Source organism: Castanea sativa, chromosome 1 (genome assembly GCF_040712315.1).
Source record: "Castanea sativa cultivar Marrone di Chiusa Pesio chromosome 1, ASM4071231v1".
Classification (NCBI taxonomy): Eukaryota; Viridiplantae; Streptophyta; class Magnoliopsida; order Fagales; family Fagaceae; genus Castanea; species Castanea sativa.
The window spans coordinates 24,691,407-24,752,354 of NC_134013.1; the positions used below are offsets into that span (position 1 = coordinate 24,691,407).

Below are 60,948 nucleotides of genomic sequence, written 5' to 3' on the forward strand. Positions count from 1 at the left end.
AACCTCTCAAATCTCACAAAGAGTAACACACAAGTCTCTCAAAAGTCTTCAAAACATAGCTAGGGTTTTCTTTTTATATGTGTATAAGTTAAAGTGAAACCCTAAACGTTTTTGTTGTGATTGGACTAAAATAACCTTCTGCAGAAAACCCTATCTGCGATTTTCTATAAGTCAGGTCTATTTCTCAATAGGTCAAGAAAGGCAAAACTTGACTTCTCTTTTCTACAATCAACTGGACTTTGAAATCTTGAAACACACCTATTTAAGCACACTCTAAACACTTAGACTAGACTAGTTTTGCTCTCAGTTTGCCAACACATTACAACCATGATTCTAAACATTTAATCTAAATCTTTAGAACCTAACAAAAGGCATGTCATGTGTATAAGTAGTTTGAGGCCAAGCTTTCTAAGCCCAAAGTCCATTAAGCCCATCAAGACTCAAGCCCATCAAGTTCATAAGTTCATCAAACTCAAGCTAATCAAGCTCAATGAGGATTCAAGCCCAATTCCATCAAGATCAAGTCATCATCCTCAAGGTTTAGGACTACCAAGGTCCAATTTTCAGATCTTCAACTCAAGCATCCACAATGGACCAAGAAGGAACAAGCAGTCCAACTTTGCCTTATTTCACAAGCAGTCAAGCCATATTCGGGTTTTCAAGATCATTATTCATCTTTAAGTTTTTTATTTACTACATGCTTCTATTAGAAAATATTTGTTGAATTTTAATGTATTTTTGTTGATTATCATGTTTCATGCACCTTGTTTATAAAAAAAAAAAATCCAAAAAATCAAAAATCAAAAATAAAAATAAAAATTGGACTAAGGGCATTGGGCCTTCAAGTCAATTAAATTTATTTTCAAAAGAAACTTTGGACTAAAAACTTTTTTGTTCTTTTAAAGACTCCAAGAGCTTTCCAAAACCTTCCTTTCAAAGACTCCAAATTTTTTTCAAAAGCCTTCTTTTCAAAAGAATACAAGAAGATCCATTTGACTTTTCCAAATCATGATGATTAATTGCTCTACCAATCAATTTGGGACAAAGAGGGATTTAACTTCATTCAATCCATGTAAGGACCTTCGCTAAAAATTTAGAATAGGAGAAGAAAAGGTCCTAAAAGGCAATCAAAGAAATTCATCCTTCCATCCAAAATTCTCAAGCCACATACACTTAATCCAAATTTCTCAAAATTTTGTCATATCATTGAAGCATTTGAACTCTTATTCCAAGAATAATTTATTAAGAGAGTTTAGATCACTGTGCTTACAAGAAAGCATCACTAGGGAGAGAAGGCCACATTTGGTAACCCACATTATTCCTTAACACCCATTACAATAATTATCCATAACTAGCCAACTTGAGCCTTTAAACAGTTAGCCTTTTTTTCAATGAACCCACTAAAAACTTAAACCTTGGGTGGGAAAATTAAGTATGCATGCTTAAATCTCAAGATGAGGAAGTGTTGCCTTATGGATTTAGCACCACTTGGTAAGGTCCTCAATGAAGACAATGAGACCGATGAAGAGTTCATCAAGTTTAGGAAAGAGAGTTCAGCAAAGAAAAGGGATAGTTCACTCCATCATGCTAGGAAGGAAGGAAATCCATCAAGGAGGGATAAGATTTTGAGAAAGCATCAAAGTGTGACAAAAAAAAAGAAGGCCATCAAGCTAGACAAGACTTCAACCCAAAAAAAAAAAACCAAAAAAAAAAAAAAGAATTGAACGCAAGAATTTTCATAAAGTTGTGAAAGAATACTGATTCATCAAAAGACACAAGGGGCATGAGATTCCATGAAAGATCATTCAAGTTGAGAAGGATAAACAAAAATGAAGATTCATCAAGAGAAGAAATTCAATCAAATTGAGGAAGATGAGGAAAAGAAAAAGTAAGACACATTTCATCAAAAAAAAAGTGTGTTTAGTCAAGTCAAGAAAAATGAAAGTGCATTAGAAAGGGTAAGAGGGTATCAAGGAGAAATACAAATTCATCCAGGAAAGATGGAAGTCTATTAAATTGAAAGAAACCAAAAAAAACGCGGTTGAGTGAAAGCCAATAAAATTCCAAAAAAAAAAAAAAAACCACTAGGCTGAAAACTTGAAAGGGCAGTCTAGGAAAAAATTAGAGAAAAAAAAAAAAACAAAAAACAAGCTCGCTAAGTTGAAAACCCGAAAGGGCAGTCTAGGAAAAAATTAGGGCAAAAAAAAATTCAAAAAAAATCTTTCAAAAAAATGAGAGTGAGGATCTGACCACAAGATAAGATGCTAAGAAAACCAAAAAGAGGAAGTTGTCAAGCTATAAAAATCAAGGCCAAATGAAAGGAATCGATGAAGACCAATGAGAAGATGATGAACATGACAAGGATTTTAGCACAAGATTCAATGATGGAAGATGTGAAAAAAAAATCTTCAAATGCTTGAATTTAATGTATTTCATACTTGGGGAAATATTATAAAGGTTTTGAGTCTTTTATATCCTTCCTTTCAATAGCCTGAACCCAGCCTACATTACAACCTTTGAATAAAACCCTCCTTGAAGTCCTGTTGATTGAAAGCACACATTTAACTCTGATAATATTTTCTCTTGGATCAAGAAGGAAAACTAGTCAAGATTATCAAGTCCCACTAGCTGATAAAAAGACAAAATTCCACAAATTCTTAAGTGACTTAAAAAAAATTTCTAAGCTCCAAACACTCCCTTCGTTTGCTTCCAACAAAAAATAACTCTCAAGAGAACAAATTTCCAAATTCTCAAAAAATTTCAAACTTAGGATTTTTCCCTTCCTTGCATGTTCCCAACATTTGTAATTTCCAAGCAATTCATTTCTTTGATTGTCTTTGAAGACTTAATCTAAAAAATTTCAAAATGAAGAAGCAAATTTGATTACATGTTACTAATGATTTCAAATCCTTTCTAGCCAATGAGATCAAGTTAACAATTGAGCATTATGATTGGTCAAAGAGGTTGTTCAAAGGATCACATTTTGTTCATTTGAAAAAGATAAAATTTCAAAAAATCTCATTCTAGGTAAATTGCTTTTTTTCAAAAAAAAAAAAAAAAAGAGACTCATTTCAAAAATTCATTTTTCAAAAGAAATTTCAAAACTTTGTTCGAACTACGTCTTCACCTGATCCTTTATGAGAGAGGTACGTAGGCAACCTTTTCAAAGGCCCGGTCATAATCACTCAAAAAGAAACTTCATTTCAAAAAAGATGATTTTTCAAAGGTTCATTTTTCAAAACTTTTTTTCGAACTATGTTTGGACTTGATCCTCTATGAGAGAGGAACGTAGGTAGCCTTTCTAAAGGCCCAGTCACAATCACTTAAAAAATATTTTTTCAAAGGCTCAAAATCAAAACATTTCTTTGTGTAAATTTAGGCTAGGAGCATCTATTTTGCATTAAGTATATCATCAATTTTCTGTGCAAGCATGTCTAAACTAGGGGTATTGGCCCAAAACATTATTATAATAACAGATTACTAACAAGCTCATGGAAAGAATCTTTTGCAAGAAGTGGACATGGATCTTTCATGTACTCAACACTCACCATCAATCTTCAGTTCAGATGCTATCATAGATCCCAGAAAACAAGGCTAGAAAACGCGACAACTGGACAAGGCTCAAGATGTGACAATCAGCACTCCAACAGTGACGATTGGCCCATCATTCCAGCTGTCCTCGTTTTACCCAGTTTTGTGATTTTGATCTTATTTTACTCAAATTTTGCTTTATTGAAGATCCCTACAAAATAAGATTTTTAAAAATTCACATTGATTGTTGAACCTAGGGCATTCGGCCATGCTTCATTTATTTTTCAAAAAAAAATCATCATAAAAAAAAAAATTCAAGCTTTCCAAAAATCATGCATCCATTTCTAAACTAGGGGCATTCGGCCATGCCTCATCCACTTTGAAAAAAAAAAAATCATCTTGTCCTCAAATATCAAGGTTTTCAAAAGTCATGCACTAATTCGCAAACTAGGGGCATTCGGCCATACCTCATTCATTTTCCACCAAAAAAAAAGATCATCATCATCATCTTTAAAATTTTTATAAGAAAAAAATCAAGATTTCCAAAAACAAATTTCAAAGGGTAAACTAGGGGCATTCAGCTATACCTCATTCAGGTGAGATCACCCATGTGATGTTAGGATTTGTGCCCTTAAATCCTATTGTATGATTCTATGTATGTTATTATGTATGACATTAAGTATGACTTAATGTTGTAATTAATAAAGTTGTTTAATTATTATCTAAAAATAATGGTAACTTGAATATTGAGACATTATCATATAATCCATGAGATGCATAGTATGTGATTTATGTGAAAAGTCACTGAAGATATAAATCACAACTTCTTTGTAAACTCAGAATTGTAGTTCGTAGTCGGTGATGAAATTGGACATTTTATCTGCGAAGACTATAACATATCAACTAAGATGATTTGTCCTGATCATAGAAATGGAGATTTCTAGTTGATATGTTGATATGTTTTAAGAGTTAAAACATATTGACCTGGACCGGTGTGAGATTTGTTATTCTCCTAACGACTATCAAATGAATAATAAACTCACGACTTATATTTGCATAAACTCTTAATCCTGAGAGAATAGTGGAATTGATCATGAGGTGTAGGTTGCTTTGATATATCAGGAATGAGATCTAGAGTTACGGTCAAAACCTCAGTATGTTGGGCAACCACATTTAATGTTGATGGAACATATATTCTCAAGATGGAATTCATAATCTCTTAACGGAGATACAAAATATTTCCTTGAAATAAGTTTAATGGGTTTGTTATTCAGAATGTTAAGCCTAACTACTTTAGTAAATTGTTGCTAGAATATATATTTATGAAATTGGATTTCATAAATATATGATGAATAACTTAAAGGATTAAACCGGGTATTCAAGGATTAGATGTAGTAATTTACAAAGTGGTACGCTACATTCATGACTTTGTGTTACTACGAATATTTTATGAAGGGGTTGCATGTACAATAAAGTCTTGGGATATAATTTATAAATAAGGCCTAGAGTGCAACTATATTTATATAGTGGTATTAAATATAGTTAATGGTAACTTTGGACTTGTCAAGAGTTGACAGAAAAGCCCAAGGCCCATTGGAGCTGGTGTCTTATTGGTCCCTTTTGGTCCCACTCCAAGCCACACACACTTAAGCCCAATTGAAAAGGCCTAAAAGGCCAGCCCAATTAGATAATCAGTTAGTGACAAAGGAAAAAACATACAGAATTTTTTGTAGAGAGAATTGAAAGAACACTATTGCGAAGTGGTGCAAGGGTGTTAGACACTTTGACATTCTCCCTTCGGAACTGATTGAGAGACCACACATCTTGGGTGTTAGTGGAATTGAAGTGAAGATTGAAAGTGTTCCCAAGTACTTCTGATCTTCGATTTTGAAATTCACCGCTCCAAGGTACACTCTCTTGTTCTTAAATTCTAAAACTTACATAGTGCATGTTATCGATTGTGTATGAAGTAGATCTGTTAAATTTTCAATGCATATGTTTTGTATGCGATACAAACATGCATATTTCCTTCATGTGAAGACCTTCCAAGTAAGTTCAAAGTTTTGGGTAATAAGGTCACATCAGGTAAACTCTAACTTTTCTGAATCAAGTACAATTTTCTTTCAAATAAGTTCATACATGCTATACACTAGGATCGACAGTAGCTCTCCTACCTTCAAGGGATCAACCTTAGTTCTCCTAAAACTCATAAGATCGACAATAGTTCTCTTATACTCTAGGATCGACAGTAGCTCTCCTACCTTCAAGGGATCGACCTTAGTTCTCCTAAAACTCATAGATCGACAGTAGCTCTCCTACCTTCAAAGGATCAACCTTAGTTCTCCTAAAACTCATAGGATGAACAATAGTTCTCCTATACAGTGTAGAATCGACAATAGCTCTCCTACCTTCAAGGGATCGACCTTAGCTCTCCTAAAACTCATAGGATCAACAATAGTTCTCCTGTACACTAGGATTGACAATAGTTCTCCTACCTTCAAGGGATCGACCTTAGCTCTCCTAAAACTCATAGGATCGACAATAGCTCCCTTATACATTAGGATCAACAGTAGCGCTCCTACCTTCAAGTAATCGACCTAGTTCTCCTAAAACTCATAGGATTGACAATAGTTCTTCTATACACTACGATCAACAGAAGCTCCCCTACCTTCAAGGGATCGACCTTAGTTCTCCTAAAACTTATAGGATCGACAATAGCTCTCCTACCTTCAAGGGATAGACCTTAGTTCTCCTTAAACTCGTAGAATCGACAATAGCTCTCCTACCTTCAAGGAATTGACTTTAGTTCTCCTAAAACTCATAGGATCTACAATAGCTCTCCAACCTTCAATGAATTGACCTTAGTTCTCCCAAAACTCATAGGATCAACAGTAACTCTCCTACCTTCAAAAGATTGACTTTAGTTTTTCTGAAATCAATAGAATTGACCTTAGTTCTCCTACTCTCCCCAGGATCGACAATAGCTTTCCTACCTTCAATGAATTGACTTTAGTACTCCCAAACCTTTGAAAAAATCAACCTCAATTCTCCCGATCCCTTGATTGATAAATTCCAAATTTGAATAATCAGAGTTCTCAATCCTCATGATTCTAATATAAATTTTCTCGTATAAGGCAGGAAATTTCAGACTTCAAAACATAAGTTGGGCGAATAGAGTTATCAATCATTCTAATTCAAAGTGGGCAAATAGAGCTCTCAATCCCCCTCAAATGATTCAGACTGAGATAGAGAAGCCTCTCAATCACCCTAGATTCAGATTAAGATAGAGAAGCCATTCAGTCGCCCCAGATTCAGATTGAGATAAAGAAACCTCTCAATCACCTCAATTTAAACCAAGATAGAGAAGCCTCTCGGTCACCTCATATTCAGATTGAGATAAAGAAGCCTCTGAATCGCCCCAGATTCAAACCGAGATAAAGAAGTCTCTTGGTCGTTCTAGACTCAGAATTGAGATAGAGAAGCCTCTCAATCACCTCAAATTCAGACCGAGATAGAGAAGCCTCTCGGTCACCTTATACTCATACTAAGATATAGAAGCCTCTCAATTGCCTCAGATTCAAATCAAGATAGGGAAGCCTCTCAATCACCTCAGATTCAGATTAAGATAGAGAAACCACTCAATTGCCCCAGATTCAGACCGAGATAGAGAAGCCTCTTGGTCGTTTCAGATTTAGATTGAGATAGAAAAGCCTCTCAATCACCTCATATTCAAACTGAGATAGAGAAGCCTCTCGGTCACACTAGATTCATATTAATATAGAGAAGCCTCATAATCGCCCCAATTCAAACCGAGATAGAGAAGCTTCTCAGTCACCTCAGATTTAGATCAAGATAGAGAAGCCTCTTGGTCGCCCTAATTCAAACCGAGATAGAGAAGCCTCGATCACCTCATATTCAAATTAAGATAGAGAAGCCACTCAATCGCCCAACATTCAAACTGAGATAGAGAAGCCTCTCGGTCACCTCAAATTCAGATTAAGATAGAGAACTCTCTCAATCGCCCCAGATTCACACCAAGATAGAGAAGCCTCTCGGTCACCTCAGATTCAGATCAAGATAGAGAAGCCTCTTGGTCATCCCAGATTCAGACTGAGATAGAGAAGCCTCTGAGTCACCTCAGATTTCAAGATTTAATTCAGGTTTATCAACTATCAAGTAGATCAAGTGTTCATAGTTCTCATTTTTCAAAACAACAAAACACTAGTTCTATATCCCCAAGGTTTTAGGTTTTAAGGCTAGGTGATCTTTGAAAAGTCAACCTCGATTAAATCATGACTGCTAAAATCCGTGTCTTTATTTTACATTGACATTCGCTTTGCAAACTCTGTCAATGAGGGGCATTCTATAAACACTTGATTTTGTACCCATAATTTAATCTTGGAAGATGGTTAGAATGACCATTTATATACCCAAAAAAATCATAGTTGCATTACATGCACTAATTCATTCATTGCATATCATAAAAATGATCTTGAGATTTTAACGGTCGAGATGGTATGCCCGATTCCTAAATCAAACCATCAGATTGAAAGATATCACATGATCAAGTTTTCACAGTTTGCATGCATTTTGTTTGGGTGGAATCGATCACACGTGATTAATTTAAATTAATTCTAATTGGTTAAAAGATTAAAAATAATTATTTAATTTTATGATTGGTTGTTAGTTTTTGTCAAAAATAAGCCTTCTTGCATAAGAATAAAGTGGATAATCAGATAACAAAGAAATTGTTGATAATTAAGTCTTATAAGATTATTTATATATCATATAATTATTACTCTAAAGACCTTAATATCAAGAAAAATTATTAGTTTTTAGAATATGAATTAAAAATGCGTCTAGGTGCAATTCCCAACTCAAAAAAACCCTGAAAAAAATGGGTCCAAATCAAACCAAAATTGAAAAGGGGGCTCGGCACCCAAGAGAGCCAATAGGCACTCTTGGAGTGCCAATCAGCACATGGCAAATGTCGATTGGCCTGAATTCGTGGCCCAACCCGAGAACCTTCTGATTAAGATAAAACTTATCTTTTGATAAGGATGCATTCCAATTAGTATTCAATCTCATTCAGCTTATTTTTCAAGCATCCCAACCTTTATAAATAGAGGAAAAAGATCATATATCAAGCCCTTTTTTTCTGACTTCTTTGCTCCCCATGCGTTAAAGATGTCCTGCAAGCCTTGACTTTAAGAACTTCTTTTTTGTAAGTAAAATATTTTAGATCTCAAAGAGGTGAAAATTTCTTTGATTTCTAAAGTATTCTTCCATTGAAGGCTATATTCATGCAAGTAGGTATTTAATTTCGTTTTTGCATTTATTTTTTCTTTTCTTTTATTTGATATGTTTGTGTAGTTCATTGCATGGTTGTTATTAATATGTGTTTGATTTCATTATGATCTTCTTCACAATTTATATATGCCAAGCTCATATGTTTAGTTGGAGTTTTCTTAGTTAAGTAACATATTCATGTTTTAATTCTTCTGTAATTTCAAAATCTGCAGTTAATCACCAAAACTTCTTCTTTTTTTAAAACAAAAAATAGATCTGTATTTTCACTAAATACAGATCTGAAACATTTTTTGATCAAAAACTCATCTGTATTTTCATTAAATACAAATCTGAATTTTTCAAGCATACAAAACTTATCTGTATTTTCATTAAATGCAGATTTGAATTTTTCAAGCATACAAAACTGATCTGTACTTTCACTAAATATAGATCTAAAACTTTTTCTAAAACTTTTTTTTATCAAAAACTTATCTGTATTTTCATCAAATATAGATCTGAATTTTTCAAGCATACAAAACTAATATGTATTTTCATTAAATACAAATCTGAATTTTTCTAAACAAAACTAGTATGTATTCTCATTAAATATAGATCTGAATTTTATATACAAAAGTGATCTGCATTTTCATTAAATACAAATTCGAATTTTTTTTTTCTTAAATAAAAATTGCAGATTTTGGATTTTCAAAGAACGAATTAATATTTAGGTTAGGTCTTTTTTGTTAAAATGTCATTGTAATATCATTCATCTTTTGAAAGGATATTTAATGGTCATTTAAAGTTTAGAAGACCGGACTCCGTATGGGCAGAATGGGTGCCTAACACATTCCCATTCCGTAACCTAGCCACCGAACTTAGGTTTTTGGATAGTAGACTAGCGTTTTAACTTTTGTTTTGGTAGATTGTAACTAGGATCAAAACTTTGTAATTTTTACATAGATTGTATCTAGGACCAAAGCCTTGTAAAGTTACTATACCAAATTGTATTTCTATAATCAATTAATGACATTTGAGATATTTTTGGACATGTGAGTTGTATTTTCTTTTTTCTTTTTTTTTTAAAAAAAATAAGTGGCGACTCCATACAATTATCCAAAAGAGAGGTGCCATAAGCACCCAAATCTCTTTTCCTCAAGAAGCGCGGTCTCTTACACCTGCTATAACATTTGTAACAGTCTTTCCTACCGTGAGTACGTGATACATTCAAGATTCCTGCCTGGATGCGTCAGCACAATAAGGGGCCCAATTTGCTCACAAGTTGGTCTAAGGTGTGTTTCAGTTAGGCTAGTCCCAACTCTCCTACCCCAAAATCACAAGCCATGGTACAGAAGCAGCATTCCAGCCCAAAACACAAAAAAGGCCCACCACACTCTCCACACTTTTCTTCAATAACTTTGAATTTTCCACAGGCTAGAGAACATGATTTCATAAAAATTTCATAACATAAACCTAAATCTCAACTCTAAAAAATCATTACTCCCACATCGAACCCTCAAAAAGCTCGGTAACAAAAAAAACCCACTATTTCCTTTCCACAAACCAATAGATCGCAAAATGGGTTTTTGAAAGAACGAGCAAAAGATTCGAAGAGAGGGAGAGTTGGTGATCGGTAGTCGATAGAGAAAGGTGGATGTGTCTATGACTGGTGTTTAGTAAGGAAGAAGATGAACAAGCTTGAGACCACAAAGAAAAGAAAAGGAAAAAAAAAAAAACCAAAAGCGGCTAAACTAGAGGTTAATATGAGATTTACCTCAACTACATTAACAATTAAACTCTTACGTTATCTCATTTAATGAAAGAAGCCAGCTGTCCAAATTTTATTGGTAAAGTATGGAGTGGAGCACAATACATGAGATAGAAGATTTAACTAGTGATTGGAGCCTTGGAACTAACTCGCTTTAGCGACAACTTTGATGTACATTACAAAGAAACTTGTTTGATTATGAGCAGAATTTATGAAAGTATATATATAGACAAAGTTTGGTTACAAAATTGGTTGTATTAGCGACAATTCCCACTAAAAAGTTAACATAACTACATATTTTGAAAATTTTAATCGTTAGATTGCATGTTTTTTATATTCTTAATATGCAGGTCAAATCTTATATCAACCAGATGTTATGTACGATTTGATCCATAAACTTCACCAGATGTAACTCTATTTTCTGCCCATCATAAGCATGTTGTCCACATATACTTCCATATTTCGTCCAATCTGTTTGCTGAACATGTGGTTCACCAGCCTTTGGTAGGTCGCCCCTGCATTCTTCAGGTCGAATGGCATAACCCTATAATAGTACAGCCCCTGGCTAGTGACAAGGGCCATTTTCTCCTGGTCCTCTTCGCTCATGCGAATTTGGTTGTAGCCTGAAAATGCATCCATGAAGGTCAGTAGCTCGTGGCCAGCTGTTGAATCTACTAGCTGATCGATCCTGGGAAGTGGAAAGCTGTCTTTTGAGCAAGCACGATTAAGATCTATAAAGTCAACGTACATGCGCCATTTCCCGTTGGACTTCTTCACCATGACGACGTTGGCGAGCTATGGAGGGTAAAAAACTTCCCTGATGAACCCAACAATTAAGAGCTTCTCTACTTCTTCCACCACAACTTCATTTCTTTCTGGGGCAAAAACTCTTCACTTCTGCTGGATGAGCTTTCTGGTGGGGTCGACATTCAACCGGTATTCTATCACTTTTTTGTCTATACCTGGCATGTCTTCATGGGTCCAGGCAAAGATATCCAAGTTCTGCTTCAAGAATTCAACGATCTTGTTCTTCAAGGCTAAGTCAAGCCCTGCTCCAACCTTCGTGACCTTGGTAGGGTCTCCTTCTACGAGGTTTATGTCTTCCAAATCTTGGGCAGGCTTCTTTGGCTCTTCTTCTACCACCCAGGCATGGTTTTCTTTGGATGCTAGCACTGCCTGGTAACATTCTCGAGCCAGCAGCTGATCCCTGCGTATTTCCCCTATCTTATGTGGGGTAGGAAACTTCACCTTGAGGCAATAGGTTGAGGTTACTGCTTTAAGCCGATTCAGTATAGGTCGTCCCAGGATGACAATGTAGGACAATGGGCAATCGATGACCAAGAAATCGATCTGTTTTGTTATTTGGGCTGGATGTGTTCCTGCTGTGACTAACAATGAGATGATACCCTTTGGATAGATACGATCTCCACTGAAACTGACCAACGGAGATTTGAAAGGTCTAAGCCACCTTGGGTCCAACCTCAACTGTTGGTAGGACGTAATGTACATTATATCCGCAGAGCTCCCGTTATCAACCAACACTCTCCTTGTGTTAAAACCTTCAATTTGTAGCAGAATAATAAGCGGATCATCATGGGGTTGCTTAATTCCAATAGAATCCCATTCAACTTTGGAGATGGATGCTTGATGTGAACATTGTTGATCTGCCTTTGATAAGTCTTCTTCAGAGACTTGTACGATCCTCCTGATACAGGTCCTGCTGTTATCATCCTTATTTCACACACGGCCTACTTTGGATGATCCCGTCCATCGTCCATGGCATCGTCATGAGGCTTGTCGTCAGTCCTCGACTAGGGCTGATGGTCCCTCTTGATGAATTTTTGGAGTTTTCCCCATTGAATTAATTCTTCAATCTATTCTTTCAAGTCACAACATTCGTCCATGTAATGGCCATGATCCTTGTGAATACGACAGTACTTCTTCGGGTCATGCCTCCTAGAGGACGTGCTTAGCGTCTTGGGCCATTTCAAGCTTGGTTCATCCTTAATCTGCATCAGGATTTTGTCTGCGGGCATCACTAATGGGGTGAAGTTCATCTTCTTCTTCAGAGTGTCAGAGCTGCTCTTACTGACCTTAGTCTCCGAATACAAGTCTTTACGATCCTTCTTCTTTCCTTGGGAGTCACTAGGTTCTTCCTTCTTCCTTTTTCCTGTTAGCCCCTTCGCAGTGAGGGCATCCTCTCTGTTCATGTACTTCCGAGCTTTGAACAAGAGATCTATCGTAGAGGTTGGTGACGTCTTCCCCAACGAAAAGACGAGGTCAAGGTTGTTGAGTCCAGCCTGGAAGGTCGTCATGATCACTTGGTCATTAGCTTCATCGATTTCTAGCACAGCTTTATTGAAACGCTTCACATAATCCCTTAAGCTTTCCCCTTCCTGCTACTTTACTGTTAGCAAGTACGATGTTGGCCTTTTATGACACTGCCCCCCAATGAAGTGCCGAACAAATGAGTCACTGAGCTGTTCAAAATTCACTCTTGAAGATGCTGGCAGCTTACTAAACCATACCCTAGCAGCCCCACTGAGGGTGGCAGGAAAAGATCTACATGTAACTTCGTCCGGGGTTTGTTAGAGGTTTAAGATAGTCTTGAAGGCCCCTATATGGTCAAGCGGGTCCTTCGTGCCATCATAAAACTCCAGCTATGGCAGACGAAATTTTGGAGGCAGGGGGCACTCCAACACTGGCTGTGAAAGGTGAATCTATTCATTTAAGCATGCCATCAAGGTTCATTGTTGTTTTCCCCTTCATGGCATTCTTTACCTCATCCAGCTCCCTTCGTAAGCTCTTCAACATGTGATCGTTGTCATGTGTGGACTACCCAGTGTATTCTGTTGTATCCTTTCCCTTGCTATTTTCAGGACTGCTAACTTCCTCATCATGTCTGCTACGGCTGCATCGGTGGTGCAAAGCATTACTGCCCTCTAGTCGAGCTCGGCACTTCCGTTCTTCGTTCTGCTTCATTAGCTCTTGCACATTTGCTGTCAGAGCTTGGATCTGTTAAGCCATCACCACAAGGTCTGGGGGTGGTGTTGGTGTAGAGTCCATCAAGCGGCAGGAGGTTTATCGATAGGAACACAATGGCTTGAAAGAGAATCACCTTTGTTTTTTTTTCCACAAACAGCGCCAAACTGATGAAGCTGAAATTTGATCTCGTCAGTATGCTCCTCGTCAATGTTAATGGACGAGCTCCGATACCTACTGTCAAGAAAGGAAAGGCAAAGGAAGTCTCACCGGCATGGCACCAGTTAAGAATGCTCCAATGCTAAAGTCAGCTAAATGGCTCTCAAAGAATTCTCTCACAAATGTATATCCAGTTTTTCATGTCGTTTACCTGAGTTGCATTCCCTTTTTATAGCTTGCTTCGTGTTAGTGTAGTTATGTCTGTTAATGCTCCTTTGGGCATTTTTCTCCTGAAGGAAACACAACATTAATTGACAATGAAGTTTGTATTTAAGGTGTAACAAATGGTCGTTGGGTCATCACTGCTTTTGTAACCGTTCCAACGCACTTATTCCTTGTCAGCTGTCTTAATGGCATTTACTTACGCTTTCAATGTACGTAGGCCTGCCTTGTGTATACTGACAAGGTCTTGCCCCTACACTCGTCCCTTACTTAGATGTGGTTGTGGTCATCTTTAACCTAGACGACCTTCACTTGATACTCATCGATGTATCCAAATTTTTTTTTTTTTAAAGAATTTCAACTTATGGCGTCCGCTCCTGATAGTTGCTCTTTATTATCAGACCAAGACACCAATCATTTTTTAGTGTAGGCAGGGATTAAACCCTAGATCTCTTATACAACCATCAGAGATTTTACTAGCTGAGCTAACTGAAACCCACCAGATATATCCAAATTTAATAATATAATAGATATATGAGATAAGTTCAAAGGTGTAACTTTATAAAAGTTACACCCTTTTTAGACCGTAGATTCTCATTAGCCAATAGGCCATAACTCGAAAAAGGAAATCTTATCGCAACCCAAAAGTTAAGAACACCCTTTCCAAATAGCGGTACTGTGCAAATGATTTCGTTAGTTGGCCGGTTTTGAAAGAATGTGGGAAACTAACATCTCGAGTACTAGAAACTCGAGATTTAATTGAAAATCGATTTTTTAAAACTCGAGTTATGGTGTTTGTCACTCCCATTACGTGGACGAATTTTCCACGTGGAGGAATTTAGCCACGTAGATATCGAGTTTATAAGACTCGATATCTGCACAATATTCCTCTCTCAAAAATCCTGAAACGCTCTCTCTCAATCTCTCAACTCTCAGTCTCTCAAACGCTCTCTCTCAATCTGTCAAACACTTTCTCACTTTCTCAAAGGAAATACTCTCACTCAAACACCCAAACGCTCTCCTCTTTCCTCAGAACCCTCTCTCTCTCGCTTCTCAGCTGCTGCTACACCGACTGCCGGGCCGCCGTAACACACCGCCGGTAAGCCTCTCTCTCTTCTCTAATTCCACGGGTGCTTACACCTTTTGGTCCTGCTATGAAGAGTTGGGTTTGTTGTTTATGATATAGCCTTTCACGGAATTGATTTTTCCTAACATTTTTCTGGGTTCTTCTAGATTAATTCACAGAGGCATGAATTTAGGATTTTTATTTTGTTTTGTTTTGTTTATATGATGTTACTGATATAGCAAGACCATGACCTAATAATTGAAATGGATGCTAAAGTGTTGATAAAGCAAATCACTCCTTACATAATTAGTGAAATTGATGCTAAAGTAGCCGTACATTGGGTAAATTACTATGTTTTTTTCTCCCTAATATTTCAAATGTAAAAGTTCAGTTTCTAACTTTTTGTCTTATGTTAAAATAGTCATATTTGTTATATAATTGATGAAAAATATTGAAGTAGCTAATGACTAAAATAAAATATTATTTTTATGCCACTTAGACTTAGAAAACAGGAGAATAACAGGCCGGGTTGTTTGGAGTAGGATTAGTAATGAGCTCATTTTTAGACCAAGAAGTGCTACATCCATAAACTATAACACTTTCACAATAAATTTTTAAGTGTTAAATTGTTATTTGTTTTAATTTGAAACTACTATTACTTATACATTTTTTATCTACCAATAATAGTCAGCAACATGTTTTTTAAAATTTGCTGTGAAAATATTGTGAATATAACATTTCTTTTTCAAATAAGATAATGGTCATACTGATTCACTCAATTTGAAGCCTACCTAAAATATGTTAATGTTTAGATGAACTAGTCAAGAGTAATTGGATTTAGTTTACCATTTTCTTTGCGACAAATGGATTTTTCAAGGGTGCTTATCTCAAGTTTAATAAATCTCACACATCTGTAAAATCCACATATTTCTGTTCCTTAAGACCGTCTTACAAATAATTTTTCCTTTAGACTAGAGAGATCTCCATAGAAAGGACATAAATCTAGGTTTCCGAATCTTCATGGTCCAATTTACTAAAATTTGAAATTGGAATTTAATGTTTCGTGCATTGGCACCTTTTTCGTTCTTCCATCTTTCCTGTCCAACCACATCAAAGGGCCCTAAATTTGACAAACTAAGAAAAAAGTGTATTAATTGGAATATTGTATAGTGGAAGATGCCCAAATTCTGACTACGCTGTCTACTTTGAAATTAATAATGGAAATATTGCTTAAACATGCTTTGCTAAAATTAAGAGTCAAATTTGTCCAAATTTCTTGACCATCATTCAAAAGTGATGAATTCTCTGTTTATCAAAAAGAAAGGGGAAAAAAATGTTACATTCTCATTACTTGCAACTTGTCAACTAAAATTATTACATCCAAATATTGCAAGTTGTCATTTTACTTTCAATGGAAATAATACCGCAGCGAACTAGATCTACTATTTATTCATTAGTATTTAGTGCCCATATAATGAAAAATATGACTCATCCACTTTAACATAACATTATCCAATTCTCTTCCCTCTCTTCATTTCTTCTTTCTGATTCACATTGCCTAGTTTAATTAGGTAGTGTAGCTGGTTATGCCATGGGACAAAAAGTCATCCACATCCCCATAGAATATATAAATCTCCTCGAGAGTTAGAAATTCCTTCAAATTCAAAGGTCAAACTGCCAATGATAACCTGTTGCATTAGTGTTCAACAATGAATCTTTAGTGTACAAATTCAGTACCACTCAGCTTAACTCAAATGAATAGGTAAACATAGGAACAGAAAAGATCAAGGCTGTACTTCTTCTTGCTTTCTATTATTTTAGCATCCTTTTTTAAATAATGTCAATAAGCTGCTCTTCAGTATAGATTTATTTTGCATGTAGAATAGCATTCCTTTGCCCCCACACTATTAATGATCTCACAGTTGAGTATCTGAATGTTTGCAGTATGGAGCCTCGGATTGATGACGAGCCACAGATCTTGCACCCTGGAACTCGAGTCTCTAAAACTCGATTTTCACTGGGCAAATTTTTTTTTTTCACCAGCAGAAGCATGCTCTGTTTCAGGCAGAGAGCAATGCTCTGTTCCCTCCCCCCCCCCCCCCCCCAAAACATGCAGCAAACCAAAAATTGAAATGTGTGCACACACCTGCTGGGAAACATAGATAGAGAAGCTAAAAATGTAATCTACAAATACTCATTGAGAGGTAGACAAGTTGAGAATGTAAATGCACTTAAATTACATCAAAAGGCGTTCTCATTAGGCACCAAACTATAGAAATTGTTACGCTCTTTGCATAACCATAGTTTTACAATGTAAATGCACTCAAATCACAACAAAAGTCATTCTCAATATATCACCATTCTAAACATGTCCAACCACACTTAATTTGCAATTCTAACCATACTACTCAAATCACAATCTTCATAGAGGTACATTGGATAGAGAATTACAAGTACATTCAACAACAATCAAAAAGTTCACATAGAGCCAATACAATGTAATCACTTTCCCTAAGATCAGCGGTCCGCATGACAAAAACGTCGTCCATGGAAGGATGCCTGAAAAACGTAGAGTATTTACGTTAGGAGACAAGATAGTAAACATTAGGTAAACATCGAATGAACAATAATTATTTAACCGATGCATAACTTTTTGCCATCTACCTACCTAGTGTGGAACATGGCCGCTTGTGGAAGCGCCACGGGACTGCAGACATTTTCTGCGGTTATGCCTGGAAGCATGACACAGTCCACATGTCTGCTTGGGTTGACTCTCTATCAAATCTGCGTCCTCCCTCCGCCATCCCGGTTCTCGATCCTTATTCCTCACTCCATCCATCTCATTCCTTATTCGTGACTTCACCGGTCGACCTTTGGCCCGCAACAATGCCAGATTAGGCAATCACTTTGGCCCCATGGGATCCCTCCATAATGACTGTGACTTAGGAACCACAAATGCATGCTCATAAGTGTTAAGGGCATGGTTCAAACCATAACATGGGTGAATATACGTGGTCGAATCAATATGTAAATAGTCACATACTCTAATTGCATGTGAACACGGGATCCCTATATTTTGCCATTTCCCACAACTGCATGTTTTTTCCCGTAACCAAACTTCGTAACTGTGGTTTCCCCCTCCTACGCTACACGTGTTGAGTTGGGTAACTACTTGAAATATCAGCTCTTCATTGCTAAATGGCTTGAGATAGTGTTTCTCAGATTTACGTTTATTTCCATCCCACGTGGATAAGGCATATTCACTCCATTTCTTACCCTCTGACAACTCATAATGGTATTCTTTGTGCCGGTCGTGGAAATATTGAACAAGTTTGTTCCAAGTGAACTCAACCAAAGCGGCAATAGGAAGGCCCCGTGCACCTTTCAGTACACCATTGAAACGCTCTGATATATTGGTTGTCATTGTCCCAAAACGTCTCCCACCATCGTATGACTGGGTCCACATATCCACAGACTTGCTCATTAGGTATGTGTATGGAAGATAATCTTGATTCTTTTCCTTACCATCCCTCCCCGTCGCCTTCTTCTTCTTCCTAATGGCCTCAATTTCGACCTGCTTAATGGAGTCCATTATGGTACCAAATTTAACTACCTGACTAGCATATCCCGCTTTCAATGCCGCTGACTTTAGAGTCGAGTTCTGAAAATGGGTGTTGAAGTTGCTAGCAACATGTCGAAGGCAATATCTATGAAATACCCCTGCTTTTCCATCATCCCTTCTAGGCCAGTTTGCAATGGCGTTTTTGATACCGAGATGTCGGTCAGAAATTATGCAAATGCCGTCGTCAGGTATCAGGTGGCCAATCGTTTCCCTGAGGCATCGTAAAAACCACCTCCAACTGGACCCTGACTCACAATCCACAACAGCAAAGGCGAGAGGGAATACCTTGTTGTTAGCATCGGTTGCCATTGCGACCAACAACTTTCCCTGATATTTACCATACAGATGGGCCCCATCAATACTGATAACCGGCTTGCAGTATTTGAATCCTGATATGCATGGACCGAAAGACCAAAACCCATAATGCAACAATACGGTGTGATCTTCATCGGTGGGTGTGACACGATAGCAAAATTGGGTAGTCGGGTCCTGATCAATATAAGCCATTAGCAACTTTTGCAGCCTTTGGTAAGATTCTTCCCAATCTCCAAACATAAACGCAATCGCCTTTTGTTTCGCATCCCATACCTTGTAGTAAGAAAGTTTATGGCCATTATATTTCGCCTTTATCAGAGATCTGAAATGCTTAATTTGAGTGGTGTGATCCTCCCGTAACTTGTTATGGATTTCTGCTGCAATAAAATTACAACTCATCATTCTACCATCATTTCGCACCCCAGTCGGTATACACGTGTTAGGACCCACATACACGGTGACCATCCATAGATTTTGGAGCTCGGGCTTCATAACTGCGTAGACATACCACTTGCATGACTCATGCACGCATTTCGCACAAAAATTTTTCCTCGTCGACCTAGTGATCTTAAAGTGTTTGTTTTCCTTGAGGGAACAAATTGTTAATACGCGCTTCACCTCCACTTTACTGGCAAAAGTCAACTCTTTGCACAAATTCATCCCCTCTCTCCAAGTAGACACAAATGGCACCTCAATATGCGAAGGATCAACCATATTTTCCCAAGTATTTGCAGAAAATGACAACGCAAGAGGTGCGTAGGCTGGGATTGTGTTCGTAATGTTTTGGACACTAATAACATTGTCTGCATCAGGTTCAGTACCGTCCAATGTCTCATCGTCATCAATGTCCCTCTCAAAGTCCTCAAAGTCCCGAAAGTCCCCTCTGTCAATCATGTCTTCATACTCATCTTTATCGGCAAAATCTTCACCGTTAATGGCAAGATTCTCATCAACATAGTCGTCATCATCATTGTCATCATCATTGTTAACGGCAATAGTCTCATCAACGTAGTCGTCGTCGTCGTCGTCGTCATCATCATCATCACCATCGGCATGAACATTATTATCCTCTACATGTGTAGAATACTCATATTAAGCATCCGGAATCGTAACTTGTAAGCTTGTGGTTGTTTGTTGGATATCCTCTTGCCATCCTGCACGCGGCTCCAACTGTATGTACAACTCAATGTTACTTACTTCAGCTATACTCTCCAACTTGTCAAACATGATCTTTACATGTTTGTCTGTTTCTATAACCATATACTTGTAATTAATACGGTGCTTGAAGATTTCATTTGGCATACGATAAGTAATTTATATGTTGTGCACATCAGGATTCTTACACAACTCTTCCATGACAAACATCTTGAATTCATCAAGGGTTTTCAACCTACGATCAACTTGGGCATAATAGGTCTTCATACCCGGCCCCTCAAATGGCAATCCCTTGTTCGCATTGGGATTCTCAAGCAGACCACCGAGGTATATGATTATAACAATATCAGGCATTGTGAACCTGTTCAAGTCAAGTCCTATGTTAGTTAAATCACATAGTCGTAAAGTGGGGGAAAAAAGTAATGCAATCTTACCAATGAACATATTCAAGCCAGGTTATAGAGTGCCCATTAATATCTAAAGGCCAAGACGTAAACCTTCTAATCCTAGTGGATGGAGAGACGGAATTATCTATTACTCCATTGTGTGGTGACCTATAATGCCTAAAAGGGTTTCAAAAGAACTAGGTGGGTAGAGGAGCATGATTACATACCCATTCACTACATTCATTCACTACCCATTTCATGCCCAAACCAATGATAAATAAAGTCAAAAAAACTTGAAAGATCATGATAAAAATAAAAGCCTAGAAATGATGAATAAAATTTTGATAATTACATACCCATTCTCATTCATTCACTACCCATTTCATACCCAAACCAATGATAAATAAAGTCAAAGAAATTTGTAAGATCATGATAAAAATAAAAACCTAGAAATGATGAATAAAATTTTGATAATTACATACCCATTCCCATTCATTACATTCATTCACTACCCATTTCATACCCAAACCAATGATAAATAAAGTCAAAGAAATTTGTAAGATCATGATAAAAATAAAAACCTAGAAATGAATAAAATTTTGATAACAAAAACTATATAAATAAATACTCAAAAAATTAACACTAACAAAACAAAGTTCTATAATTCACAATATTGATAAATTAACTAAGTTATGTTAACTATCTACAAAATAAATGGTAAAACTCTTTAACCCACACCCATAGACAACATACCCAACTACAATGACAATCAAATTATGCAAACCCTTACCTGAGATATGAATTTGCTGAGAGGGAAGAGCAGTGAGAGTGGACAATGTGGTTTTGTGAGAGTGAGTGGTGTGAGAGAGTTATGGGTGAGTGAGTGAGAGTTAGTGAGGCTGAGAGGAGCTCTGTTTTTAGGCTTTCTCTGTGAGTGTGTTAATGTGAGTTTCTATGAGTGTTGATGCCACGGGCTGTGTTTTAAATAAACTGTCCAGAAGAAATCGAGTCTATAAGACTCAAGTTACTCTAGAAAAACTCAAGTCTCTAAGACTCGAGTTCCATGCGTATGAAAACAAAATTTAAAAATAAGATATAGTAAAACTCGAGTTTTATAGACTCGAGTTTCATCTGGAGTAAAACGAGTTTTAGAGACTCGAGATCTAAGTGGCATTTTGTCCACCTCAGCAAGCGCAAGGCGAGTATAAAACGAGTTTCTGAGACTCGATTTTTTATGTAAATCTCGAGTTTCAAAAACTCGAGTTGTTATTTTCCTTTATAGTTTCAAACAATGCCTAACATACTATATTGATGTCATCCACACCACTAATCTGCACATTCCCCCCAAAAGTTAAGTTTGCAATAGGTGGATTTCGAGTGTATATTTTTTTTGATCATGAAACAAACACTGAATTTACAAGGAAAGAAAAGAAGGAACCATCAGAAACCAAAGTTTATCCCCATAAACAAAATGTTGTACGGTCCGCATCATGGTTCGATCTTCTGAGACAGAAGACCGCATCACCTGGCTCCTTCTTCTTTTTTCTTTCATCTTAAGATTTTTTTTAAAAATAAATAATTATAATCATCATCATCATCTTCAAAAATCTATAGAATATAAAAGACCCAGAAGATTGCCCAGAAAATAAACTAGTAAACACAAACTGAAAAAATAAAAAGAAATCTGCCCAAATAAATGCAACAACAGAGAGAGTGGAAACAAAGAAAGGAGCTCAGATAAAATATGGGTTGTGAGAAATTTATCAGCACAGATTGATGTAAACATCATCAGAGTGGTGCATGACTATCTCTATTCCTCATCACTGCTCCGTCCATGGAGAATTTGAATCCTGACCTAACCAGAACTCAAGCTGCAAATAAAATAAAATAGAAAAAGAGCGCTCTAAAGAGAGAGAAGCGAACGAACAAGAAGAAGAGAGGGATGTGGATCTGAAAGGTGTTTGCCCCAATTTATATACAGGCAGGATTGGCCGCCTAAGTCTCATTGTGAGAGATAAAAGGTAGAGCTGAAGCGAGATCAGAAAACCCTAGTTCTCCTTTGAAGGGTGATGACATTGTTAACCCTCTTATTTGTGCTCGAATTCTCATTATTACCCTTTCTTTCTATCTTTCTTTTCTCCTTTCCTATTGCAATTGCAATTGCAATTAAAATGGGCTTTTATCTGATCAAAAATAATAATAATAAAATGGGCTTTTACAAGTTTACAACGACCCAAAAAAAAAAAAACCCAAGTGGCAATGGCAATGCTCATCTAGGAAGAGAAAATGGCTAAATAATACCTCATATTTTTAAAATATATAGTAAAATAGTTATTTTTCAAAATATTTAGTAAAAATGGCTTGTTTTTTAAATTTAATAATATTGTATCAAGTTTCAAGAAGAACTCGATATTAACAATGTCACGTTCTATACATATTTTACTACTTAATTTTTTTTTTTAATTTTGCATAAAACTTGACATTAACAATATTAAGTTTCAAAATAAAGGTATTTTTACAACTTCATTTAAACATGTTATGTGAGTAATGTCATATCAACCCAATTAAGAACTAAGTCATATTAAGTTTTGAAAAGTTTTTACACAATTATTAAATAAATGAGGATAGAATTAACCCATATTGTAAAATATTCGTACTTCCACACGATATGAATACAACCTGCCAACACCAATAACTACTTTTTTTATGGATATTCAATATATGCCAAACTAGTTTAAAAACACACACAATGGCTTGATGTTTGGATGATTCTAAGACTCTTATGTCATGGATTCAGTATGTCTACAAAAATTAATTAACCATACCAGATTTGTATATAATTTCTCGTCAATTTTAACACCTAGTTATAGAATTCTCATCAAGAATGCTAAATATTTTAGCATTTACCATTTCAAAATCCTACTTTATCAATTTTAACATACCATTTTACAATCCACCAAACATCAAACATTCTATTTTTTTACGACTCCATTTAAATAATTTTATTTTTATTTTACCACTGTGTCTCTCTTACAAACCCAAACCCACAACCTCATCACTACCCGAATCCACACCCTCATACCACCATCAACCAAAAAAAACAAAAACAAAAACAAACCAGAGACCCATGGCTACCACAAATAGTACCACCTCAGCCATAGCAACCACACCTCAGTCACAGTCAACCATTGTCACAGCCACAGTCACACCCCCAACCACCATAATCACAACAAATTACAACCCACCACATCCAAAAAAAAATTAATCACCCAAAACCACCATCAATGCCACCCATAACCTGCAAATCCGAACCCCACCACCACAGCCCAGCCTCACCCCAATACCAACAGCCACCACAAAACCCACCACCCACCCAAATCCGGTGTCGAAGCTCCAAATAACACACATTTAGCGTAGCGAACGAGACCAATCAAAGAAATCGCCTCCAATTTCGACTTCTCATCGCTCTGGTTCTGACTCTAAACCTCTTCTTTGAGATTTTCAATTTCTTCTCTACAACTCGAAGCATCACAAAGCCCCAATTTCGCTCTTGATTGAATCAAGCAAACCCAAAACGGCACGTTTAACCACCAATACCCACCAAATCATGACCACAATCGCGGACCACAAACCCTTGAAGCTTAACGAAAAGCAAATGAGTGAGGGAGAGTGAGAAAGTGAGCCGTGTCTGAAGAGAGAGAGAGAATTAGAAATCAATAAAATATTATATAATCTTGCTACAATGCGCTCTCAAGGCTCTCAAAAATGAGAGTGCACTGTAACAAGATCGCAAATTTTATACCATATACATTTTTTGATGGAGGGGTTTTTTAGGTTTCAAATGCTAACAAATAGCATTTAGCATTCTTGATGACAAAGCTCTTACTAGCAAACACAACCTTAGTAGCCATAATGTTCAGCTTGACCAAAATTTTCGCTTTTGTTTTCAAGTTTTTAGAATAGTTTGTCTTTTACTATTTTTTAAACCACTCTTATTTCTTTTTCTAATCCGTTTAATCTTTCCACCCAGTTCAATCCCGTTTGTTGTTATCTGATCTGCTATTCTTCTTCTTGTTTTTAATCCATCCCGTGGACAAAATATTGATAAGAAAACAACAAAAACGCAAAAGAGAATCCACACAAATATCATAAAAATTGCAATAAAATTTGTAGGAACTCCATTTCCACGGCACATCCCGTACTTGACTAATTCATTTTGCTGTATTAATGTCAGCAATTCATTGTTAAGAGTTCAGTAGAAACAGAATAATGTGTGTGAATGTAATGGACCATTTTATGGTAAGAACTGAGGACTAAGGACACTTGGAGATGCTTTGTCCCCAATACAGACAAAAAAACAAGGACTTAGGACTCCGGACACATTCAGCTAAAAAAAAAAAAGACTAGGACACTTGGACACTTGGAGATGCTTTGCCCCAGGAGGAGTTCCGTAGAAACAGAATGATTTCTAAATGCTTACCAAAGTTTATGGACAGCGTCTAAAAATCATGACGCACTTCTAATGCAATTTGTGTTACTTCGTATTTACACAATACATAAAGCTGTGAAACATTATCTACCAGTTCTAATTCGAGATACTGAGGCTTTGGATTGGTGATGCGGTTTATTGGACAAACCACTGTCACTAACACTACCTTCCACAAGATTATCATGAACTTCAGAAAATTCCCCCGACCATGAATTCATGGGGATAAGATAACTATCATCCTTAGTGCTCCTCCTCTGCTCCTCATAGCGTTTCACATTTTCAGATATCCGATGCAAGGTTTTATTTATTTTTGCGAATCCCTTCTCAACAGGTTCTACTACATGTGAAACTGTGTACTTCATGTCGTCAACAATCTGAAATAACAAATGAGCTATTTCAGCAAAAGAGAGAAAAGCAATATCTAAAATGTGATAACAATGGTATCTACTTTTTTCACAACATCTAAGGTGGTAAATTGGGATTAGTACAACTTCACTTTCACACACGACCACCGCTAACGCTACTTTTATTGTACACTAATCACAACCTACCACTTTAACAGTTGTGAAATTTGTTGCGTATCTAAACTATTTGTAAAAAAAAAGGGTTGATTTCTCACAATTTCTCCACTTCCAAGGACCACATCACGAACACTTTGGGGGAAATTCAAACGTTTTTCTCGCTCATCATTACGAGCCATGCGTATTCTAGTTGACCTTTCAGAGTCACGAACCTCCTCTGGGTCAGGAGGTGTTCCTAATGATGCATAGTCAGTCATTACAGCCACATTACGAACACATCTTTCTCCACGCTTGTAAGGTACAGCTGGGAAGACATACAGGTGCACCACTGCAGCAATACCCATCTATTTGCCAAGCTTGAAATTAGAAGCTTTACAAGCAGACACTTGAACTTCCAGAAATTAAATCAAAGATCTTGACATGAATGACAATCAGATGATTTAATGAAATAATACATAGAATGCCATGAAATTGTGAAAAAAAACCTCATGCATCATAATTTAATGAAATACACAGAATGCCTTGCAAAATTTTTTTTTATATGGTCTTCAATATCTAGAAGCACTATAAAAGCAAATTAGGTATACTCAATACTTGGGAAATCCTGCATTAACCTAAGCAGAATACCATTATTTCATTCATTTGTTGTAAATTGTGTGGTCTCTTACCCCCAAAACAAAACAAAAAAAGACATTTCTAAAACAAATAATTGTACTTAAAAAACACAAAAACATTAAAAGAAAAAAGTATGAAGTACACAATTTACTAGTACTATATGATCATAAACACTCAGGATACCAAAATTGTGTCTATTTGGCATTGGCTTATAAGCCAGCTTTTTTGCTTTTAACTTTTATATATCACTTTTTAAAACCTCACTTTTTCTTCTTTTTTTTCTCATTTTTTCAAAGTACAACTATACTTTAGTACACTTTTAGCAAAAAGCTAAATAAGCTATTCCCAAATAGGAAAAAAAATCCCATATCTCCTAGTGATACAAATACTGCAGAAACATACCCCAATGGCCACAAAAAAGATACAAAATCTAAGCAAATTTTTTTGATTAGTCAAAATATATCCAAAATTAATCAAAGACTATGATCCAACTCCCCAAAAAAAATAAAAAATAAACCGAACAATTCCTTCAAAAGAGTGCACGTTGAAGTTCAACTATGAGAGAGAGAGCTAAGAAGAAAATTTGTCAAATCTGAGAGTGATGATTATATCAAAAAAATGTTCTTAAGTCCAAACAAGTTTAAAACTGATGGAGGATTTGTCATAATCAAGTGACTGAGATAATGTTACATTAGCATCTAATCTCAACCTTAAATTGCGTTGGTGATTTGGAGAATGATATATTGAAATTTCATTTAAACTTCCATTTTAAATTCATTAAGTTTCAAATAGCCATCTTAAGTCATTTTTATCTATACTGAATCCATGACACAAGAGTCTTAAAATCATCCAACCATCACGCCATCCTCGTAAACAAACTTGCTCTCTTTCTTTTTTTGATAAGTTAAACTTGCTCTCTTTCAATACCATGATTTGTGCTTCTATAATTACTACATCCCACAACTCTCTTCAAGCAACCTTCAAATAGCTTAGCCCAGTTTTCAACAGCTTCTTGTCCCAAATTAGGACTTACACTTAACCAATACAAGAGCCTATTTCATAACTATACTTAAAAACAGATTTCAGTTTTCCAAAAAGAAAAAAGTGGGACCCACTAAAACTAGTTTGTTTATACATTTGTTTTCAGAAAACAACTCACCTGTTTTTTTTTGTCCATGACATTATTGTATATAATGATGGCATTTTTGTAATATTTTGTGATCATCTCTCTCTCTCTCTCTCATGGTGAATCACAGCTCATGGTGGCTGAACAAAGGAACACATTCAGATCAAGCTCCATGTAGTGTGTTGTTGTGGGTCGCAGTGGTGGGTTGCCATTATTTGTTTTAGTTATTTTAAGAGGAATAGAAATAGAAAACAAGTGCCAAACAACTTTTTTGGGAGCCATTACAATTTGTTTTTCTCAACACACCTAGAAAACAGTTTCTGAAAACAGGGACTAAACAGGCCTCAACTCTTCTGCATATCGTGCCCCTTTAAACCCCATAATGCAATCAAATGAAAGGAGCATACAATAATATTAATATTAGATTTTTTTTTTTTTTCATTTTTCTGGTTGTGAAGTAAACATATTTATCATTTTCCTATGCATAATATTAACTTTGGTAAAATCCAGACCACATTGACCTACATTTGTACAAACTGTTAGCACAATATCATATCAGGCTTTCATGTGTAAATCACCCTCAACAAAACGATTCATTTTCAAAGAAAAAATCCTGACTTGTACAATATAGTTTAGAGAAAAGTGCATTGTTGTGATTAAGCAAGTGGTATATGTCACTATGTTGTTGGAGATGAACAATAAATACACAAATAGGAGATGAACAATAATCATAAATGCATAGTTTCATTACATACCTCTATACAGATGATGTAGTCTTGTATGCGTGTTTTAAGCTCCTGAGCCAAAGACCCTTTAAAAGCTCCTATGTAGAAAAGAAATGCAACAGCAATGCCTTGCCACCACGTCAGGAATACGATTGATTTGAAAGTGAGAAATTTTGCCAGAGGGTTAATTGGTTCTAATTTATCTTTAATAACAGTATAGAATTGAACAAGGCAATATAGAGCCCACGTCTGACTAAAATTAAGAACAACTGCCAAGTATGGATAGCTGCAAGAAAATAAGAGACATTCAGGTTATAGCAACACCCACTGCAATAGAGACAATCACAAAAATTGCAAAGAAAAATGTGATTTTTAGAGACATTTTTGTAGATCCCAAACAGGCCAATAGATTTGCCATTTATGCACTAATAAAGGAGCATGTGAGCATGTGTGTTATGAATGTACAAGCTAGTCAAACAATTAGAAAGGCAAATAAGGATGCCTTACCCGTATCTCCAATCAAACGTCCCTTCCCCATAAACCCCAAAAGTCTCTAGAATCATTGCTAGCAGGGCACAGATCATCTTTAATATCATCTGGGAAATAATGCCTCAGTGAGTACCAAACAGGGGCAGTGAAATGCAAAAGTGAAAAAGAAAACTGCAATAGCTTCCAATGAAACAATGAGCACATACATATTGAACAATGCCAATTTTTACAGCATTATAGAAGTCAGCACCAAGATACCAATATCTTATGATGCAATTTAATGGGAAAGGATGTTCTACTACTCCATAAGCAGTGTATGCTTCTTTCAAAAGAGGGGTGCTGGAATCAATTAGGCTCTGACTTTCCATAAACTCAATTGTACTTTCCTCACCACCTACAGGCAGCAATATTTTGCAAAAAAGGGTAAACAACTATAACCAAAATTCAGTAGTCAACACTACTAAATAAATTTCAAGAACTTGATAATCCAATTATCAAATCTATTTAACATGTGAACACAGTGGATCTTTAAAAGGAAATAAGAAACCATAACAAAAAGACAAAACAAAAGTCAAATCTGTTTTAAAAATTTACTTATGATGTTATCCAATATGAAAAATTTAAGAGATGATGTCTATCACCAATCAAAAAAGTATACATGCACAATCCTCTAACATACCTAAGCAAGCTATCAGGTACCGTTCAAAGCAATACAATGCAAACGCCTCATAGCAATCCCGAATTACTTCACAGTTGAATGCAGCGCCTGAATCCAACAGTGACAAAAACTGTAACAAAAAAATTAGTCCATAAAGGAATAGAATAACTAGAACCGCACTGCTATACAAGTTGAATTTATTACACAGAGCAGGGAAGCAGATGCCAAAAATACTTGTGAATGATAAGATTCATGAACTTGAGAATAATCAAGGTTGTCAGTCTCTATCATATCAAGAATCTATTGCTATGTTTCTCATATGCAGCGGCAGATCATGTCAATATTGTTCATTAAATATTAAAAAATGTAAGCCAAAAAGAGATGTAAGTGGGCATTAGATGTCTATGAGTCTCCCAAGGCAACCATATATATTATATATAATAAAAGTTGCATCCTACAAACTGTGGTTGATATGTGTCCCAAGGTGTTACACATCATATAATAAGGACATTTAAATTATTAATATAGTTTACTTTAGATTCTATTTGTTTTGTTGTAAAATGTTTTACAACGTAAAAAGAAAAAACATTTTCTTGTCAGTGCTTGGTTGCATTCTTGAAAATACTCCGGAAATCATTATTTAGTGTTTGGTGTAATGTAAAATGTGGAAATTTTCCATAATCATATAACCTGAATATCCTTAACCAAAACCCATTACAGAACCTAAAAACACCAAAAAGGCCAAAACTCATTAATCACAACACCATCCAGCAAATATGTATATATATTTAGGGTCCATTTGAGATCCGTTTATTTTACTGAAACTGAAAACTTTTTGCTGAAAGTACTGTAAATAAAAGTAAAAGTTAGCTAAAATAGTACAGTGAGACCCATGAATAGTACCAAAAAGTGCAGTAGAACCCATGAATATTACCAAAAAGTGCAATAAAACCCATGAATAGTAGCAAAAATAAGCTGAATAGTAAAATAAGTTGGCAAAAATAATCTTTGTCAAACAAACACTTATATATATCATTTGCTCCTCCAAGCAGCACCACCCAATCTCCACTGTCCAATAAAATTTTCATTATCCATTCCCCATCAAAGATATACTCTACAATAGGCAGAGAGAAATGAGCGGCTAATCAGCGCAGTAGGTCGATCTCTAGCTCTGGCATGGCCTCAATTGCAGTGGCAAGTCACAGCATGGAGCCAATCTACAAGTTGAGGTCTTGCTCAAGAGAGATGGAATCCACTGGTGGTCATGAGAGGCAGAGCATCAAGGAGTGTCTAAGCCATGGTGGGGAGAGAGAGAGAGAGAGAGAGAGAGAGCGGGTATGTGTAGAAGACAAAATTTAGAAAATGTTTTACAATATTTTCGGGCATAAAATGTTTTCCAACTTTTATAACTGTGTTTTTCGGTCAACAAAAAACATTTTCAGGGTTGATCAAATTTCACAATGAAACAAAAACTTGAAAATGCTAAAAATGTTTTCTGAAAAACATTTTACAACAATACAAACAAAGCCTAGTGAAACTCTATAACCAAGTCATCATTTTCTGTAATTCAGTTGACAGCAAGGACTCCATTGCAACGGTATCAAAAAACCAGGGATAATTTTGATTTTATGAGGGCCAAGATTAAATTGGCTCATAAACTTGAGGGCGAAAAGAAGTTTTATTGGATAAATTCACACAAAACTCAATAATCTCTACAACTATTTATCAATCTTATAGCCTTCCACATTAGAACCTTCATAATTATATATATACACACACACACACTACACATGAAATAGAAAGTTCATTTCATTAGTCTTGCTATGTACCAAAAATGAAACATTTCTTGATAAGACAATATCATACCCAAAACATTAATTTCTTCACTCCAAGGAAAAAGGTGTAATAACATTAATGCAAACAGTGTTGGATGAAACTCTATTTATTGCATTCAAGGGAGCATTATAAAAACCATCTAGTGTTTAAATTTTAAGAAAAACTAGCAGCCCATTGAAACAAGATGAATGAGCAACACTAAATCAAAATGAAGGGGGAAGAAACATATCAAGTAGTGTCCATCATACCGATTCTAGAGCATAAACAGGAACCATCAGAATAAGACCAATTAGAAACTTCTGCTCCTGTATTAACAACAAATTGCTGCTATCAATTTCAGAGATCATGTTAAAGGAAAGGACAATAATTATAAAACAAACAATAATATTAAGTGGAATGAGCCAAGCCACAAAGATAGAACAAGGTTATCAGTATATAAAAAGCAGCATGGGAATAGCATAGGTGACTGTACATACAGAGCATAGCACCAAAGGAATAACACGTACCCGAGGGAGAGAGAGAGAGAGAAATTGAAAATAAGTAAAGGTCTAAAGGACTACAAAAATATACCTCTGGCTGATTATAAGCAGCTAAATGCTCAAAGATAAGATACATGGAGAGCATAACAGCAACGGCAACAAATATGCTTGCACTGTAGATAGGCCAGCTGAAGGCTATCGCTGACTCAGCATGCAAGTTAAGTGACCACATTTTCCCTGATCTTGTTGAGGACTCAACAAGATTGAGAAGAAAAAACAATGAATAGAAAATCCCTCTCCATCCCATTGAGCAGAACTATATTAAAAATTCCACTTGATGCACCAATAAATAAAATGTGTTTGTGATACTCTAGTTGAAACTTTACGTTGTGTCCCTAAACACTTTATCAGCCCTTTTTCTTTCGTCACAGATTTTTTTCCCTTTTTTATGCTTTCTTTGTGTCAACTGTAAGGAAACCACTCCATCCCACAAGATATTATATTGCAACAGAGGAAAGCCAGCCTTCTTGCCTGCCACAATAGTGCCTAAAGAATATTGTCACTGCAAATAACTACAAATTCTACTAAGACCAGATGCCAACTTTAGCTTTTAGCAAAAAGAGGCATGAAGTGTCAGGATCCTGAAACCTGCACTGAAACAAGGAACAATTAATCAAGACGAAATATAGCATGAACCACCAGAAAATTGGAGAAGATCATAGTTTAAAGAGTATGTGTATCATACATAAGCAGGTTTTTTTTAATTAAAAATACACGTTATCAGAATAACTGACTGGGAGTAATATATTATACATGAACTAGAAGAAGGTGCTAGCTTCAATATTTATGTCTCATAAAGTTGCACTAATATCCCAAATCCAGAAGCATAATTAAGCTCCAAGTAAGTGTAGATTTCAGTATCAGACAAAAATTTACAGCAGTCAATTTGATTCCAGAAATAAGAGACCCAATACTGTATAATTGGTGAATTAGAAGGAAGATGCTAGCTACCTATATATCTTATACTTTGAAGCAGTGTCTTCCTATTGATCTAGATGCCAATAACTAATAATTTATGGACCAGTAACATCAGTCCATTAATTTCTACAGTTGTTTCCAAAAGGCAGGACAAGCAAACAGCTTGATATTTAAATTAATTCTAGAGTCTAAGGGCCAATGAGCTCTTGCTCAAATGAAAACCCTTACCCCATAGGAATGTAGTGGATAGTGTTGTTTTAGGTTCCAAACTCACCAGGTGTGCGTGTAACTTATAAAAAATAATAAATAAATAAAATTATTAAAAAAAAAAAAGAGAAAAGGGAAAAAAGCTCCACTATAATGTCCAAAACTGAGCCTTTTAAGGCTCATATCCTTAATGCTTAAACCTCTTCTTTATTAAGAAAAATAAAAGCCATTATCAGTACACACTATAATAAAAATGTAAGCACCTTAGCATTACAAAACCCATTAAGAAATATCCTCCAATTTACTAATATAAATTAAGACATCCTCCAATTTCCTCCAACTAAAGAAAATTTTCTAAAATCTCATGTGACTGGGAAATTTCACCATTATAAGCAAATTATGCAAATATGGAACCTTTTTAGTAGGAAAAAGATGTGTAGAGCTAAGCATAGAAGTACAGGGATCAAGGACCTTTTTTGTTTTTTTTTGATAAGTAGGGATCAAGGACATATTCAAACATCTACAATGGAATGTATAAAATTACATGAGAGAAAGTCCAGTCAATAAACTATCTTTTTGAAAAATTGAACACCCAGAGACTTCGTCCACAAAAGACAAATGTGATGTACTAATAAATCATCCATGTGCACAAACATAAAATGTTCCAACCCTATCCATAATAAATATTTTCCTAACCATAATCTTGATAAAAGAATCCTACAAATATTAGGCCAACTGATTAACTAGAAAGGTAAATAAAAGAGGCAACAGAGCATCTGGATCAAATGGTTTCAACTTATGGCTATTTCCTTTCCAAAACAATTAATCATTTCTTTTTTCCTTTTTTCTCCCGGTCATTGAACTATCCACCACACATCCCACTTATGCCAAATCCAATGAAAATAAATCTAAGAACCACAACATCATCCTCCACATTTCAAGTTTACAAACATACAACATTTTACAGTGTCTATTATTAATACATATACTACTAACCATGATCTTGACATATACTACTAACCATGATCTTGATAATGAAACCCCAGAAGTAACATGCCAACCGATTAGTTATAAAGATCAACCAAGTGGAACAAACATTCTACTGTGATACAACTAGGCATCTGAATCAAGTGGCTTGATCCTGAGGCTATTATCTATCCAAAATTATCGACCATTAAGAGTTACTCATGATATTTTTTCCCAAGAAGATTACCTATCAGTTCACAAATGCAGCTCTCATAATTTCCATGCCAAAATTTAAAAGTTCAAATGACCAAACTAAAAGCTTGCATTTATATCATTTCACATTTGTTCATATTTATATATTGGGAAATGCTAACGAATGCCCTTAAAGCATTGGTTAATAATCTATTTAAAAAAAGTTTTTATGGAAAAAAAAAAAAAAAAAAAAAAATTAATATTTTGACAGCTTTCTTCATTTCCCATAAAAGTGGTGTCAAAACTTTCTTAAAATAAATTATTAACCAATGCCCTAAAGGCACTCGTTAACATGACCCTTATATATTTACCAAAAGCCTTGTAGCCCATCTAGTTGGGACCTTCTAGTGTTTCCAACGGAAACATCCAGGGTTCAAATCCCCTCTCCCCAGTTGTAACTATCAACTTATCAAAACTTTCACCTAAAAAAAAAAAAAAAACAATTTTCATCTTTCAATAAGGCTCAAACAAATACGTGGTGTATTTAATAGGTTACTAATCATCAAAGTTCAGCGATTAATATTTCAAATATATATATATCAATTCATAAGAACCAGTAATGTCTGTTTGGATGCTGAGAAAAAAACAAAAATTGAAACTGATACGTTTAGTTAAGCTAGTTTAGTTGACTTTTTTAAGTTTTAAGTTTTCCGTCTTCTCTATTCTTACTACTTTTTGCCGAGAACCAAAATGCAATAAATTATAAAATTCAAAACACCGCTTTTTTTTTCTTCCCCCTTGGTGTTTTCTCAGGTACCAAACAAGCGGATTGGGAATGTTCCTCACCACTCACCAGCAACATTCATCTATTTACTCTATAAACACATTCATCGAAAATGAAAAGTACCAAAAAAAAGAAAAACACAAACCCTAGAATATCAATAATCAAATCGATCACACACCAAACAAAATTTATAAAAACAAAAATAAAAGCAGAAAATGTATATGATAGTAAGATCATTGAGAAATTATAGGAAACGAAATCCAGACCTGTGATTGTACAGCTTGATAATGAAAAATATTTTCCCGGGAAAACAAATTTTTTTTTGTATTTCGGTCTCCAATGAAATACAAAGAGAAAATAAATAAGGAAAGGAAAAAGTATACAAACTGATTTATTTTGCTTCGGCAGTTGGGACTTGGGAATTTTAATTTTTTTTTCTCTTAATAAACAAAACAATGCTAGAGTCACGATGGCAGTGAGATATATTTTATTCTCGCAGACGCGACAATTGATGTGTATTTGTTGACGTGTTATTTGGTGATGAGGGCTGTGAGATTGTGGGGGAGTGAAGGGTTGTGGTTTTAATTTTAGTGGAACAGAAAGAGGATTCTCATCTTAACTTTTTATACAAGCCAGCATAGTTACGTGGTGGATTTTGAAATATACCGGCTGGTCTCAAATCCCAACGACCAGTCATTTGCGGTTTGCGGATCGGTTTGACAGGAAAATGGTTTTTGGAGCGGGGCTCATTGTCATGGGTGGGTAGCTGAGTCCAACGAAAGAAAGGCCTACACTCTATTCGATTCCTAAATTCTTTTTGTTCTTGGACTTCAGGCTGATGGAAATGGGCTCACCCATGATAATAATTTGATTGGATTGTAAATGAGAGAGAGAGAGACGTTCTTGACATTGTATTGGATGGTAATATTGTAGTAGATAAAGACCAACTCAGTACAAGCCATTTCTTTATCAGTCGAAACCACAAATAAGACCCATGACTTAGCCCAGTGGATTATCCACAAGAGAATATATCAAAGAGTAAAGATCTACTCTAGCGAAAACCAAGGCCCTGGCCCCTGGGGGATATCAATAATGCTCGAGAATCCCAAGGGCCAAACTAGATTTCTAAGGTAGGTTTAAGTGTCCAAGGGTCTATTTATACTATTATTTAAGGATTTTTCTTATTTGAATTCCTCATTTTTTAGTTCAAAAATGTCTTTACACCCTTATATTTAAGTAGAAACAAAACTAAAGGGTAATCTGGTTAAAATGCAACTTTAACTTCTACTAAAATATTACCTAAAAAATAGGACCATTCTCCTGTTAATTTTCAAATTACTTTATCCTTATAAGTAGATTCACAAAATAAAAATTATATATATAAAATAAAAGCATAGAGTTTTTTTTTTTTTATAGCTAAAGAAAAGAACTCTCCTGTTAATTTTCAAATTATTTTATCCACTTATAAATTAAATTCACAAAATAAAAATTATATATATAATAAAAACACATTTTTTTCTTTTTTTTCTTTTTTGCTAAAAAAAACCCTCATCACACGTGCAAAGCGCGTGTGATGAGGCTAGTAGGGTTAATGCTCTTCAAGCCTTTCACTGAATGTTCTAGTTGTTGCTCAGTACTCTGAATCTTTTTTTTTTTCTCTTTTTTTTGTGTGTGGGGGGGGGGGGGGAGCGTGGGTTGGAGGTTTATTTATAAGAGGCATAAGATCTCCTCTTTCTAGCAATGGGGACAAGATGGCAGATCCAATCAAATCTTTCTCCCAATTTTTTAGGTTTAAGGGATAGGTTAAGGTCTAATCCTACCTCTCTTATTGTTCAGAGTAATCATTACTCATTTAAAGTAACGGGAGTATCAATAAATAAATGTAATTAATGCAAAGGTCATAGTGACTTCCCAAGGAAGCCATCTATGGTCCGACCAAAGAGCGACACAAGGTATTAGAAGTATCTTTTGGGGCACGAATTGATTCTCTCTTTTGACTTTGCTATGAGACAGGCTTGGTGGACCATCATTTTAAGTTAGTTCGGTGTAGTGATTCCTTAATCGAGCATTCCAAACCTTACTACGTCGACCACTCGGGAAATCTTGATAGATTAAGGTTTTTTGGGCTCCCTCCCATTTGAGGTAGAAGTGGGTAATTCGAGTCTTCTCCAATGGGGCCTTCTTTAGGGCATAGTAAAAGATTGGGGCAACCCCATACAAATATAACTTGAAATGTGATATTCAAATTTGTAATTACTAAGTCATATGATTTGTGAAAGATACTCTATTGAGTAGAATTTAGAATTTCACATTTTATCAAAGACTAACCACTTTTACCATTCATGAATGAATCACACAAACATGATATATATAAGATATCACAAGTCAAAATTATAATATATTTCAACAATATACATATGTCTAAAAATACTACATTACAAAGTTGAGTAAATTTAGTATTTAAATGGAGAATATATATACACACACTATGAGATTGTCTACTCGATAAAACATAGTTCCACGTTATAAGATGGCCTACAAGGTGCTAATAAAAGGCGCCAACATCATATTTAAAATTTGACTCGATAACCACAAAAGGAATAGCGGTTCTTCCGCAAGGAGATCATACAAATTCGCCACCACCCTAAGAGAAAGGGAGTAAGGTGATTAGCCACAATTAAGGGAAAATTATTAGCAATGCCAATGCCCCAAAAGCCCAATAAATAAAGGATCCAACTAACCACACAAGGTATGAGCAAAACCCTAATCTCTAGATATAGAACCTATTTTTGACTTGATCAGTTGATCATTAGGGGATCATAGGGCCGACAACATACTGGTGTGACCTAACTCTTTTGCCTTTTCTTTGATAGTGCAATGTGCAATAGAGTCAACCTCTTCCAGATCTACATCCACCTTGCAACAATTGATCCTTCATCTATATTCATTAAATAGTAGACACATATTGGATTAACAGAAAATAATGATTTTTTTTTTTTTTGCTAACTATTATCTTCTTTATTTCTCAATGAAGGAAGACAAAAGGATATACAATATAATAATGGTGTATTAGCTTGTCTTGTTTAATATGCCAAATATTTTAGCTACTGTGTATATTTAATTGTACATCGAGAATCAATATAAGAAAAAAAAAAATGCAATTGTACATTGAAATTGTGCATATTGTCACATTTGTTATAATTAGTATGGTTATTGTAAATTTTAAAATTTTGAATTTCAAAGTACACGTGGCTCATAGTTTAGGATGATTTTTTTGCAATTAACCCCAAAATAGATCATATGCAAATTGCACAATAAGATCAAAGACGTTTTCTTTTATAATAGATCAAAGATTTGCAAAGAAAACAATGATAACAGTTTCATATATGTTAATGTGTGGATTTAGTTTGCACATGTAAGATACTCAAATGATAGCCCAGTGATAATGACATCTTTTGTAGTGTTTAATGTTTAATCGCGGTTCAAACTCAACTCTTATCTTCCCAATCTATCTATCTCAAAATAAGAAAAAGAAAAAAATTACACATTTCAAAACTGTATTGAGTTTTTTTTTTAATGTGAAAAAAATTGATTAAGGGGAACGATCAATGTAACTTCCCTGCTTTGGCGTTACCACTACCAATATTGAATTTCAAAATAGTTGTATAATGTATACAAGTAAATTCATCAAAATATGTTAAAACTTAAACCAGCCTTAGAGCACTGGCATCCGAGGATGCCAAAAAAAAAATATATTTTACATCCTCAAATACTTTATATATTTTACCAACACATTTTACAAATCACCCTACATCCCAGGTTTTATTTTTACATACAACCCAATTAAATAATAAAAATACTCTTCTCTCTCTCTTTCCTCCAACTCTCTTTTTCTCTTCACACACAACCACAGGATTAAAAAATTGATTTTTTCTTTATAACCTATGAACAGTAAGAGCACTGACATCCCCAATTGCTACTTTACAACCAAAACCACAAAAAACATGCTCCATCCGAGTATGAGTTTCTATAATTTTTTAGAACTTGTAAACAGTTGGTTCTTATATATAGAATCAACTGTAGCAGGAGATGTAAGACAAAAAATATAATTTCAATTAAAAATATCTTAATCACTCCTTCTCCCTCTCTCTCCCAATTGCAAAAGCACTAAACTATCCCCATGCCACTCAACCACTCTCTGTCCCTCAACCTCTTTTTAAAAAAAAATTTCTCTTCATTGTATTGCTCTCTCCCAAGATCTAATTGGTGGTTGCTAGGTTTTAGTGGTTGCATTTTAATGGTAGTGGGTTTCAATGACGGTGGGTTTCAGGGATGGCGATTCAGTGGTTGCTAGGTTGGATTTTGGTGGTGGAGTTGAATCAATGGCTGGGTTTTGGTGGCTCTATGATGGGTCTCGATGATGGGTCTCGATGATGGTGGGTTTTGTTGGTGGGTTGATTTCAAGGTGACGATTTAGTGGTTGCTAGGTTAGGTTTCGGTGGTGGTCATTTGGGTGTTGGCTAGGTTTCACGGTGGAAATCAAGTTTGGATCATGGTGGAAATTGGGTTTGGGTTTCAATTTTGTCTCTTCCTCTTCATACATTTGGGTTTCAATTTCGAATGGTCAGTGTGGAGAGTGGTGGAGCCATGGAGATCAGATTGGGGCTTAGGTTGAATCGGTTGGATTGAATTGGTTGGGGCTTGCATTGAATCAATTGGGGCTTGGGTTGAATTGGTTGCATGCGAGGCTGTGGTGGCGGTGGGTGTTCGAAATTGGTTGCAAGTGATGAGTACTTTTGGCTCTAATTTATTCTGTGGGTTCGAATTTGGCTAGGTTTGGATTTGGGATTTCTGTTTGGTGTTCCAATAGTGGGTTTGGGGGTTTGGTTTAGTGTTCAATGGTGTTTCAGAGGTGATAGTGGTGTTGGTATTGTTGTTGTTTGGTTGGTTTGGTGTTTCTGGGTGGTTGGTTTGATGGTGCTTGTGATACAGTGTAAGTTTGGTCGTTGAGGAGAGAGACAGAGATAAGAGAGAAATTAATAGTTTTTTATAGTATTTGTTTTGTAGTTTATATTATTTTATTGGGTTGTAGGTAAAAATAAGAATTAATATATAGAGTGAGTTGTAAAATGAGATGGTAAGAGCACTAGCATTGGGGGTATAAAAACCCCCCAGTTGCTATTTTAGCAACCAAGACCCAAAAATAAAGTTACATCTGAGTATGGGAATGCAAAATTTTTAAGCATCTATGAATAGTAAGTATTTATACTTACAACCTACTGTTCCTCATATGAGAACCAAAAATAATATATTTTATTCCTTTTTATCTCTCTTTGTTCTCCGTGTTCTCTCTCCCTTCTCCCTCTGCCCCTTTCACTCTTTGAATCTATCTTCACTCTCAACTCGTCTCCCTTGTAAATCATAGTTTGCTCACTAAAATAGAAATATATAGTTGTGGTTATTGTTTGGTGAGTTTGAGTTAGCTAATGGGTCAAATTTGGGTGGCATTTGAGTGGTGTTTGGGGTGGCGATTGGGTGGTGTTTGGGTTAGCATTTGGATGGAGATTGGAGTTTGGGTGGTTGGATTTAGGTATGGTGGTTATGATTTGTTCCAATGATTTGGGGGATTTGTTCCGATGTGTTTGGTGGTGGGTTTCAGTGTTTGTTGGGTTTGTTTGGTGGTGGATTCAATGCTTGATGTGGTGAAGATGATGATGATGATGATGATGAGGATGAGTTGGTGAGAACAGAAGAGTTGGTGTTCGTTGACTCATTTGCCGAGGACTAGCTTGCTATTGTTGCATTTCTTTGTTCAGTTGCGGTATTACCATGGTTGATGGTGAGCCAACCTGCAAAGGTGAGACCGCGACCTGTAGTGATGAGGTGGTTTCTTGCTGCTGCCGTAGCTATTTGGTTTCTTGCTGCTACACATTTTTCCAAAAAACTTAAACAACGTTATTAAAACAAACAACATTATCAAACAAGCCCTAGCATTAGGGGCTATAAAACCCCACAAGTTTCTATTTTACCCACCAAGTCCATCAAAACAACCTCCAGTCGGGTTGCTATATTTTAAAAAATTTGCAACCCAGCTACAGTGAGGTTGTATAAATACAACCTCACTGTAGCAGTTGCTTGGCTTTTTAAATTATTTTTTTGCGTCTCACTTTTCCCTCTCTCCTTCTCTCATTTGTTGCCTTCCTTTCTTGTTTCCTTTTTTTGCTTTTTTCCTCTCTCTCCTCTCTCCCATAAAGTAGTGTTTATATTATTTTATTGGGTTGTATATAAAAATAAAAACTGAGATATTGAGTGTAATGTAAAATGAGTTGGTAAAATAGATAAAATGATGTTTGAGAATATAAAATAAGTTTTTTTTTTTTTTTTTGCATCCTCAGATACTAGTATATGCTCTTACTATAGCTGGTGGGTATAACTTTTTGCATCTAGCAACCCGATTGTGGCACATTTTTCATGCTTTGAGTTGTAAAATAGCAACTTGGGGGGATTTACACACCAATACTAGTGCTTTTACAATTTAGTTTCATGCAGCTCATATTTGTTTTTCATAATTAAAAATTTACAACTTGTTTAGTAAAAACAAAAAAGGAATTGTTCCTGTATGAACGAGCAGCAATCAATACCATTTACTATCTCTTTCTCTCAACCAAAAAAAAAAAACCATTTATTCACATTTCAGCGAAAAAAATTCCATTTATTCACATACACATCTCTGTTGCTTGTACGCCAAGCTATTGTATAAGAAAAATAATAACATGGTCGAACAATACCTCATCTTCGTCAGTTTTTTTTCTTTTTTCTTTTTTCTTTTTCTTGCGTTAGGTGCTGAATGTGAATTTTCCTCTTTAGCTAAACATAACGTGATATACCATATATATATATATATATATATATATATATATATATATATATATATATAAATTACCTACACATTGTGTGGTTCAACATAAATATTTCATGGTATACAATACACATACTAGAAATAAATCTCTATGACCAAAGTTTTATAAATATTAAATACTATTCCAATTAAAGATTTTATTAGCAATAAAACTTATGTCTTAAGTAGCATCTCTATGAACAAAGTTTTATAAATATTAAATACTATTCCAATTAAAGATTTCATTAGCAATAAAACTTATGTCTTAAGTAGCTCAGCACGATTCTCAAAAAAGAAGGAAAAAAAAACAGAAGTAGCTCAACACGATTGTTACAGTTCTATAATATACTTTTGTCATTTGGCTTAGCAATTATTAAAATATTTAATTTTATGTGAAACATGGTGAGTCCTAAAGTTTTTATTATAAAATATGACTCAAATTAAAATCTTGAACTTAAAGTTTCAAAAAAATTGAAAGAAAGTTTGAAACTTGATATGCCTTTCATTTCCCGTGTGTGTGTTTGTTTTTCAAAAAAAATTAAAATTAAAACTTAGGTGGAGTTTGGATAGGCGTTTCTGCGTCCGCGTTTTGTGTTTTGTGTTTTGTGTTTTTTTTTTTTTTTTCCTCCAGCCGCAAGTGTTGACCCAATTTTCTGTGAACAGTGCATTCGTGCACTGTTCACGGACCCACAAATTTTACTTTTAAGCAATTTTTTCATTAAAAAAATGATCATTTTCACACATTTTAAAATTATTTGAGTTTTCAATTTTTATTTGATCGATAAGTTATGGAAACGAATTAGTCTTACACATTACGTTTCCATTACTTTTCAGAACATTTTTAAATCTCATTAAAAAAAATGATCATTTTTTAAAAAAAAAATTGAGAAATAATTTTTATTTGTGGTAAGCTAATCTATAAATACCAGCTTAAAAAATTCTTGTACAGGAAGTCTTGCCTTCTAGGAAGACTCAAGGAATATGGATAGCATAGCAGAAGAAGAACTACTTCAAATGGTCAGAGATTTCATAGAATCAGATTCAACCTCACCCTTCTCACTTTCATCTTCAAAACCACTCTCTCACAATGATCAGCCCCCATATCTCACTTTAAAGGTATGTCTTCCATCGCTTCAACTACTAAACGTTTTTTTTTCTCTATTATTTTTATTCAATTTTTTTTAGTCCTATTTTTCCTTCTCATCACGTTTAACTTATTATTTGTGTTGATTGTTTTGATTCACTTGCCTTTTTACATTTTGTTTAGGAGATTCTTGGGAGGGCCAAGGAGGCTGAGGTTGAGGTCCTTGAGAAAATATTGATGTACATGAGAGATATTTCAGGGGATCATACTAATCATATGAAGAAATGCTTGGTGACAAAATTGAAAATGGATGGTTATGAAGCTTCTCTCTGTAAAACTTCTTGGCTTTCCCCTTTTGGTCACTCCAAAGGTCTCTCTCTCTCTTTTTGATCTCTCTCTGCTATATTCTTGAAAACCCAATTCTGATTTTGATGTCTTTTTTTGTTTTGTTTTTGTTTTAGTTGTCCAATGCGCAGGTGATTATGAATATATTGATGTCATGGTGAGAGATAGCAATGGTGATAAGGAACCAACAAGGCTGATTATAGATACGGATTTTAAGTCTCAGTTTGAAGTGGCAAGGCCTACACCAACTTACAAAGAACTAATCAACACTCTGCCCTCAGTCTTTGTTGGGAGTGAAGAAAAGCTCAACCAGATTATCTCTCTGCTTTGCTCAGCTGCAAAGAAGTCGCTAAAAGAGAGGGGTCTTCACGTTCCTCCTTGGAGAAAAGCCAACTACATGAGGTCCAAGTGGCTCTCCGAAGAATGCAAGAAAGTCTCACTCTCAACCAACATGGATTTGGGTATGGTGAGTAAAGAATGAAGTAGCACAGTATGTTCCTCCAATTTTGAAGCCTTGGAAAAAGACCCAATTGGTTCTTTTTCAGTTTTGTCCGGCTCCCACTTTTTGCTTGTCTTTTAACATGGGAATCAATCAATGGTGTTAAATAGGTGGAGTTTTTGTCTATTTTGTGAATTTTGGGACAATTTCGTTGAAGAAGACCTCAAGTTTTATAGTTTGAGTTTTTTTTTTTTTTAGTTGACTGTAACAATTTGGACATCCTTTCAGGGGTTACTTTACTGATGCCCTATCATCTTAATCTAGATCAAAATCTTTGAAAATGTGGAGGCCGTGTCAATGGATAAGGGAAGACTATGTTTCAATTTTAGTTTTTGTTAATCTATTGAGGGAAGTAATCTTATTGCTAATTGTGTGCCAACTTTAGACTATGGGCTGATTGATTGTGACACTCTTTCATGACTGTGTCACAGCCAACTTTGTGCTTGTCAAGGTAATTGTCAGCCCTCCTAATCAGCTGTAGGTAATCAGATTCCTCCTGATCAAATCACTTTATTTCTTTTATACAAGGTGGGACATTAAAGTTAACCTTCTTTACAAAGAGAACTAAAATTCGGCATTCGATGTAACATTTGAAAAACAAAACAAAATCCTCTAGACATGGGTTGAATGATAAATGGGCTATGTTTCAAATAATGATAAAGGATTAAATTCATTATTTTTTTAATAATTTCTGTCTTTAGGATTAGTGGCAATTGATCATAATATTATAATGAGATATTTTTCTCAAAAAAAAAAGAAAAAGAGTTTGGATGTTTACTTTACTTCTAATTTAAAATGTTAATAATTTTGCGTTTAAACCTAGGGTCAACTTAGCCCTTAAGAAATTCCCTAGAGCTTCAAGTAGGAGGGGAGGGGTAAAAATATCTTCTATATATATATAGTGACCAAAGTATACTTTCTCACCCTCTAAAAAGCATTTATTAATAATAATATTTTCATGGGGTCATATTTGATAAAAGTTAGTTTATTCTATATATATATATATATATATATATATATATATATATATATATATATAATTTATCTAAATAATTATATTATAGATTTGATTTTTTTCAAGTGAATATGGTCTTTGCTTGTTATTGAGTGATTCTATTAATAAATGAAACTATAATAGTGTATTTGATAAATCAAGTTATATTATTGTATATTTTAAATTTATTTTATTCTGATATTTGATAGTCTAGGTGACTTTTAAAAACTAAATTAAAATTTTAAAATAAGACTTAAGAATAGGGGATGGAAAAACCTCCATTTCACAAACTAATTTATATAAAAATACTAGATTATTTTTTAAATGCAAGTATTGCTCCATAATTTATTTAATTTTAATATTGATAGCTTATACTTATTTTTAGGAACTAAACTTAATTGTAAAAGACATCTTACGAATAGGAGAAAAAAAAAACCTCAATTTCATAAAACTAAATTAAAGAAAAAGACTAGATTCTCTTTTAAATGCATGTATCGTTACATAATTTTATTGAAAGTATTGTTAAAGTAGTTGTTGCATAAAAGGTTTTTCAAAATTAAATTGATAAAATCATATCTAAATCAACTTTGTAAGAGTAAATATTAAGAGAATTATTCATATTAATTAAAAATTAAAAGGAAGTTAGAAAAACTTGAATATAATTTTTTAATTAGAAATTTTGCATCTAAAAGTTCAGAAGAATATATTTTAAATAATAAAAAATTGATAATATAAAAATATCTCATTTATCCGCTTAGGCCTCAAATTTTATTGATATGGTCTTGTTTAGACCTCACTTCTTTTTAGAAGAAGCTTAGACCTCACTTATTAAGGATAAGTCTAAGGCTGCACATGAAAGAGAGAATGTTAGCCTTAACCTTTTAGATTAGCAATAAATTTTTAGGGCATATACCAGCAAAAATGAGAAAATCGCCTTAATAAAATTTGGAAGCTTAAATTGATAGTTTTGGCAATTGTACTCAGTGACATGAATGGCAAATTTCAAATTGCAACATAGAAGTAGCATAGGCTATTGCAATCCTTGAGTAATTCAGTAGACAAATAAGGAGCAATCCTTTGAGAGTTTGAGTAATTGCAATGAGCAACCTTTTTTTCTTTTTCTTTTTTTAAAGAATGAGAAGGAGCAACTTATGGAAATGGTACAAAGAATTGCATGGAGTGGAGTAGAGTAGGCCATTTATTAGGTACTAGTTAGGGCAGCACGTGCAAGACACATGCTTGCCATGGAAAAAAAGTACTATAGTAATTAAAGTCAATTCTAGATTTTATTTGTATTACAAAACAAATATATGAATCATTCGATTTTTAAAATATATAGAGATTTACATTAATCAAAAGAAACATTAATTTTAAGAATTTTGATAATTATGTCGTAAAAAGTTAATCTCATTCATTTAAGAATTTTGATCAACCACAAAATTAGGGTAGCTATTTAACATATAAATATTTATTTAACTATAATAATTTTTTAGTACCTACTTGCCAAAGACAATATATCTATTCTATAAAAACTTCTAAAAATGATAACGAATATCATCATCTTCCAACAATAAACAACTGAGTTTTTCTAAGAAATTTAAAATTAAAAAAAAAAAAAAAGATAACAAAAGGCATGTGTCATCGAATTTTTCATTAGATAAATTATAAGTTTTGAAAATTTAAACCTAGAAAATCAACATTCTTTAGATAACAAATAAAACACCTAATATTATCATTCTAACTTTCTAAGAATTTTTATCATTTAAAACTCAAAATACGTAAAGAAAATTTTTAGGATGTTAAAATTGAGCAGGAGTAATTTAGACATTACACAATAAAAAATTATAAGAATCATAAGCTTTCATTAGGGTTTAACTGAGAGAATAACAATATGACATATTTGCTCTTTTCCAAAATATATTAAGGGAAAAATTGCTTAATTTTAAAGTTTAAGAAAGAATTGTAAACTACTAAAAACGTAAAGGATGAAAAATGTTTTTTTCCTAAGTTTTTGTTTTTGTGTGCAAAACTATGTGTTTTTACTGAAAATAGTGTGTAAAGAAAAAAATATACAAAAAGTCAACCCAAGAAAGTTGTATGTGGAATAGTGAATTTTGGCTCAACAAAGTTGATTAAACAAACAAAAAATTTCTAAAAACACAATAGAATGACGCAACATTTTCATAATACTTTTATAATTTTGTTATATTTTATTTTAACTTGTAAAGAATTGACAGCTCAGTAGTTTTGAAAATATTGTAAAAACTCCAAGATGTCTTAACACTTTTCACACAAAAAAATGTTATGTCCATGACATTTTCATAACAAATCATAAGTAGTAGATTACTACAAGTTGTTATTGGTGGGCAAAAAAGTAGTTTCATTGGTAAGTTTAACTCAGAACAAATAACAGTTTACCATATTTGATTTGTTATGAAAATGTCGTGAAAATTATTGTGGACAAACCAAAAGTAATATAGCAAATATACTACAACTTTATGCATTCATTAAAAAAAAAAAAAAAAAGGCTAGCAAAATAGTGAAAGTTAAACAAACCAAAACTACTGTAGCGAAATTACTGTAACTTTTCACATTCACTCTTTATATATATATATAGAAATCTACATTGCACTTACAATGTAAATTTATATTGTAAACACATAAAAATTTGTAAATGTTGTACACATTTGCAAAATTTGTACTTTTTTTTTGTTGGCAAATGTATATAATATTTGCTACTTTTTGTGTGTATATAATGTAAGCTTACATTACAAGTAGAAAGTAAATATATAAAGATCCTTTAAAATTAAAAGGGAAAAAAAAACTCAAACCAAGTTGGTGAACTTGAAGGAAAAAAAAGGGGGAGAAAGGCAAGTCACTAAACCAAAAATACTACTCATAACACTATTCATGAACCTATTCACTCTTTTTATATATAGAAAAAAAGAGCACAATTCAATGACGGTAAAATTTTTTTTTTTTTTTAAAAGGCGATGAACAGTACATATTGAACAAACCAAAAGTACTGTAACTTTTACATATTCACCCAACAAGTGTCACAACATTTTCACAAAACATTTATTTTAAGTTGTGGTTGATCACAGTTTCATATTTTATTTTAACTTATAAGAAATTGACACATCAATAATTGTGAAAATATTGTGAAATTTGTTGTGTCTGTATAACAATATATATGCGGGTTCTTATAAATATTTAAAAGAAAAAAAGTACAAACAGAAGACTGGAAAAAAAAAAAACGTTGTAGCTACTGTAGCTACAGTGCCACTTGAACAAACCGAAGTGGCACTGTAGCAACTATTCAAAACTTGGAGAAAAAGAAAAATGATGCACTACACCAAAAGGGGCACCGTAGAGGCATTGCCTCTTTTTATATAGTTAGTAGAAAAAAAAAAGCACAAATCGATGACTGGGAAAAAAAAAATACATATTGAACAAACCAAAAGTACTGTAACTTTTACACATTTACCTAACAAGGGTCACAACATTTTCACAAAACATTTATTTTCAATTATGTTTGGTCGCAGTTTTATATTTTATTTTGACTTATAAGAAATTGACACCTCAATAATTGTGAAAAATATTGTGAAATTTGTTGTATCAGTATAACAATATATATAAAAGGGAAAAAAGTACAAACGGAAGACTGAAGAAAAAAAAAACTATAGCTATTGTAGCTACAATGCTGCTTGGTACTGTAGCTACTAATCAAAACTTGAAAAAAAAAAAAAAAAAGTGGCTCACTAAACCAAAATGACACTGTAGAGGCATTGCCTCTTTTTATATTGTTAATAGAAAGGAAGGATGGGAAAGATAGAAATTTTAAATTTAAATAAAAAATTAAAGGATAAAGAAATAGTAATATTTTATTCAAGTTGTTGATAGGAAAGACAGAAAAGTACGATAATAGAAAATTATTATATATCCTTTGTTTAGGTGGAAAAAGAAAGAGTAGTTTGTAATAATTTAATTATTATTATACTCTCTTATATAAAAAGTAATATTTAATATTAGTTTTAAATAAAAAATAAAAATCATAATTTTCTTTCTCTTATATTTTTCTTTCTATTAGAAATGATGATGCGAAAAATCATTAGTGAGCCGAACGGTCCTCACGTGCTCTAAACAAAACCTGCGAAACACAAACACAGAGAAGACCTTACGAAAAGTATCGGTATGGTATCGGCCAAAGACCCTCCGAAGGTTAAGTTAGAAAGAGAATCTCTACAACTCTAGAGTGCCAGAGTTGGAGAAATTATGCGTACAGTGATTTATAGGGGCTTTTAGAGCTGACCTCTATTTCTTGGTGGAGAAGGTATTTCCTTGTAGAGAAGATTCTCATTGATACTCGTATTTTATGAGATCTTTTCCTTGTAAGGATTCCTCTTATTATGGTTGGGCGCAGAATGCAAGATATTTCCATGCTATGATTTTTGGAGACCACTCATGCCACGTTGGTGCCATGTGGCTTTAACAAACCATCTCCCTTGGATCCGTCTACTTTAAGGAGTCTATCCGTGGCCCTGCCTCTTCGTGCAGGTTATGAGCCCGTCTACCAGTTCTTTGGTTGGTAGAACAACTAGGCCGTCTCTTTTGGTGACTCTGTCACGTCCTCTAAACAAAACCTGCGAAACACAAACACAGAGAAGACCTTACGAAAAGTACCGGTGTGGTATCGGCCAGAGACCCTCCGAAGGTTAAGTTAGAAAGAGAATCTCTACAACTCTAGAGTGCCAGAGTTAGGGGAATTATGCGTACCGTGATTTATAGGGGCTTTTAGAGCTGGCCTCTGTTTCTTGGTGGAGAAGGTATTTCCTTGTAGAAAATATTCTCATTGATACTCGTATTTTATGGGATCTTTTCCTTGTAGGGATTCCTCTTATTATGGTTGGGTGCAGAATGCAAGATATTTCCATGATATAATTCTTGGAGACCACTCATGCCACGTTGGTGCCATGTGGCTTTAACAAACCATTTCCCTTGGATTCGTCTACTTTAAGGAGTCAATCCGTGGCCCTGCCTCTCCATGCAGGTTATGAGCTCGTCTACCAGTTCTTTGGTTGGTAGAACAACTAGGCCGTCTCTTTTGGTGACTCTGTCACTTATGACTACCTTCGTTAATTGGCTCCGTCTGCTTTGGGATTTTTATCCCTATCAGCTACCCCTTCACTCCATGGGTCCGTCGCCTGGTATTCTAGATGGACACGTGGGGTGATGGTTTCACCTAGTTCTAGGAAGTCGTGTTTTTGATTGACCGGGTAGTTAAGAGTCATAAATGTTGAGGGGACAAGTGGCACAATTTTAGTGGTTGGTTACTCGGATCAAAGCTTCACTTCGTCTCCCGCGCAATTTCTACCTTTTGTTGCTAATTCCCAGAGTCAGAGCTCGACTGTCGCTTACTAGAACTCATCGATCCGCCATCTCAGCGTATTTGTTCACTACATCATTCCTGCTTTTGTTCGCACCGTACACCTGTAAGTGCTCCCGTCCTATATATATTCCTTTCTCTTTCTAGCTCTTAAGTCTTATGTGGCCGTCATGTACATAGACCTGTAAAGTCTTAGGAATTTCTCCATCCCTTGTAGGTGGAATAGATGTCTAGTGCAGCATTGTGTAAACAGTCGTGTGTCCGCGAAGGAGCAAGCTACGATGAAATGTACCCGTCAAGTCAAGGCGACCCCAACATCCCATACCCTGAAAGGGATCCGTCTGCCAACTCACATTCCGAGGAGGAAGATGAGGATTCGGATGAAGACAGGTCAGAGAGTGATGGGGACGAAGTTTCAAGCAATGAGGAGAGCTACGAGCTTAGAATTTTTGTAGGCCCCGACGGCCTTAGGAATTTTGTCCTCCCCCTACTATGGACGGTCAACGATTTTAGTTCGACCATACGAAAAAAACACTTCAATACCTTACGGGATAGGTATCAAATTCCCCTTGATGTCCCCATCCATCTGCCACACAAATTTGAAAAGTGCTACTACCATGATGCTCCTAATGTCAGGATGTACAAGCAAATGTTCAAGGCTGGGTTTAGGCTGCCTTTGAGCACACTCCACCATCTCCTAGCCCAATATCTAGGGCTAGTCGTCACCTAGATTGCTCCGAATGCTTGGAGAATCTTTCTTGGTGCCGAGGTGTTGTATGGGGTCACAAGTAAAAGGAGCCGTCGCTTAACCGTGGAGGAGTTCTTCCACTGTGATTGACCGTCTGAAATAACTAAGTCATGGGGTATCTATAGCTTCCTGGCAAGGAAACCGTCACTAAGGCTGGTGTACGAGACCCCTGACTCAAACTGGAACTAGAGGAACCGGTATTTTTTCGTCCAGGGAGACAACTGGGTGTGTCACCCTGATGAATAGTAGGACATGCCTATTCTTGATAAAACTTGGGGTATATTGCCCCCGTTTGGTAGGTGTTCGTTTACTTAGTTTATCCGTCACTTGCTTTTATTGTTGCCTAACTTATAACTCCTTTTGGTTGCAACCCAGGACCGTCTAGAGGTTACCCTTGAGTAGTGGAACTTTTTGGAGAAAATCTTCCATATTCCACTGAAAGAGAAGACGTGGAAATTGCTCGTCACCTTAGACACTCTTCACTGGTATTGTAAGGGTCTCGATCCTACAAACATAGCCCGTCGCTACGACAAGATCGCCCGCAAACATGAGTCCGTCGTTTATTTTTTGTTAATTTTTATTCTTTATTTTTTAAATAGTTCTTGTCTAACTATCTCCTCCTGTTCCCTTTGGCGCAGAAATGCATGACGGTAAGAGGAGAGCCTTCATCCATAAACAAGCCACCAAACGTGCAAAGAAACGACTGAAAGGGGTTATGCCCCTTACTGGAGATACGGCGTAAGCTAAGCCATTTATAAAGCGGAAGTTAACGGATAAGGGTGACTGTCCAGCAAAGAAGCTTAAAGAGGTCCAGTCCATGAGCAGCACCCCCATTTTCTTCGAGAGGATTCGCAATATGCTACGGGGCTTTTGTCGTCCATCATTAAGGATGACGACTATGAAGACTTGAGTAACCATGCCACTGAGGCCATGGGGGAGTCAGGTCTCTTCGGCTTGGCTCAGGTGCGTAACCGTCCTCCTTCCCTTCAGATCTTCAAATATTATTCTTGTTTCTAACCTTCTTCTAACTCTTGTAGGGGGTGCTGATGATGAGGGGTCTGATGGAACGTTGTCTAGCCTAAGAGCAATGGGTCTACCGATTGAAGGAGAAGGCTGAGACTACCGAGACGAAGCGGAATGAGCTTAGAGCGGAGTGAGAAAGCTAGCCATGACCAAGAAAGCTCTGGAAGAGTCAGAGAGTCTCGCTGACGTGCTGAGGAAAGTTCTCCAGGAAAAAGAGGGGGAAATTTTCAAGTTAAGGGAGCAAGTTTGTCAGGTTAAGAAGGACGGGAAAACTGAGTTTCGCAACTCTGATGGCTTCCTCACCGAGCTCAGCGACTGCTATGACGATGGTTTCTAGGAGTGCCTCTGTCAAGTTAAAGCTTTTTACCCCGATCTGAATGTGTCACAGGTGTCTCTGGACAATGTGGCCCAAACTTCAACTGGAACCGTTGACAATGAAGGTATGGATGAGATCTTCAAGGCCGAAATCATGCCTAACGTTCAGGGCGATGATAAGGCGGCTCCTAAAGATGAACAGGTCAAGTTTGTTGGGGATGAGACCCGTCTAATTGGAAAGGAGGGTGAGCCAGTCGGGCATGAACAAGTAGTGAATGAAGAGACCCCTGTCGACCACCCTCAATAGTTTTGTTATTTATTTTCTTTATTTTTTGTCTTTGTATAAGGAAATCCTTGTTGAAAAAAATGTTTATGTAGTTTTAACATTGCCCACTAGTTTCAGGCTCTTTACTTTATAAGTTTATTTATCTTAGAGTTTTTGTCTATCTTCAAAAATTTTATCTTTTCAACCTATCGGTCTCTTAGGCATCCGTCGGTGCTTCAAGACTTATTTTGCTTTATAATTAACGTCGTTTGTCCACCTTTGGATTTTAATAAATAACTCTGGTTTATCATCCGTCCACCTTATATATGGGGCTTTAATAAACCTTCAATGATCCGTTAATTTTATAATTTGGACTTAACAAGTTTCTCAAGGTACTAGATATCCCTGAATCCGCCCACTTAAGGAACTATATAATTCTCAAGCTCACCCTTTGGGGTTTTAATAAGGATTTTATAAATCTTAGGTTACCCCTTGGGGTTTCTTTGAATCCGTCTACTTAAGGACTAGTATAGATTTCAAGTTATCCCTTGGAATCTTTTTTAAGTCCGTCCACTTAAGGACATAGAAATTTCAAGTTATCCCTTGGGATTTTTGAATCCATCTACTTAAGGACTTATATAAATTTCAAGTTATCCCTTGGGATTTCCTTGTATCCATCCACTTAAGGACTTGTATAAATTTCAAGTTATCCCTTGGGATCTTTTTTGAGTCTGTCCATTAAGGACTTATATGAATTTCAAGTTATCCCTTGGGATTTTTGAATTCGTCCACTTAAGGACTTATATAAATTTCAAGTTATCCCTTGGGATTTCCTTATATCCGTCCACTTAAGGACTTAGTCGTAGATGTGGTTTCGTAGAAGTATACATATGCGCATGATATATCTGAATAACTCCTCTTATTATGGTAAAACAAATGCATAAACCATATACCATCTGAAAACTACATTAAAATTTCCTCTTGGGTAGAAAATACTGTAAATAAAGATAAAAAATAGACTGTGAATGAGGAGTGGTAGCTCGTATGCTATATCGTCTACTGGTAATATTTCTTTAGGTGCTCAGTGATCCATGTGTGATGCAATTTTTGACCGTCGAGTGTTTTCAGGTAATAGGTGCCTTTCCTCTGTCACAAAGTGATTCTGTAAGGTCCTTCCCAATTGGGCCTTAACTTTCCATAGGAGGGATCTCTTGTGGCGCTCATCACCTTTCTCAGGACTAGGTCTCCAACTTGAAAGTTCCTATGCCTGACTCTGGAATTGTAGTGCTTGGCCATGAGGTCCTAGTGTCGTGCTAACCTTTGTTCGGTTGTTGCTCTAATCTTATCCACTAGGTCCAATTGTAGGCGTATGGCCTCATCATTCCTACTTTCATCATGATTCTCTACACTAAAACTTGTGAGTCCAATCTCAGCAGAGATAACAACTTCACTCCCGTACATTAGTCGGAAGGGTGTTTCCTATGTAGGTGTTCTTACTGTCGTACTGTATGCCCATTATACGCTTGGCAGCTCGTCTAGCCATATACCCTTTGCCCCCTCGAGCTGAGTCTTGATGATTTTGAGCAAGGATCGGTTCATGACCTCAACCTATCTGTTGGCCTGAGGGCGAGCGGGCGAGGAGTAATGGTTTCTGATTCCCAATTGTAAGCAAAAATCCCTGAATGACTCGTTGTCGAACTGCTATCCATTGTCCGAGACCAAGACTCTAGGGATTCCCTATTTGCAGATAATGTTTCTCCAAATGAAGTTTCGTACAGTTTTCTCCGTAATGGTGGCTAATGCTTCAGCTTCTACCCATTTGGTAAAGTAGTCTATAACGACCACTAGGAACTTAAGTTGTCTTATTGTAGTTAGGAATGGACCCATGATGTCCAATCCCCTCTGAGCAAAAGGCCACGGGGCCGTCATTGGAGTGAGCTCCTCTGTTGGCTGTCTAATGATGTTGTTGAACCTTTGACATTTGTCGCAAGCTTTAACATAAACTTGGGCATCCTTCTGCATGGTAAGCCAATAGTATCCTGGTCGGATTAGCTTGTGTACTAACTACCGTGATCTCGAATGGTTCCCGCAAACTCCTTCATGAACTTCCCTCGTGACATAATCTGCTTCCTCTATGGCTAGGCATCTCAGGTAAAGTCGGGAGAATCCTCTTTTATTAGTACAAATCGTGCCGCCTAGACCTTCAATTTCCTTGATGCTTCTTTATCATTGGGTAATGTGCCATCTCTCAAATACAAGACTATTGGTGTGGTCCAATTGCCTTCCGAACCAATTTCCTGTACAATCATGCCATCTATCACGGGCGAAAGCTGAACAAAAGAAAGTACCTTACTAGAGATGAGCATGTGTTCAGCTGATGCGGCCTTGGCAAGACGGTTTGCTTGCTCATTCTGTTCCCTTTGGATTTGAACGAATTTGGCCTAAAGGTCGTCCTCTACCCGCTTCCTTACTTGCTCCAGATACTTCTTCATCTGTTAGCCTTTGCACTCATAGTCACCGTTCACCTGCCTCATGACTACCTAAGAGTCACAATAAACAATCACGCTTGTGGCCCCTACTGCTTTAGCGAGGTCAAGTCCTAATACTAAGGCCTCATACTCTATCTCATTGTTGGTTGTAGGGAAGTTGAGATGAACCATGCACTCGATCTCGTCCCCTTCTAGATAGTGGATTACTATTCCTGCACCGCTAGCTTGCCTGTTAGATGACCCATTCGTATGGATACTCCATTGAGGACGATCCTTTGCCCCCTCGCCCTCCGTATTGGTGAATTCCACGATGAAGTCAGCAACTATCTGTCTTTTCATTGTAGTGCACAGGCGATATTGTATGTCAAATTTGCTCAACTTGATCGCTCATAGTGTCATCCACCTGTCAGATTCTAGATTACTTATTGCTCTCCGTAAGGGCTTGTTTGTCAGGACGACCACCGTGTGGGCCTGAACATAGGGCTAGAGTTTGCGAGCTACGGTAACTAGGGCAAAGGCTAGTTTTTCCATCAAAGGGTATCTTCCCTCTGTGCCCCGAAGCACTCAGCTAGTGTAGTACACAGGGATTTGCACCCTTTCCTCTTCTCTGACTAGGGCTGCACTGACCATAGCTGGGGAGACGGCCAGGTAGAGAAACAACTCTTCTCTAGGTTTGGAAGGACTTAGCAATGGTGGGGAAGAGAGTTATGATTTTAAGCCTTCGAACGCTTATTAACATTCGACCATTCATTCGAAGGACTTCTTCCATGTGTGGAAGAAAGGTAGGCATTTATCCGTTGCTCTCGATACGAACCTGTTTAGTGCCGCTACCTTGCCGTTAAGGCTTTGTACTTCCTTTATATTCTTAGGTGGTTTCATTTCCATTATGGCCTGGATCTTGTCTAGGTTGACTTCAATGCCCCTTTAAAACACCATAAATCCTAGGAATTTTCCAGTTGTTACCCCAAATGTGCATTTGCTTGAATTGAGCTTCATAAAATAAGAACGGAGTGTATCAAAGGTCTCTTTGAGGTTTTCTAAATGGTGATCTTCCCTTCGACTTTTCACCAACATATCGTCCATGTAGACTTGGACATTCCTTCCAATTTCATGTGCAAACATCTTGTTCATGAGCCTCTAATACGTTGCTCCTGCGTTCTTAAGACTGAAAGGCATCACTTAATAACGGAAGAGGCCTTGGCTGGTGACGAATGAAGTTTTCTCCTGATCGGCCTCGTCCAGCTTGATCTAGTTGAAACCAGAGAAAGTATCCATGAAACTCAATAACTGGTGCCTCGCTGTTGAGTCTACCAAGACGTCAATCTGCGGAAGTGGGTAGCTATCTTTGGGGCAGGCCTTATTTAAGTTCGTGAAATCTACGCTCATCCTCCACTTTCTGTTGGCTTTTTTAACCATCACTACATTGGCTAGCCAGTCAGGATAGTATACCTCCTTTCTTCAGCTATAGCTCTATCTAGCTCTTGGGTAAACACTCTCTTCTTCTGGCGGATAAAGGGAAAAGATGGCGATACGTTCAGCCTATGAACCATGACTAAGGGGTCGATCCTGGGCATGCCTTCGTGGCTCAAAGCAAAGACATCCTGGTTCTTTCTTAGGATGGTTGTGAGCACTTGGTGAATAGGTGGACTGGCAAGGGTGTCGATCCTGGTTGTCCGCTTAGGTCTGGAATCATCAAGAAGTATCTCCTTCAATTCCTCAATAGGCTCTGCAACTATCTGTTGCTCTTCTATGCTCAAAGTCTGTAAATGGTCATCCATTTCTAACATTGTTATATAGCATTCGTATGCTACCACTTGGTCTCCGCGTACCTCTCCTACCCGTACTCGGTGGGGAACTTGATCATCAGGTGATAGGTTGAAGTCACTACCTTTCACAAATTGAGTGTAGGTCGGCCCAACATGGCATTGTAAGTGGATGAGCAGTCGATGACAAGGAAAGTCACATCCTTGGTGATCTGTTGAGGGTAATCTCCAACCGTCACAAGTAGTGTAACTGCCCCGATGGGGTATACTTTCGTGCCTCCGAACCCAACGAACGGTGCATTGGTAAGTATGAGCCGTTCTTTCTCGATTCTCATTTACTGGAATGCTAGGTAATACAGAATATTAGCCGAGCTTCCATTATCAACCACGACCCGATGGGTGTCGTAGTCTCCAACTCGTATGCTAACAATGAGAGCATCAGCGTGGGGGTGACGGAGACGTCGGGCATCTTCCTTTGAAAACCCAACTATAGGGTTGTCCACCCGTGCCATCTTTGGGACAAACCCCGTTAGCTGGGCGTTCTGAACCATCCTAAGGTAGGTTTTTTGTGCCTTTTTGGTCAAGCCAGCTGCCATGGTGCCCCCTACTATCATCTTTGTGCCCCCCACTATCATCCTTATGTCCCCTACGGGTGGCCTGGGGTGCTTGCGATTTCTCCTACCAGCCTGTTCTTGCGATGGGGCGTTATCTGTTCTTTCTTTGCTGATGAATCGTTGTAGCTTTCCCTGTCTGATGAAGGTCTCAATTTGTTGTTTCAAGTTGTAGCATTCAGATGTGTCGTGACCGTGGTCACGATGAAAACAACAATACTTGTCTTTAGACCTCTTGTTGGGATTTCCTTTTAATATGCCAAGCCACGTCAAGGTTGTATCGTCCTTAATCTGCATTAGGACCTGATCAATTGGGGTAGTCAGTGGGGTGAAATTAGTAAACTTTTCAATGGGTGGTTTGGAGCGCCCTCCTCCCGTCGGTCTTTGGTCCTAATAGTCTTCCGTCCTCTTTCCTACCGTGTATCTTCCTGCCAATCCCTTTTCTTGGGGTTTTCCTCTCGAGCCAGTAGTGCGTCTTCTGCGTTCATGTACTTAATGGCTCGGTAAAGCATGCCTGACATTGTTTTGGTTCGTTTTTGTATAAAGAGAACAAAAACTTCCCCTTTTGCAAGCCATTGGTAAAAGCAACCACAAGTATCTGGTCATCAACTTCATCCATCGCAAGGGCTTCTTTGTTAAAGCGGGTTATGTAGAACCTCAGTGTCTCATCCTCCCGTTGCTTGATGCTCATCAAGCACGCAGTGGATTTTATGTACTTGTGCCCCCACGATAAAGTGCAATGCAAACTACACACTTAGCTATTTGAAGGTACTAGTGGAGTTAGGTGTTAATCTGCTGAACCATACCCTAGCAGGACCTTTCAGTGTAGTTGGGAAAGCTCGACATATGATCTCGTCCAAAACACCTTGTAAGTGCATGAGGGTTTTGAGTAACTCTAAGTGATCCAAGGGATCCTTAGACCCGTCATAGGCTTTTATCTGTGGCATACAGAACTTTGCGGGAAGGGGGAATGAAGTGACAAGTGCTGTAAAGGGCGAATCCGTCCAGTGGACCAATTCGTCAAGTTCATTCGACACCCATCCCTTGAGGGCATTCGTCATGAAGTCCATCCTCTCCTTCATCATCTGCATCTCTACAACCATGTGTGGCGAGGCCGTATCTGCAATAGATGGACGATTGGTGTCCTGTCGCTCTTATTTGCTCAGGGCATTATTGCCCTCTGGTCCATCTCTATCCCGCCTATCGGTGGTGTGCTGAGGGCTGTTATCCTCTTGTTCTTCTTCCTGATTATAAGGCCCAACGTTCCTTTGGCGCAGCTGTTCTTCCAGGTCATGGTTTTGCTTAGTAAGGCATTCCATAGTAGTGGCTAAAGTCTGCACCTGCCTTTCGAGGGCAGTAGTACGTGGTTCACCTTTTTGATTCTTGTTAGTTGTCATCGAGCGTGTGAGTACCATACAACTCTTTGTCTAGGAAGTGGTAATATGGCTACTATCATTCTTTCCCACGAATGGCACCAATTGATGATGCGAAAAATCGTCAATGAGTCGAACGGTCCTCACGTGCCCTTGACGAAACTTGCGAAACATAAATACAGAGAAGACCTTACAGAGAGTACCGATGAGGTGCCAGCCATAGACCCTTTGAAGGTTAAGTTAGAAAGAGAATTTATACAACTCTAGAGCGTCAGAGTTAGGGGAATTATGTGTACCGTGATTTATAATGGCTTTGGGGTTTTCATAGTAGTATAGAGTTGACCTCTGTTTCTTGGTGGAGAAGTTATTTCCTTGTAAAGAATATTCTCATTAATACTAATATTTTATGGGATCTTTTTCTTGTAGGGATTCATCTGATTATGGTTGAGCGCAGAATGTAAGATATTTCCATACTAGGATTCTTGGAGACCACTCATGCCACGTAGGTGCCACGTGGCTTTAACAAACCGTCTCCTTTGGATTCGTCTATTTTAAGGAGTCCATTCGTCGTCTTGCCTCTCCGTCTAGGTTTTGAGCCCGTTTACCAGTTCTTTGGTTGGTAGAACAACTAGGCCGTCTATTTTGGGGACTCCGTCACTTATAACTGCCTCCGTTAATTGGCTTCGTCAGCTTTGGGATTTATCCCTATCAAGAAAAATTAAATTTTATAGGCCAGGGAAGAAATAACCCTTACACCAAATTTCATCTAATATTTTTTCTTTACCTACCAAACAGAAAGCAAATATTTTTCTCCTATTTTTTTCATGCTTCTAAAATCACTTCTGTTTTAACTTATTCAAAGATTTGCTACTTAAAGGGAAAAGTTATGGAAGTTTTTGTCCTAATTACCAAAATATAAAAAGAAAAGAAAAGCAAGTTTTTGTCATTTTCTTTTTGAATCGTATTTGTAGGCCAATTATGCAGAATGCCTCAAAAAAAAAATTATATATATATATATATATATATATATATATTTTTTTTTTTTTTTTTTTTTTTCAATTGCCATTTTGGGTTTTGGGCCACTTGAATGCTCTGGTCACCGTCCCGGGGTTCCTGTCTGACTGATGGACTCTTAGCCCTTATCTAGATCAAAACCTTGAAAATGTAGTAGAACGGAATTGATAGAGTATCTCAATTTTAATTACTCAGCAAAAAATAAAAATAAAATCTCAACAACTTTAATTATTTTTTCTTCTAAAGAGGGAAGTAGTCCTATAACTTATTGCTTTGCTTGCCAACTGCCCGGTGCTACTTAAAAAAAATTGAGTGATTTTGATGAAAAAATTTTAGGTAATTTTGGAGTACAAAGAAATGGTACTTATTCTTCTCAAATTTACAATAAACTCCATCATAAATTTAATAAATGAACTCTACTATGAATGTGAAAGAAGAGGGCACAATTTTATGTATTCTAATACTTAAAAATTACTCAATTTTGACACTCTCACATGACTTGTGTGACGCATGGTATAAAGATATATTATTTAAAATAATGTTCTTTTTCTTGTAATTCTTAGGTAACTTTGGAGTACGAAAAATAATGTTATTTTCTCTTATAATGTGAGATCCATTTATTAAATTTATAATAGGATTTATAGTGCTAGTTCCTCTCAAATTCATGGTGGACCCCATCATGAATTTAATAAGTGAACTCTATTATGAATGTGAGAGGAAGGAGCATCAATGCATTATTTTTCGTATTTCGAAAGTATCTAAGAATTACTCGATTTTAACACTCTTACATGACTTGTGTGCCGCATGGTATAAAGATATATTATTTAAAAGAATGTTATTTTTCTCGTAATTTTTAAGTAATTTCGAAGTACGGAAAATAATGTTATTTTCTCTTATAATCATAGTGATATTCATCTATTAAGGATGTGTTTAAATACCGTTTATTTTGTTGAAACTGAAAAATTATTACTGTAGATAAAGATAAAAGTTAGTTGAAATAATAGAGTATGACCCATAAATAGTGCCAAAAAGTGCAGTGAAACTCATGAATAGTAGCAAAAATAAGCTGAATAGTAACAAAAATAAGCTGAATAATGAAATAATTTTAATTTTTCATCTGCATCAAAATACATACTAAATTTATAAGGGTCCGGTTAATGTGTGCTCTTAACCATCTATAAATTAGGGGGAGTTCGGTTACACTCCTCTCTTCGATGCAAGCTTATAAGTGAGAAAGTAGGGGGAGTTCTCTTCGACGCGGGATACAAGGTGTCAAGCCAAATAAGGTTACAAGGCAAAAAAGCCCTTGACCCGAGAGATGAAAATTCTGAGTACCCACAGATAGAATTTTATTTTTTTGAGAAATAAATATATCATATGCAACATTTATTTTTGATTCTGTAGTAAAAGTATTTTTTTTTCTTTATTAAATACAATAATCTATGATTCTCCTTTTTAATAATTGTTCTTTATTATTATGTCAAAAAACCAGTTAGTTTTAGGTATAGTGGGATTCAAACTATTGGTCTCTTATTTGATAATAAGTGATTTTATCAATTGAATTAACTGAAACTAGGCATGTCC

At 36.0% G+C, this 60,948-nt stretch overlaps 3 protein-coding genes and 1 non-coding gene across 6 annotated transcripts; 1 reads left to right on the top strand and 3 right to left on the bottom strand.

Annotated features, from left to right (window-relative positions):
- Nucleotides 1-17,339: 17,339 nt before the first annotated feature.
- On the bottom strand, nucleotides 17,340-19,557 carry LOC142622330 (uncharacterized). 2 transcript variants are annotated; one of them, XM_075795779.1, is made up of 3 exons: nucleotides 19,225-19,557; nucleotides 17,683-19,125; nucleotides 17,340-17,573 (listed from the first exon to the last, which is right to left on the bottom strand). In XM_075795779.1, the coding sequence occupies exons 1-2, from the start codon at nucleotides 19,441-19,443 to the stop codon at nucleotides 17,917-17,919; spliced, it is 1,428 nt and encodes a 475-aa protein (XP_075651894.1). In that variant the 5' UTR covers nucleotides 19,444-19,557; the 3' UTR covers nucleotides 17,340-17,573; nucleotides 17,683-17,916. The 2 variants fall into 2 exon arrangements, with proteins under 2 accessions (XP_075651894.1, XP_075651893.1); XM_075795778.1 differs by having other exon boundaries at nucleotides 17,683-19,557.
- Nucleotides 19,558-22,221: 2,664 nt separating this feature from the next.
- Nucleotides 22,222-22,321, bottom strand: LOC142622955 (small nucleolar RNA Z221/R21b). Its single transcript, XR_012841992.1, has one exon. It is a non-coding gene; the product is annotated as a small nucleolar RNA Z221/R21b (small nucleolar RNA).
- A 2,373-nt stretch (nucleotides 22,322-24,694) lies between these two features.
- On the bottom strand, nucleotides 24,695-34,961 carry LOC142621551 (protein LAZ1 homolog 1). Of its 2 annotated transcripts, none has more exons than XM_075794836.1 (9): nucleotides 34,824-34,961; nucleotides 31,522-32,078; nucleotides 31,200-31,256; nucleotides 29,137-29,245; nucleotides 28,664-28,851; nucleotides 28,476-28,564; nucleotides 27,999-28,254; nucleotides 25,601-25,846; nucleotides 24,695-25,355 (listed from the first exon to the last, which is right to left on the bottom strand). In XM_075794836.1, exons 2-9 carry the CDS (start codon nucleotides 31,735-31,737, stop codon nucleotides 25,065-25,067), a joined length of 1,452 nt encoding a protein of 483 aa, XP_075650951.1. In that variant the 5' UTR covers nucleotides 31,738-32,078; nucleotides 34,824-34,961; the 3' UTR covers nucleotides 24,695-25,064. The 2 variants fall into 2 exon arrangements, with proteins under 2 accessions (XP_075650951.1, XP_075650952.1); XM_075794837.1 differs by having other exon boundaries at nucleotides 31,522-32,083; nucleotides 34,824-34,958.
- Nucleotides 34,962-42,415: 7,454 nt separating this feature from the next.
- Nucleotides 42,416-43,518, top strand: LOC142622720 (uncharacterized). The gene is made up of 3 exons (XM_075796249.1): nucleotides 42,416-42,571; nucleotides 42,723-42,909; nucleotides 43,001-43,518. Exons 1-3 carry the CDS (start codon nucleotides 42,437-42,439, stop codon nucleotides 43,363-43,365), a joined length of 687 nt encoding a protein of 228 aa, XP_075652364.1. The 5' UTR covers nucleotides 42,416-42,436; the 3' UTR covers nucleotides 43,366-43,518.
- Nucleotides 43,519-60,948: the final 17,430 nt, after the last annotated feature.

Excerpts from the sequence above, each read along its gene's own strand:
- LOC142622330 (XM_075795778.1), bottom strand. The coding sequence starts at position 19,443 with ATGAAGCCCGAGCTCCAAAATCTATGGATGGTCACCGTGTATGTGGGT.
- LOC142622720 (XM_075796249.1), top strand. The coding sequence starts at position 42,437 with ATGGATAGCATAGCAGAAGAAGAACTACTTCAAATGGTCAGAGATTTC. Across the intron at positions 42,572-42,722 it reads CCCCATATCTCACTTTAAAG|GAGATTCTTGGGAGGGCCAA; the intron begins GTATGTCTTCCA and ends CATTTTGTTTAG. Across the intron at positions 42,910-43,000 it reads CCCTTTTGGTCACTCCAAAG|TTGTCCAATGCGCAGGTGAT; the intron begins GTCTCTCTCTCT and ends TTTTTGTTTTAG.
- LOC142621551 (XM_075794836.1), bottom strand. The coding sequence starts at position 31,737 with ATGGGATGGAGAGGGATTTTCTATTCATTGTTTTTTCTTCTCAATCTT. Across the intron at positions 31,257-31,521 it reads CTGCTTATAATCAGCCAGAG|GAGCAGAAGTTTCTAATTGG; the intron begins GTATATTTTTGT and ends TTGTTAATACAG. Across the intron at positions 25,356-25,600 it reads TCCTTGGAAGTGGAGAAATT|ATTGTTGACGACATGAAGTA; the intron begins GTGAGAAATCAA and ends TTGTTATTTCAG.